Consider the following 72,089-nt stretch of genomic DNA (forward strand, 5'->3'; position numbering starts at 1 on the left):
CGTATCGCCATTAGATGCACAGTAGAAGCAGTTCTACTTGGTTGCCTCTTGTCACATGGCAACAAGAAGACCGAACCATGTCTTACTTAGGCAGCCATTCAGCTACGTAGTCAGCAGTCAAGTCGCAACGCCAACCTAGAGGTTACGCCTCTGCAGACATTACGAGCAGCCAGTGGTCGCCTCAGAAGCTGCGCCTCTCCGACACTAGCCTCCGGTGGAGTCTGAATAGGGACTGTTTTCACCGCATGTCATTGACTTTTGTGACTAAATACAGCGACTGATGTCCCCGATTTGGTCTATCTGGACTTAGGCTTGTACTGTTAATTACTCTGCAATGATTGCGAGCTGGCCTGGATATATTTTCTTCAAATATTAGTGTATTTAACACGAACTATGAGAAATACTTATTCAGTACCTATTATTGACGAAGAACGTTTATTTCTGTTCGCCTAATTTGCTACTTCTGTGGTAATTAACTGTGATAATTAATTTCATCCTTATTGATAGAAAATGTTGTGATTTAATCACTACGTGATGTTCTGAACCCACGTAAGATCGCCACATTTAACGACAACTCAGAATTTCTGATAGTTTTAGGCGTGGTTTGTGCTACTCGGACGTTTTTTCATAGAGTTCATGCCAACTGTATAGTATCCCAATGTTACATGATGTTCACTATAGCCACATCCAGTGCAAATGTAACCACTCAAATTATTTTGTTACTGCAAAGCATGTGACGGTCCTAGCAGACGATGCAAAAAGGCCAGGAATTTCTGGTGGATAAGAGGGTCAGCATCGCCACGCCACCTCAGGTGTCCAATCGCCTCTTACGGATCGACACCACAGTCAAAGGGTTGCGGCCGGGGCCGCCACTGTTCCCCACTTTTGACAAGAAACCATGGGCCTTCTTACAGGCTATTCAACTGCTGTGGTTTGTAGACTGCTTCAACACCCAAATCCCGAGGTGGAGCCTCCTGACCCATTGTATGAGCAATGGACAACTATATTCGCCGATTATTTTGATTCCCAGATCCATTGGCCACTGCCTGTCACAAGATCGTCATCTTCCCAAAAGAAATGGCTGAACATAGTACAATCGATAGCAGCGTTATAAGGGGGACTATCAATTTTATTGTGATTATTTGAAGTGTAAACAGTCTTATGCAGTTTCTTTAGTTCATGTCATGATTCTAGTGGATTCGCCAGACGAGGGACGTGAGATGGATTTTCCGAAGTAAACGTCCCCTCATTGTCAACAGCTTTCACTCATTCAGACATTCCAGCAAACGATGAGATCATACAGGACTCGTCTCATGTGTTTTCCATCCGTCAGCTACGTGCCCACCCTCCACGATGATAAACACGTTCCCTCAGAACAACAACCGTGCTTTGGCAGTTAAAAAGAATTGGAGACAGTGGCCTAGCAGCTCCTCATAAGACACACTTTTCTGTAGTTAGTTATAGGCAAGCCGTGAGGTGATGTAAACAGCGACACCACTGGACAGAGGGTAACTATAAATGAGTGATTTGGAGCAAGGAATCAAGCGATTCCCTGTGGAAAACTGATGGAAGTGTTTCGGTTTCTGCAGATGTCTGGATGAATTGTTCTACCATCGTGTGTAGTACCAATATTGATGTACAGTGGAGACGGTATTAGCAGATAGAGCGCTTCTCGTGATAAGGTTATAGTCCGCTTATTACAATTAACTAAACGCTACATGTGGAAGAATATGAACGCATTTTAAGTACAGAATTTGTACTACATACTCTAGAGGAAACAGCTCGGTGACGAAGATTGCATCAGCAGGACAATACACCTTGTCATGATTGAGCATCTGTGAAGCAATGGTTTGTGGACAGTAAAATTCTTGAAACTGATTTGACTGCCCGGAATGCCGACTTGGAGAACCCAGTGGATCACGTTTGGGATTAGTTAAGCGTCGACTCCTTTCCAGACCCCAGCGTTCAACATCACTACCTTACCTAGTTTCGGGTGTTGAGGAATAATGGGGTGACGTTCCGTCACTGGTATTCCGAGACCTGATTCAGAGTGCACCCAGCAGAGCTGAAGCTTTCATAAAGGTAAAGGATGGACTTATCTCATACTACCGTTCACTAATTGGTGACCGGATCCTTTTGGTCACATAGCGTATTTTTAGGCAGAATAACACACAGAGCGCACTCAGAATATATTAGACTAGTATTTGAGAATGAAAACCGGCAGTGACTTGTAACAAGCTTTACACGTAATTCCCAAACTTTAAGATACTTTTTCTCGTTGATACCCTCGCCACGAAGAAATGAAACAAAAAGATCTTTACCGCTTGCTACATTTTCGCTATTAATGTATAAATACTTCAGCATCAGGCATGGGTTGTCATTACTTCTGCACTTAACTTTATTGGTCACAAATTTTGCAGGTAGTATCCACATATACCACAATGATTACAAAAGTTTGTAGAGTACAACATAAACACTGAGATTTGTTAATATCTAAGTTTTCGTACAACAGAGAGTATTTTACCTGTACTAAACTGATATAGTGTATAACGAGAGAACGTGCTCATTTCCAAGAAACTTTAAACATAGATTAAACCTTTTCTATATATTTTTTTTGATTTACCTGCTTTGGTTTTGACTTTTTCATTAGTCTATGGGTGAATAGTCCGAAACAAATGAAACCAACATAGTTCGGGTTTTACTTCTTCAAGCATAAAGGCGTTACATACTAAACATCAAACATTTAAAGCATTAATTCATTTATAAACTAATCAGGTGTTTGAAGTACCGTTGTTATTTGAAGCTATTTTATTCCTAGGACCTCGAGTAAAGAATAGAGTGTAGGGAGTAACGGCTATATTCTAACGCGATTATACGGACAGGAAATACGGCAGGGCAGAAAATATAATGTATGTAGAATTTTGCCTGGTGTCAGGAAAGCGTATGTTTTCTTCGGCTGAACATGCACGTAGCACCCTAATAACATGATGTATTTTTCTCCCTAAAATATGGTACCCACTGTTATTTGCAGGAGTAAGAACGATTGACGGTTTAGTACATCCTACCTTCCAGTGCTGGTGTACGTCAACGGGATTGCTTGATGATGATCAAGACCGTGGTGCAGCCTACACCATACAAAATGTGGACAGTAGTGTGCGCAGATCTGTATTTGTTTGCAATAATTTAACCAGACATCTCCCAAATTACGAGTCTCCTATGGAATTAGTGTGTGATAGAACCGAAGTTACTCCGAATGCGACGTAGTTGCAACCGTCAATTGTACTGTCTTGAAATCATTCGAAATGGAAGAACCGGCCTACATCGCAGTAAAGACGATTATAAATACAGACGATGCAGTATGTTACCATATAGAGTTACTGAACGCTGCGAATCCACCAGGTCTGCCGCACCCAGGGAACATTGTCAAAAAGTTCGGAGTAGCAGAAATTTTCTAATACCACTTGGTGCAAGTTAAAGATCTACGACCCAGCGTAATGTGCACCATTATTTAACTGGATCTGCTTAGGAAGAAACAGTATTTTGTACCACGCATTCCATGTGAGCTCTCCACGTAGCATGCTGTTATGGAAAATAATACTTTTAGACAGGAATATCGTAACATGTGTAGCACACAAATTTAGCCTTACATATAGTAGGCACCCGTGGTCTAGTGGTAGCGTCTTTGATTCATAATAAAAATCCCGCTGCTGTTTAAATTTTGATTAACAAGCAGCATTAACGGACGAAGACTTACCGCATACCGCTCATTCTGCCAACGGCCTTTTCAAAGAGGGTGGAGGAACGGACAGAGCACTCTCTTGCCCTAGGGGTGAGAAACTGTCCCTAAAGGTGGAAGAATCACCAATGATCAATGGCATGAAGATGCAGAAGGTAATGGAGATCACTGCATTAAAGACACGCAACGTGTATCCACAGGACATGTGGCCTGTCATTGAAGAAGTGTCATGATAATCTCTCCATTCCGGAATAGTCCCCCTTTCAAATCTGTGATAGGGGACTGCCAAGGAGGAGGTTACCATGAGGAAAAGATTGAATGATAAACGGAAGGATAACGTTCTATGAGACGCGGCGTGGAATGTCAGAAGCTTGAATGTGGTAGGGGAACTAGAAAAACTGAAGAGGGAAATACAGAGGCTCAATCGAGAGCGAAGTGAAATGAAAAGAAGACAAGTATTTCTGGTCAGATGAGTATAGGGTAATATCAAAAGCAGCACCAAATGGTATAACGGGAGTAGGATTGGTTGTGATTAGGAAGGTGGGGTAAAGAATGTGTTACTGTGAACAGTTCTTATCAGAATCGACAGCAAACCAACACCGACAACGACAGATCAGGTATACACGCTGACGTAGCAAGCTGAAGATGAAGAGATAGAGAAAGTGGATACTGAGACGGTAATACAGTATGTAAAGGGACATGAAAATCTAGTAGTCATATGAGACTGGAATGCAGTTGTAGGGGAAGGAATAGAAGAAAAGTTTACAGGGGAATATGGGCTTGAGAGAGGGAATGAAAGAGGAGAAAGAGTATTGTAACAAGTTTCAGGTAGTAACAGCGAATAGTCTGTTCAAGAATCACAAGAGGAGGAGGTGTACTTCGAATAGGCCTGGTGATGCGGGAAGATTTCAGTTAGATTACATCATGGTCAGGCACATATTCCGAAATCAGATACTGGATTGCAAGGTGTACCCAGGAGCAGCTATAATCTCAGATCACAATATAGTAGTGATGATGAGTAGGCTGAATTTTAAGTAATTAGTAAGGAAGAAGGAATACGAAAGAAGTGGGATTACTAAGGAATGACGAGATACGCTTGAAGTTCTCTGAGGCTATAGTTCTAGCGATAAGGAATAGCTGAGTACGCAGCACAGTTGAAGAGTAATTGACATGTCAAAAAATGTTCGTCACAGAAGTCAGGAACAAAACATAGGTGCAAAGTAGGTAACTGCGAAGAAAGATGGGTGACAGAAGAAGTAATTCAGTTGATCGATGAATGGAGGAAGTACAAAAATGTTCCAGGAAACTCAGGAATAGAGAAATACAAGCCGCTGAGGAACGAAGTAAATAAGAAGTGCAGGGAAGCTAAGACGAAATGGCTGCAGGAAAAATGTGAAAAGAAACGGCTGTCGGAAGGACAGACTCAGCATAGAGGAAAGTCAAAACCATCTTCAGTGACATTAAAAGCAAAGGTGACAACATTAAGAGTGCAACGGGAATTCCACTGTTAAATGCAGAGGAGAGCGGATAGGTGGAAAGAATACATTGAAAGTCTGTATGAGGGGGAAGATTTGTCTGATGTGACAGAAGAAGAAAGAGGAGCCGATTTAGAAGACATAGGGGATCCAGTATTAGAATCAGAATTTAAAAGACCTTTGGAGGACTTAAATAAGGCAGAAGAAATAGATAACATACCGTCAGAATTTCTAAAACCATTAGGGTAAGTGGCAAAAAACGACTGTTCACGTTGGTATGTAGAATGTATAAGTCTGGCGACATACCATCTGACTTTCGGAAAAGCATCACCCACACAATTCCAAACACGGCAAGACCTGACAAGTGCCAAGAATTACCACACAATCAGCTTAACAGCTCATGCATCCAAGTTGCTTACAAGAATAATATACAGAAGAATGGAAAAGATAATTGCGGATGCTCTAGATGACGATCAGTTTGGCTTTAGGAAAGGTAAAGACACGAGAGGGGCAATTCTGACGTAGCGGTTAATAATGGAAGCAAGACGATAAAAAAATCAAGACATGCCATAGGATTTGTCGACCTGGAAAAAGCGTTCGACAATGTAAAATGGTGCAAGATATTCGAAATTCTGGGATAACTTAGGGTAAGCTCTAGGGAGAGACGGGTAAAATATAATATGTACAACAACAGCCAAGAGGGAATAATAAGAGTGGACGACCAAGAACGAAGTTCTCGCATTAAAGAGGGTGCAAGACAAGGATGTAGCCTTTCGCCCCTATTGTTCAATCTCTACATCGAGGAAGCAATGATGGAAATAAAAGAAAGATTCAGGAGTGGAATTAAAATTCAAGGTGAAAGGATATCAAAGATACTATTCGCTGATTACATTGCTATCCTGAGTGAAAGTGAAGAAGAATTACATGATCTGCTGAACGGAATGAACAGTCTAACGAGCACAGGGTATGGATTGAGAGTAAATCAAAGAAAGACGAAGGTAGTGAGAAGTAGTAGAAATGAGAACAGCGAGAAATTTAACATCAGGATTGATACTCAAGAAGTAGATGAAGTTAAGGAATTCTGCTACGTAGGCAGTAAAATATCCAGTGACGGAGAGAGCAAGGAAGACATCAAATGTAAACTAGCAATAAGGGCATTCCTGGCAAAGAGAAGTCTACTAATTTCAAATATCGGCCTTAATTTGAGGAAGAAATTTCTGAGGATGTACGTCTGGAGTACAGCATCGTATGGTTGTGAAACATGGATTGTGGGAAAACCGGAACAGAAGAGAATCGAAGCATTTGAGATGTGGTGCTACAGACGAATGTTGAAAATTAGATAGACTGATAAGGTAAGGAAAGAGGAGGTTCTGCGCAGAATCAGAGGCAAAAGGAATATGTGAAAAACACTGATAAGGAAAATGCACTGGATGGTAGGACATCTATTAAGACATGAGGGAATGACTTCCATGGTACTAGAGGGAGCTGTAGAGGGCAAACACTGTAGAGGAAGACAAGATTGGAATACATGCAGCAAATAATTGAGGATGTAGTTTGCAAGTGCTACTCTGAGATGAAGAGGTTAGCACAGGAGAGGAATTCGTCGCGGGCCGCATCAAACCAGTCAGAAGACTGATGACCAAAAAGAAAAAAAAAAATAGTAGTAATGTACTGAAAACGCCATAAAGTTGTTTGTTTTTGTCCGATTAGCGTTCAGCACTTTTGCTTTATCCGTCGTCAGATAAAGAGACAGGAAGGAAGAGACGTAGAGCTGTTTACCCATGAGCGTTGCATAAACTGTGTAAAGTTTGCACCTTCACTCTGTGTTTCAGTCTACAAAAAGTAAATAGTCCTTTCGCTATTTGCTTCTGATACACCACAAAATATCACTGCCAAATTCTTACAAAAAAGCGTCGGTATATTACCAGTACACTATCATGTAGCATTTCGGAACACTGGCAATCCCCTTGGTCTGCCTCACCATAGGGAACACTGTTGAACCGAGGGCGTACAATTAATTTATACAGGGTGAACCAGAACTCCAGCGACTCACTTCCAGAGGCTGTTTAGGGATACGTTGTGAATATTTCAGTATAGGAGACCCAAGGTCTCTGGCGGCTCGTTACAGAGTCACTCCATTTCGTTTGTACGAAGATGGACTGGTCGCAGTGGTCCTGTTCCGGTTAGCTCTGTCACAAGACACGACGCCAGTGGACTTATCTTACTGACGGCATGTAAAGAGACCAGTTTATGAGACTTCTGTCAGTACTCGTTCGGATCTGGTTGCTGGTGTTATCGTACCCTCGGGAGTAGTACGCCAAATTCCTAGAATTCTTGAGCGTGTAAGACAGTCGGTGGTGCGTCGCTGTGTACGACAGTCGTGGTGCGTCGCTGTAGACTCTGCCGTGATCACAGTGACTGAAATTTTGAACAATACCTGTAAGGGAACAGCTCCGCATTGTATGTATGTTTGCAGGTGAGGATACTCAGCCACGGAATAATTGTTAAAATTAATGCTGAAACGTTATTGTTTTTTATTTTGCTAAATTTGCTATTAGTTTCGCTCAACGACTATTATGAAGCTTAGCTAGCATAAACGGCAGGAAAGTTATATCATAATTTCTTTTGTTCAACTAGTGGTATAATTTTACTGTCGTTTGTGCCAGTTGAGCTTGATAATGGTCATAGCCTGAAACTAGTAGCGAATTGTGCAAAATAAAGGTCAGCTTAAGGTTTCACCTTGAATTTGTTACTTGATGTTCTGTGCACTGATAGAGCAGATTGAACACCCTGTGATAAAAGTGAACATATTTCGTCTGAAGGTTGTTACATTACTCTGTGTTGTACTGTACTTCGGTTATTGTATATTATATGCTTCTTCAGTGCTGTGAAGTGATTTTGAATGGAACAAGTGTGGCTGCGTTAACAATCCAATAAGAAAATGCTTTATTACTCCATAACGAGCCGCCGGAGACCATGGGTCCGTAATACCAAAATACTCAGAAGGTATCCCAGACTAGCCTCTGAAAGTTCGTCGGTGGAGTTCTGGTTCATCCTCTAGATAACGACTTTTCGGTTTCTACGGAAAGTCAAGGGTAGTATCGATGCTGCTGAATGGAACCGAAAAGTAGTGTACCAATTTAGAAATAAACCAAATTTTCAGACATATCGCTACTTTTGTGGAGCTCACAAACGACAACTTCCAAGAACATACAACAAACTCATACATGAAATGACGAGAGTATGAAGATATCATGAAGCTGACACTCTGTAATCACAAAATGGATGAATAGACCTGGCCGCTAGCGCTGGCGAATGTCATCGTACGAGTATGGTACACTTTTATTTGGACACAAATGCCCCGTATTGTCAACATGTATCACGAAGTATCCCAAGAGACTGCTTCTTACGATAGCTATCCACAACTTTCTGTTCTGGCCATAGACAGCTCCTGGCAGTCATTTGTATAAACAAGATTTGACATTATTAATCAGTTACTCAGAAAATATTGAAGAACAATTTTTGTTAGCAAATTTTCTGTACTTTCTGTTGACGAAGTATCCGTATGTATCGAAAAGACATATTTTTAATTTTTATAATTAACTTTTATGCGTATGTAATTACATAGTGGTCTGAGTTTACCATAAAATATCGATCAGCACAACCAGTACACGCAATATTTGTCCACTAACAACTGAAAAATGATTCAGGATCTTACGACCATTATTTTCGTTGAAAGAAGAAAAGGAAACATTACGACGTGAGTCCATGCGTAGCGTGTCAGATAAACCTAATCGGCGACAGACGTAATAAAAGAGCGAATTGTGATGAAAAAAACACCTGTATGTCGGCTTTTGTGGTTCAATAATGACAGTGTAGTCACATAATATATGCTATTCTGGGGTTATTAATTAAAGTTGTAGCTTAAGATTAATAAATCTGATCCTCAGAGGAACACGCTCGGAACGTAACTTATTTCAATGTTATTGTTATCTTGTTTATGGTCGCATGTTTAATGAGTAATTATTTTATTTCGTATTTACTTAAGAGGGAGCCTAGATTGTTCCATTTTTTGAAACGATTTCCTGGAAAACACGCTACCGGAGTGGTAAGCAGCCTGCTACTGTAGCTGCTCTGTATGTAACGTTATGTGTGGCTGGTCGTTATCGGACTAATGGACAGGAAAGGAGCACCTGGCCCTCCTTAACAACAATCCGAAATAGGTGCCCGTTCTTAAAATGTTACGTTCCTGGAATGCGAGCGAGTGCGTGCTGGGCGGTTACTCCCAAAAGAACAGATCTTGACAGTCGCTGCGGCCTCCGAGAGTGATCGCCGAGAAAAAGGATGGTGCCGGTTTTCCGAGAAGTCAGTTCTGGCGAGCGGATTCTACCGCCAGGGTTCCACTAACTGCGGCGCAGAGGTAAGGAAGAACCTGGCAGAGACGTTCTCGTCCGAAGAGAACGTTAGCAGGAGATGTAATTATAGAGCAGCAGCAGTAGCAGCAGGCGCAGGCGCGGCTATGCCGCGCGATGAGACGACGCTGTACTTTGCATAATCACACTACCTTTATGTAGCATGAGTGGATCCACCCGTTTGCCAAGTTTGCTTCTATTGTCAACTGTAATTTCACCCACTTTGCCAGGGCGTAACGCTTGTCTCCAGTAACTGGTATGTTCTTAGCTCTACCCGTTGGAAAATTTAATCCGCTTCACGTGTTCCTCTTATATGCGACTGACCTCCCTGCAACAGACCAGTAATGACGCGATTGACCTTCCTCCCAATGTCGTCACGGGGCGTACCTCAGTTGCAACTTTAGGGGAATATTACAAAGCCCATTGAAAGTGTGTGATGCACGATGTGAAAAAGAATGGTGTGACACTTGTCGGCAGGATACATGAAATTCCGACTATCACCAAAAGCACTACAAATGTAGACACATCATAAAAGCTTCCAAATTGCCACTGTTACACAGTGTAGTAGTAACTGTTCCATCTCATAGGTAGTTGAATGATTTCTCATTTTCATCTCCAATGAACGGTTTGAAGTAGGTACTTTAACCGACGATTTTGCAATACTGTCCGTAGACACGGCAATGGTAATAAGAAAAAATCAATATTTTGAAAAGAACTGCAGCGGAAACAGGTCTTCAAATATCTTAGGCAAACACAGAATATATGACAAAAATAAAGGATACACAAAATTTCACCAGCATATTACAAAAAAATTTAAAAATTTAATAAATTTATTACAGAAGATCAGCCGTAATGGCAATGCTAATAAACTCACGGCACGAAAAATGGAAGTGGCCTTTTAGCTGACTAAAGATGAGCACGATATGAGATCTATCTCTCTTCAAGCAAAGTTAAAACACTACGGTACAGTATTGAAACCACAATGTATGCCGCGTGGTCCGAGGCGTCTTGTCACGGTTCGCGCGGCTCTCCCCGCCGGTGGTTGGAGTCCTCTTCGGCATGGGTGTGTGTGTTGTCCTTAGCGTAAGTTGGTTTAAGTTAGATTACTGTGAAGCTTAGGGGCCGATGACCTCAGCAGTTTGGTCCCATAAGGCCTTAAAACAATTTTTTTCCACAATGTTTATACGCAGTTTACTGATTATATTTGATAAAATAATAGAAACAAAAAAGAAAGAGAGGAAAATCACAAAAAGATATTTTGATAAATAAAACATGGCGTCGAATACGGAGCAGAAATAATGAAAATCTGTGCAAGAAAACTGAACAACAAAATGTAAAGACTGGAACGGGTAGAACGATGTGTTATGGACGTCTTGTGCGGGTGTATGAAAGTAAAACATGCAAGACTATTTTTGAACATAACAGGCAGGAGAAGTCTCCAAGATGTCAGAAGCGGTCTGAATGAGACGAAAACAGGAGAACGTGAAATTCCTAACAGAGATACGATTCCAGCGAAGGTCTTAGAATCCAAAGGGAACGAGAAAAGATAACTGGAGCACAGTGATCAGAAGCTTGGAAACAACAGCACTCTGATCGAATAGAAAACTTATTGGAAAAACTTAAGGTTATATACGTAGCCTAAATCAAATAATAAACAACTACTTTCACTGGATTATGTACTTTTTTCTGCTGCAATGCAATTCCATAAGAAAGCATTGTTGTATTGGGAGGAGGGCACTGCTGTGTTTGGTTCCACATAGTTTAAAAGACCACTTTTCTGGATTAATGCAAAGCAACAATTGCTGCGAAATGCAGTCGACTGATGAAGCTGAGGAACGGCAGAGAAAACTCGAATTAACGCCAAACCAATAAACTGTGGAGTGCCATTATGTAAACACTACGAGGTAAATGACCGGTACTGGCCACCAAGAGTTCCACTATTTTTTAAATATTTTGGACATGGCTGCGCCTCAGCAGCAGGTAGAGATCATTAAATAAATCCAAAGCAGGCAGCCCGTTGTGCATCAAGACTGAAGTACGCTTGCATCATAAACGGCTAATAAATGGAAATGCATATTTAGTAATGTATACAATGATGCGGCCTGAAAACATATTTTCATTGGCCAAATGACTGATCCCTATATTTTTGACGTTTTTCTAATGTGAAATTTTAGTTAGTACTAGTTTTTATGCTTTTGGTTATGTTTTATGATATTTGTGATATTGCCACCTTCTTGTGGGTATCTAGTCTCTGTATGACGAGTAATTTTGACATGTGTGTCTCCGGGTCTGTAGTTACTGCTGCTACAGTGTCTCCAGATTACATGTATTTTAGAAGAAAGTGGGTTTACATCCGTCGTAACCACTGCCAAAGGTTGAATAAAACCACATTTTGTTGCCTCCAGTAGACTGCTTTGGACTGATTTCTTGTTCCACTAATGTATACTCTTTCACATCAGGTACTGTAGCATGTTCAGATCTTCTCCATCCACAGATACAGGTTACGACATTTTTAACGATAGAATGATGAAAAACGGGAATAGTATTTTAACCGGGGGTCACAAAATCGAGTGTTACAATGGAGCAGAGCCATCCAGAAGATTTCCAATAAAAATATCTTACACTTCTCATCTTTTTCCCTGAGTTTATCCTATATCTTCACAGAGTCGGTATGTTAATCTGGATTTGGCAGTGTCAGTGGTAGAATGTTGCCAGATGCTCCTCCTGTCGGTAACTCTTCCTTCATGAGACGGAATCTGTGTACCCCATGTGTCTGGGTTTAGTGTTGTTCCACGTGAAAGTGCGTGAACGTTTTAGAACTGTTTGCGAGTGTCGTAACTGAGGCAAGGCATGAACACTAGCCCGGAATTCACCATCTAAAACCACATCATTTCTGACCGACACACCAGCCCTCGCTGTTATTCAGCCGGGGCCGGTGTGATTACTCGAATACTGAAAAAGGCGTAAAACGTGCGAAGCTACCCGGGAGGTTCATTTCCAGTAAAAATATGACAATGACAATTATCTGAGACTATATTTTAGGTAGTTCAGAGTAAAGTTCATTTTAACAACTTTTGGTTGGTGGGAAAATGCAGTTTACTTGCAGCAAACCTTCGGAAATTCCAGTAAACTGGTTTTTATTCTTGAGGAAGCACATAAATTTGCTATCAAGTACTAATTTAATGTTTTAACTGCTCTGTCATTAGAAGTTTACAGTCAGTACTCCAAAATTTCACACGGAAAAGCAGCCAGAATATCTACCAGTCCGATCCGATTAATGTTCTAGCTGACAGTCACTGACCCACAACTATAGCGAGTTGAGACTTCGGTCGTATCACTGGTCTTCAAAGTTAGAAATGCCCACCCCAGTATTCCATAAAGTATACGGAATATGCCACGCCGAACTTCACTAATACCGAAATATCACACGCTCATACACATCAGTTAATTGATCAAATTTTTCTCACAATGTTCGTAACTTAAACTGCCTAAGTCAAGACACTTTCTATCATGAATGAACTCCAAAGTTCATCACTTTACAACTTAGTTTCTCGGCAACATTTAGCATGATGTTACACGTACGAAGGTTGGCGAGCGACTCTCTCTATGCCACCCCACCCTATGCCTATCTAACTCTCTGCGCGCGGGAACAGCTTAATTCTGATTGGCTAATGGTTTGAATGGCCAATCAGAATGATCCTTCTAGATCATTCTCGCAGCAAAACTTGCCTGAGCCAGTCACTAATCAGAAAATCATTTGCGCCATTCCAATGCCAATTTTTGATATAGTATTTAATAAAATAGACCAAGATTCAAAATAATCTTTAAATTAATTTTGAAACTTATTCCACTTCCGACTATTATTCTGGTTGCTTTCTTACAAAAGCAAGCACACATCGACATACGTCATCAGCTTCGTGGTTGCACCACAATTTTTTCACGATTCAATTTCATAAGGTTTTACATAAAATAGTATTAAGTTTTTACGTATGTCCCACAGACACTCTCTCATTTACTCCCACGTATTCACACAACAAAATAATGTACAGATAATAATTCGGAATGATTTTTTAGACTACGAAAAGGAGAGTAATTAAAGTTTTTGAAAAGAAAAATTCCAAATAAGTGATTTTATACACTGAGAACTATGTTTGACTTTAGATGATAATAAAAGTGCTATTGTTCCTTACTGAGTTTTGAAACAAGTGTCGATTTTTGGACTCTTAAGTAATTTTCTCAATCTCCAGAACAATAAGAGATAAAAGTCTGAAAATTTAACAGGATCCTTTTCTTAATAGCAGAAGATGGTGTACCAAATTTGAGCAAAATGGAACAATAATTACTATAGTTTATTCAGATTAGTAGAGGGTATGAATTTACATTCCTACTAGATGTTACTTTAGACCATTCTCACTTCTAGTAGCGTCAGCTGCGTTGAGAGTCATAGCGAAGACACAGTTCTGCAGCCACTGGGCTACACGGCTGCATGCTTTGCTGCAATGAGTTATCTCGTAATAACTGGCTATGTTACAGACTGTTTTTATTCTGAAATAATTCAAAAGCGGTTTCTATACCACCCTTCCACTCTGTAATGAACAATTTTTTACGTAAGTTAGGTAACATTATCTTCAATTCTACTTGAAGTCTTGTTTGTGAACTACATAAGGATGAAAAAGGAATACTGAGTTGTTTAAGTAATACCTTATGGCCGTTTGACACGATGAACGACATTGTAATTGATTGACAACTAGTTGCGCGAATGGCGGCCGTCCATCGTGTGAATGGACTCACTGTTATGATCGCCTTAGTATATACGTGCGATAATTCTAGGGGTAAGGGAATAGGGCCAGATCTAAATTCGGCACTAGTGGCCTCACTACGCATGCGAGAGCTAGTAACTGTTCAAATGGCTCTGAGCACTATGGGACTCAACATCTGAGGTCATCAGTCCCCTAGAACTTAGAACTACTTAAACCTAACTAACCTAAGGACATCACACATCTATGCCCGAGGCAGGATTCAAACCTGTGACCGTAGCGGTCGCGCAGTTCCAGACTGAAGCGCCTAGAATCCCTCGGCCTCACCGGCCGACCTAGTAACTGTCTGCCGTGGTCACGTCTCAGCTGAGTGCTGAGTCTACCATACTGCTTTCTGGTACACTTACCGTACGTTAAGTTTTGTTTCTGTTTATGGTCGTTCGTTATCACAAGGAACTTTGTTAGAAGTCCATGACTAAGGAATTTCTTGCTAGAACACTCGAGCAGATGTGATTTCGATGGATTGCTCACGCGCTATCTGCGATATGCAAGCTATAAGAGAATCTGAGACCAGAGAGCAGTGTTGGCTGCAGTAAGAGCAGTGTCAGTAGGAGTAAGTAGTAGTTAGCAGTCGGGTGTATGGAGTTGACTGGGCTGGTAGTGGCCAGTGATGGCGGTGCCAGAGCGATGTAGTATAAGGTAAAAGCACCCGCGCATATATGTAGTTTGTTACAACATAATATGTACTGACAAACTGCCTATTGCCTTCTGTCTCGGGTTCTTCGGCCGACGTTCATCTAATGATTTTTCTGACGTTTCGCCAGCACGAGTGGCTGGCATTGTCAAAGCTTCACCCTCCATTGCCGGTGGTGAACTGGAGCCGAGCTCGCGGGCGCAGACTATATGTACCTGACGCGCCAACGTCCGAGGGCTTCTCCGCGGTCATTTCCGGTGCGGTTCTCCTCTTGCTACCTGCGACGGTCGTTCGCTGCAGTACGGGAAGCCAGGATCCGTTTACGTTAAGGCTTTCCTCTTTCTTGTTCAAACTGTTCGCGTGTTTTTGTATTTCTACAGCTTCTCTGAACAAGCGCGTGTGATAATGCTTCTCTACAGCCAGAACTTCCGTGTCGGCGAATTTTATTACGTGGTCGGTCTCATTCAGTGCGTCCTCTGCCACGGCCGATTTCTCCACCTGCCCCAACCCGCAATGTCGCTTATGCTCTTTGATCCTGGTGTTGATGGATCGTCCAGTCATTCCGACATAAACATTTCCGCATTTGCATGGTATACGGTATATTCCCGACATTGCAAGTGGGTCTCTTTTCTCCTTCGCCAATCTAAGATACTCTTTGATCTTCCTTGTCGGTTTGAAAATCGTCTTTACGCCATGTTTGCGCAATATACGGCCGATTCTGTCCGTCACTCTGGGAATGTATGGCAGAAAGGCCGTACCCGACATTTCTTTTTCTGGTTCCTTACGTCGCCGAGTGTTTGGCTCTGTTACTCTTCTAATATAATTTGTGGAGTACCCATTGCTCCTCAGGACAGTTTCCAGGTGTTGCATTTCTCGTTTGAGGTGTTGCGGCTCACATATTCGTCCTTCTCTCGTTACGAGCGTACGAATCATGCCTCTTTTCTGGCTCGGGTGGTGGTTTGACAGTTTGTGCAGGTATCGGTCCGTGTGTGTCGGTTTTCGATACACGCTGTGTCCCAGGGTTTCGCCGTCCCTTGTGACCAGCACATCTAGAAATGGCAGTTTCTTGTCCTTTTCTACTTCCATGGTAAATGTTATGTTGGCATGGAGGCTGTTCAAGTGTCTTAGGAAGTCACCGAGCTGTTCTTCACCATGGCTCCACACCACGAAAGTATCATCGACGTACCTTTTTGACAATCAGTTATCTGAATTTAAAGAACTTATTAATTCCTGCAGTCCATGGTCATTCCGATTATCGTAAAGAAAAATCAGTCGTTTCCTTTTATACATGACAAATCTAGCGGCCAGCATTGCACTGGGCTGTGCCAGAAAAATTTCTTATTGGAGCAGATATATACGCGTTATTCAGCGACTTAATTGAGGTAAGAATTTTCAATTTATTCAGAATGATCTTTCAGGGCCATGACGCAGCACTGCTGACGTCCACAATTTACCAGTTTAAATACACAGTCAATTATTGAAAGGTTATAAGTGAACCACAATTTTATTGAGAGATCAGTCACATTTTATTATTGATAGGTTACGGAATTTATCTGTTGGTAGATTATACTAAATGTGAATGTTATATATATTTTATTTGTGGGGAGGTTACCATTTTCTGAGCAAGTGAGTGTAGCGAACTTTTCGTGAACATTTTCGGGGAAGTTTTTAAATCTTTGTAAATTTCAAGACTATGGCACTGTTATGCTTCTAGCGGCACGCTGCGTTTACTTTTATCATTTAATCATGCTCCGAAAAGAGCTTGTAGGGCTTTACAGTTCGGGCCTAGAAAGCCTGTAGCGCTTCAGAGACTATAATCTTTCTTGAAAACTTTCATTCATTGTGACAAAAGGGCTTTAGCCTTTAAGCGTCTACCCTCCAAAAAACCTCAAGACTGGAATAATACAAATCAGATAATATTTAAGAAAGTGTCCTTAATGCGTCAAGTGTTCTACGTAGCTTCCCCCAATACGAGTGAAATGCACAGAATGTTCATGGAACGATGCGAAACTGTCTGAAAAGTTCGCCTTTGAGATGTTGCCCAAATCGCGCTTCACATTAGCTTGGATGTCGGTTATGTCATCAAAGTATTGACCATATGAATTTCTACATTTTATGAAAAAAATTGGCTCTGAGAACTATGGGACTTAACTTCTGAGGTCATCAGTCCCCTAGAACTTAGAACTACTTAAACCTAACTAACCTAAGGACATCATACACATCCATGCCCGAGGCAGGATTCGATCCTGTGACTGTAGCGGCCGCGCGGTTCCTGACTGTAGCGCCTAGAACCGCTCGGCCACTCCTGCCGGCTACATTTTATCTTTCCAGGGTAGATACTTACTTATAACACCAACTGTTTGTTATCAGAAAGTAATTGCATTTCAACCAAGCTGCGGCAGGCTTTGTGACGGGTCAGAGGAAATTTGTTTTAATTGTCATCACGGCACTTTTGCCGTCTTAGCTTATTGGTGCAATAGCTGAATTTGCAATGATATGGGTTGAATATTATGGGTTATTGTAAAGTTACTTACATTATGTGTTTGTTAAAAAATGTTGTAGAGACCAGTTCACAAGCGATGAGCTGTATTCATTTTTCGAGCGGCGAAGATCATACCTACATCGGTGGCAGACAGCAGTTGTATTTCAGGCGGCAACGGTCTTGCAATGGTGGCACCCGGCAATGAGAAGAATAATCGATGGCCATTAGCAATAATGACTGAATTACCAACAACAATGGTTTCACTGTACGTTTGTTTGTGCAAGTTTTTGCAAAATGGTTTAAAATGGATCTCATGGTTGCTTATCGTGAAGGTGTCGAACGGAACAATCAAGTTCACCGTGGGGAGTTACTGTGGAGAAGTCTTACTGGACAGTCAAGTTCGCACTGCTGACAGTTACAATAAGCTGCAGTACGAATAGTAGCAGCGGAATAGCGTAACTTGCAGTAGTGTGAGTACTTAAAGATCAGAGTAATTACAGGCTTGAAATACTTGAATGGTTTAACTCTGCGAGTTTCCACCAGTGAATAACTGTCTAGTTAGGGAGATCTGGCTTCGTAATGGAAAAGAGAGGGCTTAATTATTTCGTTGGATGATAGAAATATCTCACAGCGAGGACCGTACTGCGCCCAATCACTTACTGTTGATACGCGATTGAATTTCAGGTTAAATGCTGATCTGCATTGTTCCATATTTTCTAGCTAGTGTTCCTGCTTTTCAAACTCAGTGGTAATTCAGTATTGCTGTACATATGATTAGCACACTCTGAGAGAATTGGGTGTTAGCTGTGTTATTTGCAGGATTTGAGCACATTAAGAGGATAGTATGGTGCGTCATTGGTGTAGAGAACAGATTCGTGAACTCATTGAACTGTAGCGATTGCTTAAACAGGTACTAGGGAACTTCGGACAGCAGTCACATATTAGTCACACACTGTTGGTCGCCCGCAAACTGCCAGTATCTTTCCAATAACGTAAACTAGTAACCCAATGCAACCAATTTTGCAGGCGCGTCACAGTATTATCATTATTTTTAATTTTTTGGTGGCGATTAACCATTAAATTAGGAAACGATACTGCGACACGATTAGCCAACACCTGAATAGGCTTAAATTTTCATTGAACTGAATCCGTTTTGTGCCCAAAGTGATGGTGGCACTTAGATTTTTTTTTCCTGAATTTTGAATCGCTATACTTGGGATAGAGAACTGCTGGCACTCTTTCACTGCGACGATTTCTGATATAGTGGAAAACTTAAAATGGAGCTTCGCTATATCAATCAAAAATGAAGAAATATCGAATATTATTTCAAAATAAGTGAATTCTCTCCAAATAATTCTTGTCCCACATTAAGTGGAAAGATAAATAGTATTGAAATTAATTGAAAGAGACAAGTTCAGAAGTTCTTAAAAGAGACTTAAATACAAAGATATTAATGGTTTGCTAGTAGCTACTTGAACGAAAGAAACGTATTTCGGACATGCAATCATTTAGCATTACACTTGGCTTGGTGATATTGTCAGAGCGGAATTTCATGTGAATTGAAAATAAGTAAAGAAGGAAGCATTACTTTTGACCGCGATTAATACCTAAAAAGGCACATAATAGCAAAATATTTGAGAAAATAAAATAAAAAAGAAATAAAATTTTTATTTTATACTAAAACGAAAGAGGGATAGACGGTGTCGATTAAAATTTTATCGCTGGCTTAGTATCCAATTATCTTTTTGGTTTAAAATGGATGTCATTAATTTTCAGTCAAAGGGGAAGCTGGGGCATTATGTATTGCAATGTGTCGTAAGAAAAGGAAATTCCTTAAGCAGCAGGTTTGCACAGTATTCGTTAACTTTGAGTCATTGGTGGTTTCTGAATTTTATATTTAATTTGAGAGGCATGTAATTACGTAACGTGAGTTTCACGTAAAGCAAAGGTACAACGACTGTTGAGCTGTGCATGGTGATGCACCTTCTTATTACTGCTTGATTCAAAGAATAAATCAATACTCAGAATAATCAGTTTTAATCGTACGTTTTTCTAAATAAATTACGTGAGGCTAAATCTTGACAATACAGCACAGAGATAATTCATTAATAATGTTATTGAGTACAACTACTTGACTGTACTTGGTAATAATGCGTTGTATCCTATTTATCTATAGAGATTGTTTACCACAGCATGTGGTTATGTAGAACACGAAAGGGGAGGTTTCACAGTATTACGTCATTCAGCAAAGCATTTAACTGTAGCGAATGTTATACACTAGTTATTTAAAACTCGAGCTATGTACTTGCAACTTTTTAACAACTTTTACATCTACGTACATATTTCGCAAGCCATAGTACGGTCCGTGGCTTAGGGGATCCTTCCACTACTAGTCATTTCCTTTCCTGTTCCAATCGAAGACCGAGGGAGAAACGACTGTCTAAAAACCACCTTACGAACCCTAATTTGCAGCTTCTTACCTTCATGGTCCTTAGGCGAAACGTACGCTGGCGCCAGTAGAATCGTTCTATAATCGGTTCCCAATACGTGTTCTCTAATTTGCGCTATAATGCCTTGCGGAAAGAGCATCGTCTTCCTTCCAGTGAACCCCATTTCAGTTCACCAAGCATCTCAGTAATATCTGCGTGCTCATGGAATCTACCGCAAAATAATCTAGCAGCACGGCTCTGGATTTCTTCCTTGTCGTCCTTCAATCCAACCCGGTGGGGATCCAAAACACTTCAACATTTCTTAACAATGTGCCGCACTAGCGTTCTGTATGCCATCTCCTTTATGGATGAACAACACTTACCCAAACTTCTCTCAATAAAGCTATGTCGAACACTCAATTTCCCTACTATCAAACTAACGTGCTCATTTCATTTCACATCGCTTTTCAACGTTATGCCTAGATATTTAATCGAAGTGACTGTGTCCAGCTGCATCCAATGCTGTATTCAAATGTTACAGGACTGTTTTTTCTACACGTAAGCTTTAACTTACATTTTTCTACATTTAGAGCAAGCTGCTATTCATCACACAAGCCAGAAACTTTGTCTAAATCGTCTTCTATATACCTACACTCACTCAACGACGACACCTTCCCTTACAACATAGTGTCATCAGCAAAAAGCAGTAAACTGCTTCTCACGCTGTCCGTCAGGTCATTTATGTATATAGAAAATAAAATTGGTCCGGTCACCCTTCCCTGGGACACCCTTGACACCAACCTGGTGTCTGATGAACTTTTGCTGCTGAGGATGACGTACTGGGTTCTATTACTTAAAAAGTCTTCGAACCACTTATATGTCTCGGAATCTAAACTGTATGATCGGAAGTTCGTCAACAGCCTTCTGTGGGAACCGTGTTAGATGCTTTCTGCAAATCTAGGAATATGGAACCTGCGTCTTGCCGTCCATCTATGGTTTGTAGGATATCACGCGAGAAAAGGGCAAACTGAGTTTGACGCGGCCGATGCTTTCTAGATCCGCGCCTACTTCTGGACAGAAGCCTTTATGTGTCAAGAAAATTTATTACATTGGAATTAAGAATATGATCAACTATACTGCATCTTATCGATGTTAAGGATATTGATCTGTAAATCTGCGGGGCAGTCTTTTATTTATTTTTTTTTTTGGAGTCAATTGCGTTTTTTTTTTTTTTCTATTCGATTGAGACTTTTCAATTCTCTACGCCATGGATGCCAATTTCGTTGTCCTCTACGCGGTGGCCTCTACGACAGTCAAATGACGGTAAATTTGTACGATCTTCTTCCGTGAACCACTTCTTGAACGTGAAACTGAAAACTTCAACTTTCCTTTAGTTGTTCCCCCACTGCCATCCCTGATTAGTCGACGAGCCACTGAACAGAACCATTTGACAAGTTTAGTGATTACTTACGACCAGAATGTTCTCGGGTTCTTGGAAAGATATTTCGACAGGGTATGACGGAGAAAATCATTGTAGGCTTCGCGCATTGGTCTTCTTACTTACGCACAAATGTCTTCTCACATTTTCCTATCAACAATGCAGGCTCTTTTTCGAACCGAGAGTGCAACAATCTCTGTTACCTTAGCATTTTCCGAATTTGGATCCTTCCCATCCATAATCCACCTACTTGGCACGTAAGACTCCAGACCGCGATTCACAACTAGTTTAAATTCTACACATAGTCCCTGTACGTCCATCATACTGGGGATAATTTGTGTCATCATCTGGTGCTAAAGATCAATATGCTGATCAGAAGCAATATCACACGCAGCTACTTGCACAAAATTCAAATTAAATGAAAAAATAATCTTGTACGGGTGTGGATTAACATCAGACTTATGAACAGGGTATATATACATATTTATATTTCTTGATATATGTATGCACGTCGTAAATGTCGTTTACTGATTTAGGATCTGATCATCACTCGCTACCAGGGTATCTTCTTTTGCTTTGGACTCCAACGCGGGGATGGCCTTGTTACTACGGATTTGGCAATTTTAGTGTCAGAGGGTGGCCGGATGCCCTTCCTGTCGCCATCCCGTACCCCCCGGGACGCAATTAGTGCACCCCAACTGTCTGCCTCTAGTGTAAGCCATGAAATAGTAAGAACGTTTCCAAATGTCTACAAGTCGTGTAACTGAGGTGAGATGTGGGGACCAGCCCGGTATTCACCTAGTGGGATGTGGAAAACATTCGCTACCAGGGTATACTTCTCGTCAAACAGTACAAGATCTGTTGCCTGCCGCTGAGATTGTATAATCAACCACCTTACGAGAAGTGGTGACCATGAGACACCAGAGCATACAGTATTGATTCTTTGGTTTGTAATTCCGTAGGTCTTATTCCGTCACAGTGCGGCGTTCATACGTCGCCGCTTTTCTTTGGAAGTCAAGAAGTCAGACTCTACACACTTATTACTCTTTCTCAAAATATACTGGAGAATATCTTGATCACTCGATTTACCTATGTTTCTGCATTACTATTTGTGACACACGAACGCTGACTACCACGGCCGTACGTCCACTGCTTAACACTGCCTAATCACAGCTGAATGATCTGCAATTTACACTTGTTATGTCAGGCTAACTACCGTAGTCGCTGCACGGATGTCGCTTGTACACCAGAAATAAAATCATGAAAAGTATTCGTAGTTGCGAATATGGGGAACCATCAGCCGTGTAAGGGACTGTTCACTATGTACAGTAATTTATCCAGCTGCACGAAATCGAGTGCTACAGTGGAGCATTAACGTCCGTAAGGTATCCAATCAAAATATTTTCTTCCTTTCATCTTCTTGACGCCTTATACCGTATCTTCACAGAGTAGGTAGGTTATCTGGCTTTGGCTGTGTCAGTTGTAGAAAGTTACTGGGTGCTCTTCTTGTCACTATTCCCCCCCCCCCCCCCGCCCCCCCCCGCCCCCCCCCCCCGCCCCCCGTAAATGTAACCCCTTTAAGGAAATATACGTAGTGAATGTTTGTCCGAGAGCCGATAGCCTGCTCGGATAGCCTAATGCTTAGGCGACCGACCGCGATACGCGAGAAATCTGAGAAACCTTAGTTCGAGTCCCATCCAGCACGAGATTTCATTGCTGTCATTCCCTTATACAAATGATAAGTTTCCACATCTGTAACTGCCAATGCATTTCATGTATTTCATAACGTCTGTATTCGCTGCAGTGCATTTGCATCGTATTTCTGAACAACATCGGCATTGTAATATTATACAAATAAAATCAGTCTCGGAAATTTTTGAACGGATGGCGTACATTTGTTGCAGTAGGTGTGATGTTAATGAACTGAGATTTTAATATACTGAAGGACGAACGAGGTGATTCTCGACGTTTGTAACAAACGTTAGGTATTCCTGTGAGTACATGTCCTGAGAGCTGCTGACAGTGAGGAGTTCAACAAAATGGAGGACCTTATACCCTTAACATATTGTATTCTGGTGATAAATTTCTTGTGGAGACGTCTGAGAAGCCATGCGATGTGCACATCGGAAGTGGTTGTGCGCTGTTCGGCTATCAACGTATTGCCACTCGTCCACAGATATGACATCCTAGTGGTTCTATTTTAGGTTTGTATATGTGTTTACAGTTGCGCAAATGACACATGAAACTTGTAGATTACCTACCCTGAAAACTATCGTGGGAAATTTAGGTCTATGATAAATTGTGACAACGTATATTTGAAGTACAATGATGCAGAAAGGACATATCTAACAAAAGTAAAAATGTTGAGTGGTCATAAAAAGCTTCATAGATATTTGAAAACACAAAAGTTTGTACTTGAAACTTTTCTACAGCATTGCATTTATGTTTTGTCACGACTGTAACACGAGAAATGGTCTGACATGTATCAGGCAATTATCGTGCATTATACATTCTGTACAGATGTCCTTTTCGCGAAGTATGACTTTTACAAATATGCGAATTTCAAAAACTGCAATGAAACAAACAGTAAACTACCAGAAAAAAATTGTTAGAATTATTTCAGTTGATAGAATATTAGGAAGTGAACAAAACTGATAAGAATCTTCAGAAAAATGTTTGGATAAGATATTTACGTGCAGGTTTCCTTCTCAATCACTCTCCTCTCTTCTGTATATATTGTGAGCCATCTGACGCGAGTTTCATAACATTCAATGTAACCTTGAGGAATATGTTCTCCTTTCATATCCTTCATTTATTTATAATTATTGGAAAACTAACATTGATTTACGCTTCCTTATGAGGTAGACTCGGAGGGATATTGCAGAATTAAGGGAATATGTATGCTTGTCTAGTACATCAGTATGCTCGTAGGCAACACTCTTCCCTTTCATATCTGATTTGCTTCAATGTGCTTCAATTTGGACCACTGAAAATTAATTTTAGTTTCCTTAGGAATACCGCTTCCTGCTGTAATCTAATAGACACATTTTTGTAGTGTCTGGGTTATTCTTTCTTGAGAGCTAGAATGTCCATTCACAATGCTGTTTTACATAACCTAACAGTATTATTCCACTCTATATATTCCGTCATTTCTCCTAACGTGCTGTTTAACGGCTGTCACGGAGAAGAAAGGTATAGCTTCGTCCATGGAATTTCTGAATTACAGTTTTCAGTATATGTTATCAATCATATTAAATAGAAAACGAACCAGTGGTTTGTCCAGGACATGCGACACTGAACAATGTAAGATGTTGCACATCATTCTCTTTAATATTTTGTTGAGAGTACTCCTACAAAAGTTCAGAAACTTTATCAGGAGTTCTCTTGCTAATTATTCCGCACAGTGTGAATTAGCCAACATTCGCTGCGTTGCAGAACGGGAACAACTGTGCCACATATGCTCACCGTGAATGTTTCGAGATAATCTAAACCATGTTCCAGTGGCTTCATGTGTGACACTTCTGCGTAGTGCTAGAGTTTCACTCCAGCTATTGGTTGACTAACAACCTCAAACTTTGTTGTCTATCCCCTTTCTGCATACTGTACTTCAATTATTTGGACCAATGATTTTTCCTTTGCAGAACTTCTCTGTGCGTTTCTCTGATAGCTGGCCGGTTATTTCTTTAGAACTGCGCGTCATTTTCACTTGCGGGCGGAAACGCCCGCTTCATCTTTAAACCAGCGCATACATTTCATTTTTATGTTTTTTTTCCATTTCAGCATTGCTGAAAACAATATCTTTTTTTCCTTGTATATCAAATTCTTGGGAGCTCATAAAACAATTATCATTATACCGGCTGCCGGGACCTTGCGTTAGTTTACTGCCGCTAAAGGTTGCGCAGTAAGCCATTTCACGACAGAAACGATGCTAGTCCGCGAAAATGCTGTTTCTTGCTATGGCTGCTATGGACGGAAACGCTGTAGGAATTGAGTGCCTCCAAGGAATGACGGTCGGGAACTAGCAGCTAGAGTTCGGTACCGATTTTCTCCTTTTTTCCGCTGGTTCTGTGTGGAAGGAGGAACAGGATATTGGACAGCGGTGCAGGAGATGAAGAATGGAGCTTTCGAAGAGCAATACTGCCGATAGCACATGGGACATTTATGACGAATGTTCACTGTTTTTGCGGAGGAACGGAGGGAGCTGGCGAGAAACCCTGAACTTAGGGTGCTGTGGCTCTGCTTTACCACTTCACATCATGAAGGAAAATACTGAAGTTGACAGCACTCGTTCGATGGCCAGCACAATAAACATGCCAGCTGAAAAGGCAGTGTAACATCTGGCACGTTGCCGATGCTAAGAGAAGTTTATTAGTTTGCAAAATGGTTCAAATGGCCCTGAGCACTATGGGACTTAACTTCTGAGGTCATCAGTCCCCTAGAACTTAGAAATACTTAAACCTAACTAACCTAAGGCATCACACACATCCACGCCCGAGGCAGGATTTAAACCTGCGACCGTAGTGGTCGCGTGGTTCCAGAATGTAGCGCCTAGAACCGCTCGGCCACCCCTGCTGGCTGTTAGTCTGAGAAACTCCGTGTGCTCATTAAGCGATGGATTGTGCTGCTGCAAATAAAAAACGTTGTCAGGGACCATTAGCTACTCTCATTGCAGGAGTCCAATTTTCAAAGGCCAAATGTTTATTACTATTAAAATACAATAGCGTACTGAGAACCTGCCATTGTTTTTATTTCCTACTTACCCATGTAATCTGGAATTAAATAATTCATCAGAACTAGTAATAAGAGACCAACAGTATCGCTTGTTTTCACTGGTTTAAACCGAATGCAAAGTGTATAGGCTTTCTTTCGGTACAGTGGACAATACAGTTTCTTAATGATGTGACACGAACTTCCGAATTTCCCAGGCGAGATGAACAGTAAAGAAATAATAACCATTTTTCAGTAAAGTAACTACTATCGTAGAGGGTAACACATTCAAGTAATAATAGCTAGCTTTGAAAAATACGAAGGACGTCTTAATATCAAATAATGCAGAAAGAATGTGTAACATTCCATCGGACTTTCTAGAATAATTCTGTGAAGTAGTAAGAAAACGACTATTCATGCTCGTGTATAGAATGTGTGAGTTTGGCGATATACTATTAGACTTTCAGAAAACATCATATACCAAATTCCGAAGACTGAAGGAGCCAAAAAGCACGAGAATTATCGTACAATCAGTTTAACAGCTTATGCGTCCAAGTTGATGACAAGAACAACATGGAAAAGAAAACTGAGGAGGTGATAGATGACGCTCTGTTTGGCAGTTTGGCTTTAGGAAAGGTAAAGGCGCCAGAGAGGCAGCTCTGACTATGGGTTGATAATGGAAGCAAGACTGAAGAAAAATCAGTAAAGGTTCATAGAATTTGTGGATCCAATAAAGCGTTCTATAATGTGAAATTGTGCAAGATATTCTAAATTCTGAAAAAATAGGGGTAAACTATAGGAAAAGATTGGTCATATAAAATTTTGTAGATGAACAACAAGGCTGGAAGACCAAGAACGAAGTTCTCGGTTTGAAAAGGACATAAGACAGGGACATAGACTTTCGTCCCTGCTTTTCAATATAAACATCGAAGAAACAACGGCGGGTGCAAAAGAAAGGTTGGTTGTTGGGTTGTTTGGCTGATTCGGGGGAGTGGACCAAACAGCGAGGTCATCGGTCCCATCGGATTAGGGAATGACGGGGAAGGAAGTCGAGAGTGCGCTTTCAGAGTAACCATCCCGGCATTTGCCTGAAGCGATTTAGGGAAATCACGGAAAATCTAAATCAGGACGACCGGACGCGATAAAAGAAAGGTTCAAGATTGGAACAACAACATAGTATTGTGGGTCCGCCTTGATTTATTTATTTATTTATTGTTCCGTGGGACCAAATTAAGGAGAAGTCTCCATGGTCATGGAACGAGTCAATACATGAAATTACAACACAGTATAAGAAACAGATAAAATGAAATATAAAAAAAACATATTCAGGTGACACGTCGTAAGTTTAAATAAAGAAAAGCAACACTGTAACACTGGAATTTGCTTAATTTTTTAGCTCTTCCAGGAGCTCCTCGACAGAATAGAAGGAGTGAGCCATGAGGAAACTCTTCAGTTTAGACTTAAAAGAGTTTGGGCTACTGCTAAAATTTTTGAGTTCTTGTGGTAGCTTATTGAAAATGGGTGCAGCAGTATACTGCACTCCTTTCTGCACAAGAGTCAAGGAAGTGCATTCTACATGCAGATTTGATTTCTGCCTAGTATTAACTGAGTGGAAGCTGCTAACTCTTGGGAATAGGCTAATATTGCTAACAACAAAAGACATTAAAGAAAATATATACTGTGAGGGCAATGTCAGAATTCCCAGACTATTGAATAGGGGTCGACAAGAGGTTCTCGAACTTACACCACATATAGCTCGAACAGCCCGTTTTTGAGCCAAAAATACCCTCTTTGAATCGGAAGAATTACCCCAAAAAATAATACCATACGACATAAGCGTATGAAAATATGTGAAGTAGACTACTTTTCATGTTGAAGTGTCACTTATTTCAGATACTGTTCTAATGGTAAATAAAGCAGCATTTAGTTTCTGAACAAGATCCTGGACATGGGCTTTCCGCAACAGCTTACTATCTATCCGAACGCCTAGGAACTTGAACTGTTCCGTCTCGCTTATAATATGCCCATTCTGTCTGATCAAAATATCGGTTCTTGTTGAATTGTGAGTTAGAAACTGTAAAAACTGAGTCTTACTGTGATTTAGCATCAAATTATTTTCCACAAGCCACAAACTTATTTCATGAACTACATTATTTGTTACTGTTTCAATATTACACACAACATCCTTCACTATCAAGCTGGTGTCATCAGCAAACAGAAATATTTTTGAATCACCTGTAATACTAGAAGGCATATCATTTACATAAATAAGAAACAGCAGTGGCCCCAGCACCGACCCTTGGGGAACGCCCCACTTAACAGTGCCCCATTGGGACTAAACATCACTACTACTCTCAATATTGCGGAGAATTATCTTCTGCTTTCTGTTCTTAAAGTAAGAGGCGAACTAATTGTAAGCTACTCCCCTTACTCCATAATGGTCCAACTTCTGCAGTAATATTTTGTGGTCAACACAGTCAAAAGCCTTCGTTAAATCAAAGAAAACACCTAGCGTTCGCAACCTTTTATTTAATCCGTCCAAAACCTCACAGAGAAAAGAGAATATAGCATTTTCAGTTGTTAAACCATTTCTAAAACCAAACTGAACATTTAACAGCAAATTATGTGAATTTAAATGCTCCAGTAACCTTGTATATACAACCTTCTCGATAACTTTAGCAAACACCGATGGCATAGAAATAGGTCTAAAATTGTCAACATTATCAATGTCTCCCTTTTTATAAAGTGGCTTCACTACCGAGTACTTTAATCGGTCAGGAAACCGACCACTCCTAAAGGAAAAGTTACAGATATGGGTAAGTACTGGGCTAACATACATAGAACAATACTTCAGTATTCTGCTAGATACCCCGTCATATCATGAGAGTTCTTGGTCTTTAGTGATTTAATTATTAACTCAATCTCCCTCTTGTCAGTATCATGGAGGAGCATTTCAGGTAACAGCCTCGGATCACTTTTTTCTAAGAGCGCTATATGATTCCCTGTCGGGACTAGGTTTCTATTTAGTTCACCTGCTATATTCAGAAAGTGATTATTAAATAGTGTACATATATGCGACTTATCAGTAACACGGACATTCCCTCTACGCACTGATTCTATATCCTCGACCTGTCTCTGCAGACCAGCCACTTCCTTTACGACTGACCATATGGTTTTAATTTTATCCTGAGACTTAGCTATTCTATCTGCATACCACATACTTTTTGTCTTCCTAATAACATTTTTAAGCACCTTACAATACTGTTTGTAATGGCTGCTGCATTTAGATTCTGACTGTTTCTAATGTTTTGATATAATTGCCACTTTGTTCTACAAGATATTCTTATCCCTCTAGTCAGCCACCCAGGCTGCCTGTTTGTGCTAGTACCCTGTTTTGAACGTTCTAACGGAAAACAACTTTCAAAGAGCATGAGAAATGTCTTGAAAAAAGCATTATATTTATCGTGTACTGTATCAGCGCTATAAACATCTTGCCACTCTTGTTCCTTGATAAGGTTTACAAAGGTCTCTACAGAAACTGGATCAGCTTTCCTAAACAGCTGATGACTATATTTAACACGTGTTGCAGCACAAAAACCTTTTAGAGTTAAAATTTGTGCATCATGATCTGAAAGGCCATTCACCTTTTTGCTAACAGAATGCCCTTCTAGTAATGAGGAATGAACAAAAATGTTGTCTATAGTTGTTCTACTGTTCCCTTGCACCCTTGTTGGAAAGAATATGGTTTGCATAAGATTATATGAATTATAGAGGTCTACCAGCATCCTCTTCCTTGCACAATCACTTATACAATTAATACTGAAGTCACCACATATAACGAACTTTTTGTATTTCCTGTAAAGTGAACCAAGAACCTTCTCTAGCTTTAGTAAAAATGTTGTGAAAACGGAGTCTGGGGATCTATAAATAACAACAGTTAGAAGTTTTGCTCCGTTAAATTTAACCATACCTGCACAACATTCAAACACCTTTTCAGTGCAGTACTTTGAAACATCAATTGACTCAAATGGGATACCGTTTTTCACATACATGGCTACTCCCCCACACCACAAAGAGCTCCTCGAAAAGCTGCCAGCCAACCTGTATCCTGGTAAAGGAAGCCTCTGAATTATCTCCTTATTTAAGAAGTGTTCAGATATACCAGTAATTTCAGAGTCAACATCTATAAGCATTTCACTAACTTTATCTCTAATACCTTGTATATTTTGATGAAATATACTAATTCCCTCATTACTCGGATACCTAAGCTTTGTCAAAAGTGGTTCCTTTGATAGAGAGACTTCACTTAAGCAGGAATACCTATCAGCTGACTTCAATCTAAAAAAGGTGCAGCTCTAACACCCACTACTACCGGAATTTTCCCAAGAGTGATCCCACCACCCCCGCCTATGTTGTCACCTATACGCTTTGCCAACCTCCCCTTCCCATACCTGTTGAGGTGCAGGCCATGTCTAGTGAAGCCCGTCCTGCTGATAGACTCCACCGAAACCACTGAAATGTGACCCATGCTTTCTGTCATCAGCGCACCCCCAAGTCTCATGTTATTACGCCTGACGACTGTATTAAGATGAGGCCGATCGTGACGCTGGAACAGTTCCACGAAATGCACATTCGTGTTGCCAGTCTGAGTGGCTATCGTTTCCAGGTCACCATGTCATACTCCCATCCCTATCAATACTATTACCAGCCCCACCCACAATCACTACCTGATCCTCTTTAGTAAAATCCGTACATAGCCCCCCTATGTTAACAGTTACCTGAGCCAACCCTGCATTAGGCTTCACAATGCTGGTGACCTGGTACTCACTCCCTAGCACTTCCTGCCACTGCTGGCCTACACCTCTGCCATGAGAACTACCTAACAGCAGAACCTTCTTCTTCCTCTTCGATTTTGCAACTGTTCTAGCCACCGTAACTACTGAGGTCTGCTGCATACTTCCTACATCTACAGCTACTAGAGATTCCTCTCCACTAGACTCTGACAGTTGGTCATATCTATTGTAAACACCAATAGTAAAACTATCTGAAAATCTTCTTCTCCTAGCAGATCTCTTGCCAACAGCCAGCTCCCATTCCCCAGCCCCCTTCTTCCTCCTCATCCTATATAGCTCCTCCTGTGCGTTTTTCAACTGCACCTGAAGGGCACAGATCTTACGCTCCTGCTCCTCTATCAACTTACTCTTGCTACATAACCTGCAGTTCCAGGAGAGGATCTCACCAGAATGCCCACTGGCTTGCCCACTGCATTCCCCCCAGTGAAAATACTTCGAACAAGTCTCACACCGCAATCCACAGCATCCAAGTTCCGCTACTACAATAAGAATATGTTAAAAACCTGACTACAATAATCACAAACTTACTCTACAAGGGAAGTAACTACTGTTATTTACAGTATTAATAAACAACAAATGTGAATATAACAAAAGACTAATACAGAAAGATAATCAAACGTCTAATGACACAGTAACGAAGCTGAAAACAGTTCCCAAAAGGTTCTTCTGAAATTATTTCACCAGAAAACACCAAGAACACCGGTTGAAGACTACCAAAGTTCCTAAATAAACCACTATACACAAACAATTAATTAGTACTTAGCTTTCGATGCGCCGCTACAGCTGCAACTGGTCAGCGCGGAATGTAAACGCAGGCAAGAGGTTAAGTCGCTCGATACGAAACACTCACAAATATCAGGTCACAACACAAGAAAGGCAGAGGTGAATGAAGAAACCACTAATACGTCACTTTTATAGTAAATATTATCACAAAAACCGTTAAAATATGTATCTGAAACCTAAAAAAATATATAAAAACTTGGAGAGCGATCTCACACGCACTCACTCGCTTATGACGTCACACCAAAGATGTAAAATACTTTTGGGATTGCGGCAGTATTGTGGATACAGTTCTGGTCTGTACTATACATAACACTACCGCATTCCCAATTTTATAACGCCGATACACATAAGTTCACGTTTTTGTATTTGTTTAGTAACAGCCACCCCAACAAAAGATACAGAAAATATGTCGGGAACAGCGGCAACAACAGCAAAAACCATGCTGTGTCGTATGGTAAGTAATTATTCTGAAATTATTCACAGAAAACAGTATTTGAAACCAAACAGTTCACATGTAATAATGTTTTACTGTGTTTACTTTTGGATATTTTAGTTTCAAAGAACCCACTAATGATGGCGATATTGTCATTGAAACTGGTTTGGGATTAAATAAATAGAAAAGAAAAGCGATCTGCATCAAGGGAGACGCACAATCCCATCTACATCTACATCTACATTTATACTCCGCAAGCCACCCAACGGTGTGTGGCGGAGGGCACTTTACGTGCCACTGTCATTACCTCCCTTTCCTGTTCCAGTCGCGTATGGTTCGCGGGAAGAACGACTGTCTGAAAGCATCCGTGCGCGCTCGAATCTCTCTAATTTTACATTCGTGATCTCCTCGGGAGGTATAAGAAGGGGGAAGCAATATATTCGATACCTCATCCAGAAACACACCCTCTCGAAACCTGGCGAGCAAGCTACACCGCGATGCAGAGCGCCTCTCTTGCAGAGTCTGTCACTTGAGTTTGCTAAACATCTCCGTAACGCTATCACGGTTACCAAATAACCCTGTAACGAAACGCGTCGCTCTTCTTTGGATCTTCTCTATCTCCTCCATCAACTCAATCAGGTACGGATTCCACACTGATGAGCAATACTCAAGTATAGGTCGAAAGAGTGTTTCGTAAGCCACCTCCTTTGTTGATGGACTACATTTTCTAAGGACTCTCCCAATGAATCTCGACCAGGTACCCGCCTTACCAACAATTAATTGTATATGATCATTCCACTTCAAATCGTTCTGCACGCATACTCCCAGATACGAAGCCTGTTCAGAAAGTAAGCTCCGATTGATTGCCAAATTGAAACCACAGTGAACATCAGAAATGTTTTACTTGTAACAATTAGCTACACCTTTCAGCTACTTCTCTACGTAGTCGCCGTTCTGACTTAGACTTTTGTCATAGCGTTGTACCAACTTTTCAATAGCCTCATCATAGAAGGCAGCCGCCAGTGCTTTCCGCCAATTCTCCACGCTGGCCTACACCTCGTTGTCTGTGTCAAAATGTTGTCTTCAAAGACAGCGGTTCATGTGACCAGAGATGAAACTCAGGGGGAGACAATTGCGGACTGTATTGTGGGTAATCTCACATTTCCATTTGAAAACGATGCAGGAGCATCTTCATTGCCCCTGCAGAATGCGGCTGAGAATTGTCTTGAAGAAGAAACAGCACGACAGTTATGTAATGTTAGCTGCATAGCTTCAGGCGAAATTTCTCACCAGGCCCTCGTACTTGGCGGCAGACACTATTTTCTAGACATCTTTACGCACTCACTGCGAGCTCAGAAATGAGAAGAGCGACGTGATGCTAACTGGGGTTATACTAGAGACACTACCCAACACATCTGTGCAAAGCTTTATCGGATTTTCATAGTCGTTTCCATTTCGCGACCGATCGGAGCTTACTTTCTGAACGCCCCTCGTATTTTACAGAAGTAACTGCTACCAGTGTTTGTTCCGCTATCATATAATCATACACTAAAGGATCCTTCTTTCTATGTATTCGCAATACATTACATTTGTCTATGTTAAGGGACAGTTGCCACTCCCTGCACCAAGTGCCTATCCGCTGCAGATCTTCCTGCATTTCGCTACAATTTTCTAACGCTGCAACTTCTCTGTATACTACAGCATCATCCGCGAAAAGCCGCATGGAACTTCCGACACTATCTACTAGGTCATTTACATATATTATGAAAAGCAATGGTCCCATAACACTCCCCTGTGGCACGCCAGAGGTTACTTTAACGTCTGTACACATCTCTCCATTGATAACAACATGTTGTGTTCTGTTTGCTAAAAACTCTTCAATCCAGCCACACAGCTGATCTGATATTCCGTAGGCTCTTACTTTGTTTATCAGGCGACAGTGTGGAACTGTATCGAACGCCTTCCGGAAGTCAAGAAAAATAGCATCTACCTGGGAGCCAGTATCTAATATTTTCTGGGTCTCGTGAACAAATAAAGCGAGTTGGGTCTCACACGATCGCTGTTTACGGAATCCATGTTGATTCCTACAGAGTAGATTCTGGGTTTCCAAAAACGACATGATACTCGAGCAAAAAACATGTTCTAAAATTCTACAACAGATTGACGTCAGAGATATAGGTCTATAGTTTTGCGCATCTGCTCGACGACCCTTCTTGAAGACTGGGACTACCTGTGCTCTTTTCCAATCATTTGGAACCCTCCGTTCCTCTAGAGACTTGCGGTACACGGCTGCTAGAAGGGGGGCAAGTTCTTTCGCGTACTCTGTGTAGAGTCGAATTGGTATCCCGTCAGGTCCAGTGGACTTTCCTCTGTTGAGTGATTCCAGTTGCTTTTCTATTCCTTGGAAACTTATTTTGATGTCAGCCATTTTTTCGTTTGTGCGAGGATTTAGAGAAGGAACTGCAGTGCGGTCTTCCTCTGTGAAACAGCTATGGAAAAAGGTGTTTAGTATTTCAGCTTTACGCGTGTCATCCTCTGTTTCAATGCCATCATCATCCCGGAGTGTCTGGATATGCTGTTTCGAGCCACTTACTGATTTAACGTAAGACCAGAACTTCCTAGGATTTTCTGTCAAGTCGGTACATAGAATTTTACTTTCGAATTCACAGAACGCTTCACGCATAGCCCTCCTTACGCTAACTTTGATATCGTTTAGCTTCTGTTTGTCTGAGAGGTTTTGGCTGCGTTTAAACTTGGAGTGAAGCTCTCTTTGCTTTCGCAGTAGTTTCCTAACTTTGTTGTTGTACCACGGTGGGTTTTTCCCGTCTCTCACAGTTTTACTCGGCACGTACCTGTCTAAAACGCATTTTACAATTGCCTTGAACTTTTTCCATAAACACTCAACATTGTCAGTGTCGGAACAGAAATTTTCGTTTTGATCTGTTAGGTAGCCTGAAATCTGCCTTCAATTACTCTTGCTAAACAGATAAACCTTCCTCCCTTTTTTTGTATTCCTATTAACTTCCATATCCAGGGATGCTGAAACGGCCTTATGATCACTGATTCCCTGTTCTGCACATACAGAGTCGAAAAGTTCGGGTCTGTTTGTTATCAGTAGGTCCAAGATGTTATCTCCACGAGTCGGTTCTCTGTTTAATTGCTCGAGGTAATTTTCGGATAGTGCACTCAGTATAATGTCACACGATGCTCTGTCCCTACCATCCGTTCTAAACATCTGAGTGTCCCAGTCTATATCTGGTAAATTGAAATCTCCACCTAAGACTATAACATGCTGAGAAAATTTATGTGAAATGTACTCCAAATTTTCTCTGAGTTGTTCTACCACTAATGCTGCTGAGTCGGTGAAAGTCGGTAAAAGGAGCCAACTATTAACCTAGTTCGGTTGTTGAGTGTAACCTCCACCCATAATAATTCACAGGAACTATCCACTTCTACTTCACTACAGGATAAACTACTACTAACAGCGACGAACACTCCACCACCGGTTGCATGCAATCTGTCCTTTCTAAACATCGTCTGTACCTTTGTAAAAATTTCGGCAGAATTTATCTCTGGCTTCAGCCAGCTTTCCGTACCTATAACGATTTAAGCTTCGGTGCTTTCTATCAGCGCTTGAAGTTCCGGTACTTTACCAATGCAGCTTCGACAGTTTACAATTACAATACCGATTGCTGCTTGGTCCCCGCCTGTCCTGACTTTGCCCCGCTTTGAGGCTGTTGCCCTTTCTGTACTTGCCCGAGGCCATTTAACCTAAAAAAACCGCCCAGTCCACGCCACACAACCACTGCTACCCGTGTAGCCGCTTGCTGCGCGTAGTGGACTCCTGACCTATCCAGCGGAACCCGAAACCCCACCACCCTATGGCTTACAAAACAGTCTACGACCTATACTTGAGTATTGCTCATCAGGGTGGGATCCGTACCAGATTGGGTTGACAGAGGAGATAGAGATGATCCAAAGAAGAGCGACGCGTTTCGTCTCAGGGTTATTTGGTAACGGTGATAGCGTGGTTTTTTTTTGTTTTTTTTTTTTTTGGTCATCAGTCTACTGACTGGTTTGATGCGGCCCGCCAAGAATTCCTTTCCTGTGGTAACCTCTTCATCTCAGAGTAGCACTTGCAACCTACGTCCTCAATTATTTGCTTGACGTATTCCAATCTCTGTCTTTACAGTTTTTGCCCTCTACAGCTCCCTCTAGTACCATGGAAGTCATTCCCTCATGTCTTAGCAGATGTCCTATCATCCTGTCCCTTCTCCTTATCAGTGTTTTCCACATATTCCTTTCCTCTCCGACTCTGCGTAGAACCTCTACATTCCTTACCTTATCAGTCCACCTAATTTTCAACATTCATCTATAGCACCACATCTCAAATGCTTCGATTCTCTTCTGTTCCGGTTTTCCCACAGTCCAAGTTTCACTACCATACAATGCTGTACTCCAGACGTACATCCTCAGAAATTTCTTCCTCAAATTAAGGCCGGTATTTGATATTAGTAGACTTCTCTTGGCCAGAAATTCCTTTTTTGCCATAGCGAGTCTGCTTCTGATATCCTCCTTGCTCCGTCCGTCATTGGTTATTTTACTGCCTCGGTAGCAGAATTCCTTAACTTCATTGACTTCGTGATCATCAATCCTAATGTTAAGTTTCTCGCTGTTCTCATGTCTACTACTTCTCATTATCTTCTTTCTCCGATTTACTCTCAAACCATACTGTGTACTCATTAGACTGTTCATTCCGTTCAGCAGATCATTTAATTCTTTTTCACTTTCACTCAGGATAGCAATGTCATCAGCGAATCATATCATTGATATCCTTTCACCTTGTATTTTAATTCCACTCCTGAACCTTTCTTTTATTTCCATCATTGCTTCCTCGATGTACAGATTGAAGAGTAGGGACGAAAGGCTACAGCCTTGTCTTACACCCTTCTTAGTGCGAGCACTTCGTTCTTGATCGTCCACTCTTATTATTCCCTCTTGGTTGTTGTACATATTGTATAAGACCTGTCTCTCCCTATAGCTTACCCCTACTTTTTTCAGAATCTCGAACAGCTTGCACCATTTTATATTGTCGAACGCTTTTTCCAGGTCGACAAATCCTATGAAAGTGTCTAGATTTTTCTTTAGCCTTGCTTCCATTATTAGCCGTAACGTCAGAATTGCCTCTCTCGTCCCTTTACTTTTCTTAAAGGCAAACTGATCGTTACCTAGCGCATTCTCAATTTTCTTTTCCATTCTTCTGTATATTATTCTTGTAAGCAGCTTCGATGCATGAGCCGTTAAGCTGATTGTGCGATAATTCTTGCACTTGTCAGCTCTTGCCGTCTTCTGAATTGTGTGGATGATGCTTTTCCGAAAGTCAGAAGGTATATCGCCAGACTCATATATTCTACACACCAACGTGAATAGTCGTTTTGTTGCCACTTCCCCCAATGATTTTAGAAATTCTGATGGTATGTTATCTATCCTTTCTGCCTTATTTGACCGTAAGTCCTCCAAAGTTCTTTTAAATTCCGATTCTAATACTAGATCCCCTATCTCTTCTAAATCGACTCCTGTTTCTTCTTCTATCACATCAGACAAATCTCATAGAGGCTTTCAATGTATTCTTTCCAATGTGCTCTCTCCTCTGCATTTAACAGTGGAATTCCAGTTGCGCTCTTAATGTTACCACCGTTGCTTTTAATGTCACCAATGGTTGTTTAGACTTTCCTGTATGCTGAGTCTGTCCTTCCGACAATCATATCTTTTTCGATGTCTTCACATTTTTCCTGCAGCCATTTCGTCTTAGCTTCCCTGCACTTCCTATTTATTTCATTCCTCAGCGACTTGCATTTCTGTATTCCTGATTTTCCCGGAACATGTTTGTACTTCCTCCTTTCATCAATCAACTGAAGTATTTCTTCTGTTACCTATGGTTTCTTCGCAGCTACCTTCTTTGTACCTATGTACCTATGTTACGGAGATGTTTAGCAAACTCAAGTGGCAGACTCTGCAAGAGTCCCCACCACCCTATGGCGCAAATCGAGGAATCTGCAGCCCACATGGTCGCAGAACCGTCTCAGCCTCTGATTCAGACCCTCCACTCGGCTCTGTACCAAAGGTCCGCAGTCAGTCCTGTCGACGATGCTGCAGATGGTGAGCTCTGCTTTTATCCCGCTAGCGAGACTGGCAGTCTTCACCAAATCAGATAGCCGCCGGAAGCCAGAGATGATTTCCTCCGATCCATAGCGACACACATCATTGGTGCCGACATGAGCGGCCACCTGCAGACGGGTGCACCCTGTACCCTTCATGGCATCCGGAAGGACCCTTTCAACATCTGGAATGACTTCCTCCGGTATGCACACGGAGTGCACATTGGTTTTCTTCCCCTCTCTTGCTGCCATATCCCTAAAGGGCCCCATTACGCGTCTGACGTTGGAGCTCCCAACTACCAGTAAGTCCACCCTCTGCGACGGCCCGGATCTTGCAGACTGAGGGGCCACCTCTGGAACAGGACAAGCAGCCATGTCCGGCCGAAGATCAGTATCAACCTGAGACAGAGCCTGAAACCGGTTCGTCAGACAAATTGGAGAGACCTTCCGTTCAGCCCTCCGGAATGTCTTTCGCCCCCTGCCACATCTCGAGACGACCTCCCACTCTACCACAGGTGAGGGATCAGCCTCAATGTGGGAAGTATCCCGGGCAGCCACAGTCGTAGTCCGATCGGGGGATGCGTGGGACGAGCTGGCCGTCCCCGACAAACCCCCATCCGGACCCCCACAGTGATGCCCATTGGCAACAGCCTCAAGCTGTGTGACCGAAGCCAACACTGCCTGAAGCTGGGAGCGAAGGGATGCCAACTCAGCCTGCATCCGAACACAGCAGTTGCAGTCCCTATCCATGCTAAAAACTGTTGTGCAAAGAACGTCTGAACTAATCTACAGAGAGCATAAACAATTCGACACAAAATTTAAACGGTTATTAAAATACAAGATTGCCTAGTAAATGCAGTATAGCTGCTACTTGCGCACTGCTGACACACTGCTCGGCGGCGGAAGGAGACTACGCGATTTTACACTATTCAGGTACTAAAACGCGATGCTACAACTCTCAAATACTATAATACGCCCGAAATTTATGAATTAAACAATGCAAGTACCAAAAACACGCAAAGAAATTAAGAATTAAACTATGTAACAAATAAGTGAGCTAAGAGAATACGACTTGCTGCTGGCAGCTGCTTATCCAACGGCGACAGGGAGCACACTGTTGTTGTTTTTATGCAAACAAGGATTTATTGAAGAGTTACAAGATAAAATTATTGTTCAAGAGTGGGATTAATATTCAAGATCCGTTGATAACATTGCAAACCTCAGTGAAAGTGATGAAAAATTACAGGATCAGTTGAGTGGAATGAACATCCTAATGGACAAATTATATTGATTGGGAATAGATCGAAGAAAGACGAAAGTAATGGAAAAGAAAAGAAATGGGAACATTGAAAAACTTAACATCAGAACTGGGGATCACAAAGTAAACTAAATTAAGAAATGCTGCTACCTAGGCAGCAAGATAAACCCAGGATGGACGGAGCAAGGAGGAGATTCAGAGCAGACTACCGCAGGCAGGAAGGCCATTCCTGGTCAAATGACATCTGTTAGTATCAGACATCGGCCTTAATCTGACGAAGAAATTTGTGAGAAACAAAGTTTTCAGCGCAGCATTGTGTGGTAGTGAAACATGGTCTGTGGGAAAACCGGAACAGAAGAGAATCGAAACGACAGAGATTCGCCGTTACAGAAGAACGCTGAAAATTAGGTGGACTGATAAGCTAAGGAATGATGAGGTTCTCTACAGAATTGTCGAGGAAAGGAACGTATTGAAAACACTGAAAAAAAGAAAGGACACGTTCATAGGAAATCTGTTAAGACATAAGGGAATAGGTTCCACGGGAACAGAGAGAGATGTAGAGAATAAAAATATGTAAAATCTGTATAGGAAAACAGAGATTGCAATTGCTATTCTGTGTTGAAAAGTTTTTCACAGGAGAGGAATTCTTGGCGAGACGCAGCAAACAATTCAGAAGAAGGATCACTGAAAAAAAAGTTGATTTTAATTTTATATTACATTTTGTTATTGAAACACACGGCCCTAGGAGAGACCTTTCTCATTTTCAAATTACACAAGGGGTGATTTTTACAGACAGCTTTAAAAGTAACGCTTCGTTACTTAATACCAACTTTACTAGGCAAGATATAAGAGTCTCTGGTAATGGTACATTATGATACTAAGTACATTATGATACTAAGTAGTAGCACAATTAGTTCACATCTAAATTAAACTAAATTTATTACCAGGTACTGCGAAATACTTGTATAGTTAAGTTATCTGCAAGAACGAAGAGTTTAGCAATTTTAATGTACACTGACAGAAAAAAATCACAACATCAAGAAGGAGTTGTGCGACATAAAAGAAAGTTGGTAGGCGTGTTTCTACATCTGAAAGATGATGGCTATTCAAATTTCGCACCAGTTGTATAAGAATGGCGCTAGTAGCGCCACTATGAGGATGCAAATCGGGTTCGTTTTAATACGCCTTGTAACGATCGTGAGGGGTTGTTACCTTTTACATTGGACATGGTGGGTTGATGTTGATCAAGAATGCCTTTAAGAAGACTCAGTCATCAACACTTCACTGTGATTGAACGGGGTCTTATAATAGGATTACGAGAAGCTGGATGTTCCTTCACGGCATCGCAGAAAGACTTGACAGGAATGTAACCACTGTGCATGATTGCTGGCAGCGGTAGTCAAGAGAATGTACGGTTGCAAGAAGACCGGGCTCCGCACAGCCATATGCCCCTACCGAGAGGGAAGACCATGTGACCTGGCTCATCATACCGCAATACAGCTGCTGTTTGAACAGTAGTTGGCATCAAAGCGACACAACGTAGTGTTACAAGTCATTACATCAAAGACAGCTCACAACCAGACGCTCTCTGGCCCAAAATCACCGTCATTTGGGACTTCAGTGGTGTCAAGAGAGAACTCATTGGAGATCAGGGTGGAGGCCTCTTGTGTTTTTTGGTAAAAGCTGGTTCTGCTTAGGTGCCATTGATGGCTGTGTGTTGGTTATAAGGAGGCGAGTTGAGTGCCTGCAACCAGCCAGCCTGCGTGCGAGACGCACTGGACCTGTTCCTTGAGTCATCGACTAGGGTGCAATTTCGTATGATAGCAGGAGCGCTCCTGTGGATACTCCAGGCATCCTAACTGAAAATTTGTAAATCAGTCTGGTAATTTGACCTCTTCTGCTGTCAGTCATGAAGAGCACTCCAGGGGGTGTTTTCCAGCAGAATACCACTAGCCCGCCTACCGGTTTCGTAGCGCAACATTCTCTACACAGTGTAGACATGTTCCCTGGCCTGCTCGCTCACCAAATCTGTCTCCAGTCGAGAACATAAGAGACGTCAGCGGGTGACAACTCCGGTCTTATCCACAAACAGCACTAACCGTCCCCGTATTGATTGACCAAGTGCAACAGAAAGGAACATAAACTGATATCCGGTACCGGTAAAGTACAATGGATGAACATTTTCATGCTTGCATTCAACATTCTGGCGGCTACACCGGGTAGTAATTTATCAGTATTTCCCATTTGTAATGGGTTAGCTTGCACTTATTTTAAACCGTGATCTTGCAACGTAATCACTTAAATGTATTAAGTAGACAAATGTGATCCCGAAATTTCATTGCTCAGCATTAATTATTTTTTGATGTTGTGATTTTTTTGCGTCAGTGTAAGAATTTTGTACGTTTGATTGCATTTAAGGATAACTAATTGTCTGATTTGAAAGATTCTGTATACAATTAATAGAGGATGTATGCCGCATGGTGCCACAGCATTGTGAACTGTGGGCTGGAACTAGTACTGTATTGCTCGCTCAAAATAACACGTGGTATCAGCGCAGAGACGCATTCTCGTCATGAGAGCTGTAAGACTGCTCGCAGATGATGCGATTGTCAAACACCGTGAACGTAAATAAATGTAACACGTTGCGCACACATAGGAAAGGAAAACTACTACTGTACAATTACACTATTGATTTCAAATTGCAGGAAACAGTATCTACCGTAAAATATCTAGGACTGACTGTCCAGAGCAACCTTAAGTGGAATGACCATTTTACACAAATAGTACGGAAAGCCGATATCAGACTCGGAATCATAGGTAGAATATTAAAGAAATGTAACTCATCCACGAAAGAAGTGGCTCATTCGGCTCTTGTTCTATCGATTCTTGGGATTGTTCATCATAATGGTATCCAAACCAGGTAGGACCGACAGATGACATGGAGAAGATCCAACGAAGAGAGGTTGGATTCGTCACGGGATCGTATAATCGGCGAAACAGCGTTACCGAGATGATCAAAAAACTCCATTGACAGACGTCTAGAGTCAAACCAACCTTCGTATTGATGATAGCAATACATTTGTGACATAATCACGCTTGTCGCCTCTGTTCAAATCGTTAGTGTTGATTTAGTGGCGTAGGAAAGACCATATGTGCGTGTGGCGTGCTTCGGATCCCTAACCACCTTAATGTATGGAAACAGTGTGTTTCGTAATATTGATGGATTCCTCCGTAATGTATTTAATAGTGCCACAGATCACCGCCTGTTCTAGAGAGGCGTTGTGCATCATGGAGAGGTTTACTATTGAAATTTCGAGAGAGTATATTCCGGGAAGAGTCGGACAACATACTACTTTTCCTACATGCATCTCGCGTAATGATAACGACGAGAAATTTCTAGAAATTAGAGCCAATGCAGAAGCTCACAGGCGATATTTCTTTCCACGCACCATTCGCAAGTGGAACAGGGCAGGGCGATCAGTTGGTGATACCAGAACTACCCTCCACCACACAACAGTAAGTCGCTTGCGGAGTATGATGTAGAACAGGCTAGCTGGTGTAACGGGCACACAATTTCCATGTTATATATATTCCTTACTTTACATTTTCATGATCATGGTAAAAGGTGTCCACTAACTTTTTACTAAAAAAAAGAACACAAGTTTCATGAGGTTTGCTTCTGACAATATGTGGATCATGCAGTTTTGCTTTAGTTGATCCTTTATTTACTTAAATATTTCCATTTTAGGACTCTTAGTGGGGAACTATTGACTCTAAACACACATGTTTGTCCAATTATTGTTTGTACACATAAAAGCTATCAGCACGATCATTTACAGACTCCCTAGCAGTAGCAAATAAGTTATGTGAGACATACGTTTCGGCAGAGGCTTCAGTTGCACCTCTCTTATCACGCAGAGCCCCCACCACGTTGCCCGCTATCCTATCGCGCCATCTGCGCCTCTGCGAGTGAAGTTATTTTGTGAGAACCATACAAATAAATGACAACTTCTTCATTTTGAATCTTCCACTGGAGGAGCCGAAAGCCGCAGTCGCCTTGCAGGCTACTAACTTGTTACATCGCCGGTGAAGTGAGCCAGCGGTATTTAGAACCATTGGCGTTCTTATTCAGGGCATTGGATGTTACTGAACTCAGCTAGTCCGTATAACAGAAATCCATAGTCTTTCGTAACTAAGTCCCTAATGTTAGGAAATAGGCAACATTATTATCAGAGTCTGGGATTTAGACCACGTGGGAAGGCGACAGTTTCTGTATTTCTGTATGTAAGAGCCACTGCAGTAGCTAGAGACGCACCATGTGTCTATAGAAGAAATCAATAGTACTGATCTTTTGTGTGTAAGTTTAGTTACACAGTGCTCATATACACCAACAAATATAACATATTAAAATACATTTCCCATGTCAAGATTCGATCTCTCTATTTATGAGGTGAATTTTTTGGCACGACTTCTTATTTAGACACCTGCTCCCCTGTAAGCTTCTTGTTTCCACAGAAACTTTTAATACTGCCGTCTTATCCTTCATGCACTTTTTTTTGACTCGTGTCCTTCCAAGTTATTTGTGGCGTATCCTCTAATTTTATCACCTGATGGCTCTCCACAGCATTGCCTCCAAAAAATCAGTTTCTACACTGTCTGTTCTTGGTTTTGATTTTTAATTGAGAACCGGTACTCCTAATCCATATGTGACAGTACTCTCCACAAATGTTTCGACGTTATAGATATTTTATCCTTTATCTGATGTTACTAATTCACAAGGTACAGTTTAGAGATGTAGTTGGTTTTCTTAGTCGCACTTAATGGAACACATCATTTTCGTCGGTTTCCTCTGGAAATGTCCCCATGTATCTGAACTCATGAACTTTTTACATTTACAACAAAAAATTTTGTTTTGGATGTTAATTTCCAAACTTACCGTTTACATTACCCTGTGAGTATAAAAAATTCAACATTCTATTTATTGAAAATCAATAACATATTAACACAAGTAAAAAGACTTTTACTATTTCTCAACTGCAGCAGTGTGTACATGTAATAAGAGTAATTCATAAATGAGAGCTATAAAGGGATACATTCTTCAACAGAAAATCATATTGTGTTTGTCATCTATTAAGTGGAGTTTTAATCAACTCTAAATTGGGTTTGAACATCACAGTAGTATACAAGGAAAGATTCTTCTGGAGGTGGCGTGACTTTGCTTTGTTCCGACCACTGAAGTGACAAGCACAGAAAATTAAAGGGTGAGATACAATTTAACATGGTATCCGAACCACAATACAACTCTGCATTTTTCATAATAACAGATACTGCAAGAGGTGAAAGAAATGATAAGCCACAAATAATAGTCCCAGGCCTGAGCAGGGAGTGAAATCCAGACCTGTGAATCCGTAGTTTAGTATCACTGAGACACATATGTGATCTATAGATTTTTGAAGTACGTTCTGAAGCCGTGAAAATCTATGTAAAGCAACATTCCTTGCAACAACTTAGAGTTCGAAAATTCTGTGTAACAATCCAAAAATTATCAAATCAGAAGCAATTTTCACTGCCGCGGAGTGTGCGCTGATTTGTAACTTCCTGACAGATTAAAAGTATATATCCGACAGCGACTCAAATCCGGAACGTCTGCCTTTTGAGGGTAAACGCTCTATCGACTGAGCTATGAAGACACGACTCACGAACAGTCCTCGCATTTATACTTGCAGCTGCACCTCACGTCTAGCTTCCAAAATTCGCAGATATTCTCCTATATACCTTGCGTATGTACCTGCGTAGCTCAGTTTGTAGAAGATTTTAGTGCGAACGGCAAATATTTCGGGTTTCAATCACAGCTAGGCATTCAGTGTTCACTGTACGAAGTTCATGATGTATTCAAATTCAAAATGCAATGCCTTCCAAACTGATATTCCATCAATTGAAGTTCTGACCTATATTACAGCACTGGTCACAACTGGTTCCTCTATTTGTAACAAACCGCATTGCCTAGGGGTAGTAGCAACTTGGAATAGCAATCAAAATGTCTTCGGTTCCGAGTTCGAACGACGACATGACTTAAATTTGAATAAAAATCATCGACAATAGCGGCCGAAATCTTCCGCGATAAGGAATCATCCCGGCAGAGGTTCAGGGCGCCCTCTTTTTCTTGGGGTGGGAAACAGTGCCTAAAGGCGGAAGATTCAGCAGTGATCAATGGCATGAGGATGCAGAAAGCAATAGAAACCACTGAGTTAAAGACAACTACTATGTGTCCACAGGATATGTGGCTTGTAACTGACAATGTGCTATGATGATCTCTCCATTGGCAAAAGATTCCGAAATGGTCTCACATTTGTATCTCCAGGAGGGGACTGTCAAGTGGGATGTAACCATGAGAAGAAAGGTTGAATAACTAACGGAAGGATAACGTTCTACGAATGGGGCTGTGAAATATCAGAAGATGGAACATGGTACGGAAACGAGAAAATCGGAAAAGGCAGATGTTAAATTTCAATCTCGTTATAGTGACGGTCAGTGAAGTAAAATGAAAGAAGACAGGCATTTATAGTCAGATGATTAAAGGGTAATACCAACACAAAGGGTGAGTTACCGTGAACAGTTCAGTGACTGGGTCAATCTCATCAAATTAACAGGAAACTGACGCCGACAACGGTAGTCCAGGTATACATGCCGATGTCGCAATCAGAAGATAAAGAGATAGAGAAAGTATATGACGTTATAGAACGGGTAATTCAGTACGTAAAGGGAGATGAAATCTAATAGCCATGGGGGACTGGTGTGCTGATTGGATTGGATTGGATTGGATTGTTTGGGGGAGGAGACTAGACAGCGAGGTCATCAGTCTCATCGGATTAGGGAAGGACGGGGAAGGAAGTCGGCCGTGGCCTTTCACAGGAACCATCCCGGCATTTGCCTGGAGCGATTATAGGGAAATCACGGAAAACCTAAGCCGGACGCGGGATTGAACCGTTGTCCTCCCGAATGCGAGTGCAGTGTGGTGCTGTTGTAGGGTACGGAGTAGAACAATGCCTTAAGGGAGAATGTGGGCAGGAATGAGAGAGAAGAAAGACTAATTTTCTACTATAAATTTTAGCCAGTAACTGCTAATACTCTGTTCAAGAATCACAAGAGGAGGATGTCTGCTCGGTAACGGCATGGACATACAGGATGATTTCAGTTAGTTTACCTGATGGTCATGCAGAGGTTCAGAAATCAAATACTGGATTGTAAGATGTATGCAGGAGCAGATATAGACTGAGATCACAATTTAGTAGTAATGAAGAGTAGGCTGAAGTTTAAGAAGCTAGTCAGGAAGAGTGAGCGCGTAAAAAACTGGGGTTCGCAAGTACTAAGGAACGAAGAGATACGCTTGAAGTTCTCTGAGGCTGTAGGTACTGCGATACGAAATAGCTCAGTAGGCAGTTCAGCTGAAGGGCAATGGTCACGTCTAAATGGGGCACTCACAGAATATGGATAGGTAAACATAGGTACAAAGAGGGAACCTGCCAAGAAACCTTGGTCAACAGAAAAATACTTCAGTTGATCGATGAAAGGAAGATGTATGAAAGGGGAAAGTACAAGAATTTAGAGGGAAATTCAAGGCTACCAAAATACAAATAAGTTAGGAATTAAATGAAAAGGAAGTGCAGGGAAGCTAAAAGAAATGGCTGCTTGCAACGTATCGAAAAAGAAATGATCCCTGGAAAGACTGACTCGCAAATAGAAAAATAGAAAACGTTCGCTGAAATTAAAAGAAAGAATGGCAACATTAGCAGTGCAATAGGAATTTCACCGTTAAGTGCAGATCTGAGAGCGGATAGGTGGAAAGAGTACATTGAGGGCCTCTGTGAGGTGGAAGATGTGTCTGATGTGATAGAAGAAGAAACAGGAGTCGATTTAGAATCAGAATTTAAAATAGCTTTGGGAGACTTAAAATCGTATAAGGCAGAAGGGATAGATAAAATTCCGCCTGAACTTCTAAAATCATTGGAAGGAATGGCACGAAAACGAACATTCACGTCGGTGGGTAGAATGTATGAGTCCGGCTGTACACCATATGACTTTCGGAAAAACATCATCCACGCGATACAGAAGATTTTAAGGGGCATCAAATGCGAGAACTATCGACAATCAGATTAACAACCCACGCATCCAAGTTACTGGTAAAAATAATATACAGAAGAATGGAAAATAAAATTGACGATGTGTTAGATGACGATCACTGGCATTTAGAAAAGGTAAAGGCATCTGAGAGGCAATTCTGACGTTAAGGTTGATAAAGGAAGCAAGACCGGTAAAATCAAGACACGCTCATAGGATTTGTCGACCTGGGTAAAGCATTCGACAATGTAAAATAGTGTAAAAAAAGTAAGGGGCAAGCTACAGTCAGAGACGGGTAATATACAATATGTACAAGAACCAAGAGGGAACAGTAACAGTGGGAGACGAGGAACGAAGTCCTTAGATTAGAAAAGGTGTAAGAAAAGGGTATAGTCTTTCACACCTTCTGTTCAATCTATACATTGATGAAGCAATTACGGAAATAAAAGGTAGGTTCAAGAGTGGAATTAAGATGCAAGATGGAAAGTTATCAATGACAAAATTGGCTGATAACTTTTCCATCCTCAGTACAAGTGATGAATAATACAGGATTTGCTGAACTGAATGAATAGTCTAATGAGTACAGAATATGGATTGAGAGTAAATAGAAGAAAGACGAAGGTAATGAGAGGTAACAGACACGAGAGTAGCGAGAAACTTAAAATCAGCACTGGTAATCACGAAGTGGATGAAGTTAAGGAATTCTGCTCCATAGGCAGCAAAATAACCCATGACGGCAGGAGCAAGGAGAACATCAAAAGCAGACTACCAACAGCAGAAGGGCAATTCTGGCCAAGAGAGGTCAACTAGCATCAGACATAGGCCTCAGTTTGACTAGGATAATTCTGAGAATGTGCGTTTGGACTACAGCATAATTTTTCCCGAGGACATGCAGCTTTACTGTATGATTAAATGATGATGGCGTCCTCTTGGGTAAAATATTCCGGAGGTAAAATAGTCCCCCATTCGGATCTCCGGGCGGGGACTACTCAAGAGGACGTCGTTATCAGGAGAAAGAAAACTGGCATTCTACGGATCGGAGCGTGGAATGTCAGATCCCTTAATCGGGCAGGTAGGTTAGAAAATTTAAAAAGGGAAATGGATAGGTTAAAGTTAGATATAGTGGGAATTAGTGAAGTTCGGTGGCAGGAGGAACAAGACTTTTGGTCAGGTGATTACAGGGTTATAAATACAAAATCAAATAGGGGTAATGCAGGAGTAGGTTTAATAATGAATAAAAAAATAGGAGTGCGGGTTAGCTACTACAAACAGCATAGTGAACGCATTATTGTGGCCAAGATAGACACAAAGCCCATGCCTACTACGGTAGTACAAGTTTATATGCCAACTAGCGCTGCAGATGATGAAGAAATTGATGAAATGTATGACGAGATAAAAGAAATTATTCAGGTAGTGAAAGGAGACGAAAATTTAATGGTCGTGGGTGACTGGAATTCGTCAGTAGGAAAAGGGAGAGAAGGAAACATAGTAGGTGAATATGGATTGGGGGGAAGAAATGAAAGAGAAAGCCGCCTTGTAGAATTTTGCACAGAGCATAACTTAATCATAGCTAACACTTGGTTCAAGAATCATAAAAGAAGGTTGTATACCTGGAAGAATCCTGGAGATACTAATAGGTATCAGATAGATTATATAATGGTAAGACAGAGATTTAGGAACCAGGTTTTAAATTGTAAGACATTTCCAGGGGCAGATGTGGATTCTGACCACAATCTATTGGTTATGAACTTCAGATTGAAACTGAAGAACCTGCAAAAAGGTGGGAATTTAAGGAGATGGGACCTGGATAAACTGAAAGAACCAGAGGTTGTAGAGAGTTTCAGGGAGAGCATAAGGGAACAATTGACAGGAATGGGGGAAAGAAATACAGTAGAAGAAGAATGGGTAGCTCTGAGGGATGAAGTAGTGAAGGCAGCAGAGGATCAAGTAGGTAAAAAGACGAGGGCTAATAGAAATCCTTGGGTAACAGAATAAATATTGAATTTAATTGATGAAAGGAGAAAATATAAAAATGCAGTAAATGAAGCAGGCAAAAGGGAATACAAACGTCTCAAAAATGAGATCGACAGGAAGTGCAAAATGGCTAAGCAGGGATGGCTAGAGGACAAATGTACGGATGTAGAGGCTTGTCTCACTAAGGGTAAGATAGATACTGCCTACAGGAAAATTAAAGAGACCTTTGGAGAGAAGAGAACCACTTGTATGAATATCAAGAGCTCAGATGGCAACCCAGTTCTAAGCAAAGAAGGGAAGGCAGAAAGGTGGAAGGAGTAATTCAAATGGCTCTGAGCACTATGGGACTTAACATCTGTGGTCATCAGTCCCCTAGAACTTAGAACTACTTAAACCTAACTAACCTAAGGACATCACACACATCCATGCCCGAGGCAGGATTCGAACCTGCGACCGTAGCAGTCGCGCGGTTCCGGACTGAGCGCCTAGAACCGCTAGACCACCGCGGCCGGCGGTGGAAGGAGAATATAGAGGGTTTATACAAGGGCGATGTACTTGAGGACAATATTATGGAAATGGAAGAGGATGTAGATGAAGATGAAATGGGAGATAAGATACTGCGTGAAGAGTTTGAAAGAGCACTGAAAGACCTGAGTCGAAACAAGGCCCCGGGAGTAGACAACATTCCATTAGAACTACTGATGGCCTTGGGAGGGCCAGTCATGACAAAACTCTACCATCTGGTGAGCAAGATGTATGAGACAGGCGAAATACCCACAGACTTCAAGAAGAATATAATAATTCCAATACCAAAGAAAGTAGGTGTTGACATGTGAAAATTACCGAACTATCAGTTCAATAAGTCACAGCTGCAAAATACTAACGCGAATTCTTTACAGACGAATGGAAAAACTGGTAGAAGCGGACCTCGGGGAAGATCAGTTTGGATTCCGTAGAAATGTTGGAACACGTGAGGCAATACTAACCTTACGACTTATCTTAGAAGAAAGATTAAGAAAAGGCAAACCTACGTTTCTAGCATTTGTAGACTTAGAGAAAGCTTTTGACAACGTTAACAGGAATGCTCTCTTTCAAATTCTGAAGGTGGCAGTGGTAAAACAGGGAGCGGAAGGCTATTTACAATTTGTACAGAAACCAGATGGCAGTTATAAGAGTCGATGGGCATGAACGGGAAGCAGTGGTTGGGAAAGGAGTGAGACAGGGTTGTAGCCTCTCCCCGATGTTATTCAATCTGTATATTGAGCAAGCAGTAAAGGAAACAAAAGACAATTTCGGAGTAGGTATTAAAATTCATGGAGAAGAAGTAAAAACTTTGAGGTTCGCCGATGACATTGTAATTCTGTCAGAGACAGCAAAGGACTTGGAAGAGCAGTTGAAAGGAATGGACAGTGTCTTGAAAGGAAGATATAAGATGAACATCAACAAAAGCAAAACGAGGATAATGGAATGTAGTCGAATTAAGTCGGGTGATGCTGAGGGAATTGGATTAGGAAATGAGACACTTAAAGTAGTAAAGGAGTTTTGCTACTTGGGAAGCAAAATAACTAACGATGGTCGAAGTAGAGAGGATATAAAATGTAGACTGGCAATGGCAAGGAAATCGTTTCTGAAGAAGAAAAATTTGTTAACATCGAGTATAGATTTAAATGTCAGGAAGTCGTTTCTGAAAGTATTTGTATGGAGTGTAGCCATGTATGGAAGTGAAACGTGGACGATAAATAGTTTAGACAAGAAGAGAATAGAAGCTTTCGAAATGTGGTGCTACAGAAGAATGCTGAAGATTAGATGGGTAGATCACATAACTAATGAGGAGGTATTTGATAGGATTGGGGAGAAGAGAAGTTTGTGGCACAACTTGACTAGAAGAAGGGATCGGTTGGTAGGACATGTTTTGAGGCATCAAGGGATCACAAATTTAGCATTGGAGGGCAGCGTGGAGGGTAAAAATCGTAGAGGGAGACCAAGAGATGAATACAATAAGCAGATTCAGAAGGATGTAGGTTGCAGTAGGTACTGGGAGATGAAGAAGCTTGCACAGTATAGAGTAGCATGGACAGCTGCATCAAACCAGTCTCAGGACTGTAGACCACAACAACAACAACAACAATAAGGTAAGGGAAGAGGAGTTTGTCCGAAAAATCGGCGAGGAAAGAAATATGTGGAAAACACTGACAGGAAGAAGGGACAAGATGGTAGGAAGCTTGTTAAGACATCCGGCAACAACTTTTATGGTACTAGAGGGAGCTGTGGACGGTAAGAACAGCTGAGGAAAACAGAGATTGAATTAGTAAATAATTGAGTGTGTACGTTGGAAGTGCTACTCTGAAATGAAGAGGTTGGCAAAGGGGAGGAATTCATGCCATGCCGCATCAAACCAGTCAGAAGACTGAGGACTCAATAAAAGTTTAAAAAAAGAAAAGAAAAGAAGATAATACCAGTGTAACACACATCTGTAATAAAATCATTCCCTATATACCTACAGTCAAAACGGTAACAACGACGTCGAAGGGACCGAGAGTTTATAATCTTTATAGCCGATAGTGAAAGAATCCAGCTTTCAAATAGTGTCACAAGTACAGTACACCTACAATATTACTATGTTGTATTTGTGGAGAGGGTTTGAAGAGGAATTTTTCTATGTTTATGAACTAGATACAACAATAACATTCCAGCAAAATGTAAAAACCTTTTATAAGTAAAGAAAGATGTATCAACAAATTGTTCAGTGATGTGGAAAACTGGATTGGAGAAGAATAAGGTTAATGTTGAGCATATTTAAAACTTGCCGGAGGTCCTGTAGCCTATAGAACGTCCTTAATGACATAATTTCGTTCTAGTTACTGGTTGTGAGGGGCAATCTTGAAGAGCAAAATGACGCTGCGTGACAACCTAAAACGTTTTACCTTCTATGACGACGCCCACTGTCAAAGAGGAGCACCAGACTATTATCTGGATCACTGAACTACCTGCCAACGTTTCGACGTGGAATTCAGTGTGTAACAGCCGCTCTTGTTTCAGATACCGTCGCTGCGTGGCCTTTGGCAACGTCATCGTGAAGTGTTCCACTTGTATAGACACGGCTCGCGGCTAGAGCGTTACGAGCACAACGGCCGCCGCGTACACGCACCGCACAACAGTGGCTGCGTAGCGCGGCCATGATAACACAGCCGTTAACAGCCGCCGGCGGCCATTCGTGGGATACAGCGCGTTGTGCGGCGTGCTGCCCAGGGCTTAACGTTCCGCGGTAGGGCGGCGCCATTACCACGCGGAATGTGGCCACGCCGGTTAGGTGTCGCCTGGACGCATCGGAATTCGTTGGCATGACCGGCGACACTGCTGGACATCAGGGGAACGGAATTTATCTCGACTGGGGCTCCACAAGACGAGAAACAAGACGGAATGTGAAGTCCCAATTTTATCGAAAGACAAAAGCGATTTCCCTGCAGGAAAAATTTGTACAATTCAAGACGATGATTGATCGTACGGATCATAACCTCAAGCCGTTTATAGTACGCGCATTGTACCTGTGTTGCATCTAATAATAATAATAATAATAATAGTAATAATATACATCGACGGAATAAATAGCATCACTAATCGTAGTAGCATTTTTCATGGATGCAATTGGATTTCTTTTGGTATGTACTTCTAAGTATAGAAAGTACGGCAGAAGCTATACAGAAGATATAGTTTTTCTATCAGTAGATTTTTAGTATTGTAGAGATGCCATGATTTGTAGCGTAAAATAATTTTTCCTTTTATGCTTAACATGCAGTCTGTAAACATAAACAGCAAGCTGCTGTAGATATAGTTTTTCTATCAGTAGATTTTTAGTATTGTAGAGATGCGATGATTTGTAGCGTAAAATAATTTTTCCTTTTATGCCTAACATGCAGTCTGTAAACATAAACAGCAAGCTGCTGTAGCGCCACTCTGGGGATGGAAGTCAGGATTGTTTTAATACACGTTGTAACGGTCGTGAGCTTTTATTAGCTATTATACTGAACGTGGTTGACGTTAGTCAAGAATGCCTTGAAGGGTGCAAAGTGGCCATTATCAGTACCACACTGTTTGAACGAGATCATGTACTAGGGCTAGAAGCAGCTGGATTTTCCTTCCGCAATATCGCAGAATGATTGGGAAAGAATGTATACTCTGCAAAAATTTGCTGGTAGCGGCGCTCAAGAGAATGTAGCGTCGCAAGACTACCACGTGGCACTACCGTGGCGTTATGTTCTGGAGTGCGATATCGTACGACAGCGGCGGCACTCTTGAGGTTAGCCCAAGGTCCCTGACGGAAGATTTGTACGTCAGTCTGATGATCCGACCTCCTGTGCTGCCATTCATGAACAGCATTTCAGCGGGTGTTTTCCAACAGGATAACGCTTGCCCACATACTGCTGTTGTTACCTGACATCGTCTACAGAGTGTCGGCATGTTGCCCTGGCCTGTTAGATCACCAGATCTGATTCCAGTCTAGCACATATGGGACATCATCGGACGACAGCTCCAGCTATTCACAGGAGATTAGCAAACAACGCCCCTTCTTATTCAACAGAGCGGGAATATTAGCATATGACTATGGCCTACTAATGGTAGCCATATGAATTTTAACCAATACTATCACTTCTCCAGCACCAACGCGTGAAAACTCCCGCTTTATAAGAGGACGCGACACTCGTCCTTGACAGTGTTCTAGCAGTAGTGCACACCAGAAGATCCTGAGGAAGATCCCAGCAGAGGGGTCGAAACGTCGGTCATTTTAAAAGAAACATGACTCTGCCCAATAACCCAGAAGATTTTAACTTCACTGACAACGGCCACGAAAGCCTGAAGACTTACATAACTCCAGCTTTATCCACAAACAGCATTAACCGCCCCTTTGTTGACCGACCAAGCGCCATCCATCTGGGGCTGCATCCCAGAAACTGAGATTCGAGGTGGAGGAGGAGGGGTCACTAGAGATGGAGCACATGCTCCGATTAGGGAAGGATGGGGAAGGGAACTGGCCGTGCCCTTTCAGAGGAACCATCCCGGCATTTGCCTGAAACGATTTAGGAAAATCACTGAAAACCTAAATCAGGATGGCCGGAGACGGGTCTGAACCATCGTCCTCCAGATTGCGAGTCCAGTGTGCTAACCACTGCGCCACGTCGCTCGATTGGGTTTCGAAACCTGTACTACAAAATATATGCACATTTTCATGCTCGAATTCAACAGTTTGACAGTTATATCGGTTATTAATTTTCCACCATTTCACAATATGTTACCTAAAAAAATGTATCCCAGAAATTTCATTATTCTACACTGATTATATTTTCGTGTTGCGATTTATTCCACCAGTGTAGTAATATGTTTGACATTTCAGTCACGTCAGCCTCATTAACGTCGTGTTGAGGATCCGTACGAGATCTGATTGAAGGAAGACATTGAAGCAATTCAGAGGTAGGCACTTGAACAACACCCAAGTGATACAGATGGAGATGCTTTGGAAACTGGAAGGTGAATCTCTGGACGGAAGGCGACGTTCTTTTCGGGGAAAAATATTGAGAAAATTTAGATAAGTGGCATCTGAAGCTGACTACAGAACAGCTCTGCTACCATTAACATACTTATCGCTTAGGGACCACGAAGATAAGATACGTGGAATTAAGGCTCATACGGAGCCTTGGAGACATTTTTTTCCCCATTTCTCTATTTTCGAGTGAAACAGTAAAGGAAATGACTATCAGTCACACGCACTGTACAGTTGTTTGCGGATTATCCACGAATATTAGACTTACATCTTGTTAAGTAACTTTCTAGATCCGTTCCTATTGTTGAAGCTATCATTGATACACGATAAACGTTATGGCAATCATTCTTGCTCTGTCGATGGTGGGATGTAATACTTCTAATTAATGAAATTATCTCAACGGTTCACGGCCAAGCGGTAATAAATACGGAGTAATGACCTTTTCGCTCTTCAGAATTGATATGGGTAGCTGTAAGACGAATTGCTGTGGAACGTAGAAATTTTATGGAATTCTTTTTGTAGACTGCGTAACCAGTTACTCTTAGAAATATTATATGGGTTCTGAGTACCAGATAAACATATATTCCCGTCACATGTTTGTCAATGTATCTTTGAGATTAATTAAGTAATACAGCGCTGGTGTACAGTAACATAAATTAATATTCCTGGAGAGACGCAGCTCCATTTCGGAACATAACATCACTGCAACATGCAGAATAAAATTTAAAACATTCTATCAAATGGTTCAAATGGCTCTGAGCACTATGCGACTTAACTTCTGAGGTCATCAGTCGCCTAGAACTGAGAACTAATTAAACCCAACTAAGGACATCACACACATCCATGCCCGAGGTAGGATTCCAATCTGCGACCGTAGCGGTCGCTCGACATTCTGTCACATTGCACTGGAATATGTAAACATAACAATGAGGTACAGGTACCTGATGATGTCGGTCTGTTGCCAAAACGCGCAAATATTGAAATAAAATCGCGACTGAAGTTTAAAAGTTTTATACAGGCAATTTCGTTTTTTAGCTACGAAGCGTTGCGTAAGGAATAGGAAAACATTTACCATTATTTCTGTTACGTACGCTTTATTAAGTGATTTAAACTGATGTAGCATTTTCGGTAATAGGGGCTTTATGACAGTATTTTTACGTGTTTAAACATATGTCATAGACTTAGTGTTTAAACAACCTTTTAATTTATTAAGTGCTGCTTTAGGAACATAATCTAATTTTACCACATATAATCTTGCATTTCCCCACTGGAAATACAGTGGCGTGCAAAAGTGTCATGTAACATAATTCGATGAAACTTATAGCATCCATCGAACGAACTGCTACAGTATCGTCCACAAGTTAACGGAAACTTGATATTGATTGGCCTGTTGTGCTTCATTAAATTGAAATTCTAAGTATGCCTATAAGAAATTTTCTTCTGCCGGATAGGGTTGTCTACTAATTCTGACTTTGATGGTATAGCAAGCTCCCTTACGGTTCTATACTGATTATTTATGTAGCGTAAGTGTTATCTAAGCAGATCTAGAGTTGTTAAGCTGGCCTACCTCAGAATGTGTCTATTTTAACAAGTGCTAAGCTATTTAAGCTCTGGTACGTGAGAGATAACTAGTTTACGTTTATGTTTTGGCATGTAGCGGAGATATCGTGTAGCGCTGGGGTTAAGGTGGTACACTGCACACATTACTTGTGTCTCCTACAGCAACTGTGCGCACACGTGATCTAGCTGCAGCGTCTTTGGTTAGTAATCAAAACGTCTTCGATATCGGGCTCGGACTCGGCCACTACTTAAATTTTGAATAAAAATCATCAGAAATGGCGGCTGAAGACTTCAGGCGTAAGAAGACACCCTCATTGTGCCAACGGCATTATCAAAGAGCGTGGAGGAGCGGACAGAGGTACAGGGCACTCTCTTGCTCTTGGGTTGGGAAACTCCCCCTAAAGGCGGAAGAATCAGCAATTATCAACGGCATGAGGATGCAGAAGGCAACGGAAACTACTGCATTAAAACACATAACATGTATCCACAGGACATGTGGGCTTTACTTGAAAAGTGTCAGGATGACTTCTCCTCTTTGGCAGAAGATTCCGGAGTAGCCCCGTTTTCGGATCTCCGGGAGGGGATTGCCAAGGAAAGGTAACCTTGGGAAAAATATTCAATAACCAACGAAAGCATAACGTTCTACGAGTAGGGACGTTTAAGCGTGATAGGGAATCTAGAACATCTGTAAAGGGAAATGCAGAGGCTCAATCTAGATATAGTGCAGGTTAGTGAACTGAAATGGAAGGAGGACAAGTATATCTGGTCAAATGAGTATAGGATAACATCAACAACAGCATAAAATGGTGTAATGGGAGGAGGATTAGTTATGAACAGGAAAGTATGGCAGAGAGTGAGTTACTGTACCCAGTTAATTGATGGGGTTGTTCTCGTCAGAATCGACAACAAACCACCACTTACAAGTATAGTTCAGGTATACAAGCCGACAACGCAAGCGGAAGATGAAGAGATAGAGAAAGTGAACGAGGATGTTGAAGGGGTGGTTCAGTAGTTACAGGGAAATGAAAATTTGTGAGGCTAGAATGTTACTGAAGGGGAAGGAGCAGTAGAAAGGGTTGCTGTAGAATATGGGCTTTGTAGCAGGAATGAGAGAGGAGAAAGTCTGAATGAATTCTGCAATAAACTTCAGCTACAAGCAGCGAATAATCTTTTCAAGAATCACAAGAGAAGGAGGTATACTTGGGAAAGGCTTCATGGTCAAACAGGAATTTCGAAATCAGATAATGGATTGTAAGGCATACCCTGGAGCAGGTATAGCTTTAGTTTACGAGAAGAAAGCTGAAGTTAAAGAATCTGGTCAGAACGAATCTATACGCAGAGAAGTTGTTTGCTTAAGTACTATGGAATGAAGAGGTACACTTGAAATTCTGTAATGCTATAGATAATGAGATAAGGCATTGGTCAGTAAGCAGTTTGTAAGGGGTCCGCAGGCCCTTACTACTAAGTTTGCGCTCACACAGGTCGACAGGGCAACTATCGAGTAGTGTGTGTGCAGGTCGCGAGAGCTAGAGGGGGTTCACCGGAGTGCCGAGTGCTGCTTGGGTAGATTCCCGCGAGGCGGGAAGAACTGGGCGGAGAGCAGTTAGAGTTGAGATGTGCTGAAGTCAGGGTGTGGTAGGTTCCCGCGAGGCGGGCAGAGCTGTGCAGAAGCTAGCAGTTGAATTAATGTAAATTATCGACAAAGGGAGTGGCCATCGCCGCGGTTTAACCCCTTTGTGTTAGGATTATACGGGAAAGTGAGAAAGTTTAATTACAGAGTGATTTCAGTGATATTAAGTGCCGCTATTGAACTTCCGCGTCTACCGCGCCAGCATTACTTGGATTACAGTGATTGGATGTTGCGTGTGACGATTAAGAATAACTAAAGAAACCTGTGCTGAGATTAGCCGTCATTAACAGTGTATTGACGAAGGCAGTGGCTGTCTCCTTATTTTGTGCTTTGCTAAGAATATAGATCTTGTTTGTGAAACTGTGTTGTGTCCTTCTTACCACCAAACAGTACTTATTACAGTATTTGCGAAGGACAATACGGAATGTAACATCCCCTGAGCAGTCCAATCCGATTGCCAGCCCATTAGGTACACGGTCACATTAATAAATTATCTAAATTTGGGCTGCTATTCAGATCCCGAACGAGCGGGAACAATAAAATAAATAAAAGGGCATGTTACACCCTTGGCTTACCGTGAAAGGACAAGTGCAATCTTCGGACGAGTCGTAATGAACAATAGGTAATTTACCGTGCTTAAAGCAAGAAAATATTTTTCAATGTGGAATCGGGACAGTGCATGAACGTTAAAATCGCGACTAGGAACAGTGCATTTTTTTTGGAACAATACGAAGTAATAATGTCTCACGATTGTGACTAAACTGTTTTTCTTGCCATATTAAATAGAACAATAGCGTCAATAAACTGTGTTGTAAAGTGCAAATGCGTAAATTCGCACGAAAAACTGTGAAAAGTGGACGCTAAAGAGAGACACGTGTGAACAGTAAAATAGTGAGACGAGCCAAGATTTCGTCATACAAGTCGTCAGAAAGGTGTTTAGTGATAACATGTTGACGGAAATTGCTTTTTGAACGGTGAAAATCGGACGGTTTAGTGTGGACCCATAAACTGTTATGTTGACGACAAGGTATTGTGGCGACGCAATTAGTGAGTGACGTCACGCAGACTCGTGTAGCAGTTGCACCAAAGAGCTTCGATCCTCGAGGTAATTTCACACGACACCACGGCGAGCGACGCGACTTCGAGATACCGAGCGCAGTCCCGGCATCTAGCGGCCGAACTACAAACTACGCCCGCCTACAGCGCCACGGAGCGACGCAACTTCGAGACAACGAGCGCAGTTCCGGCATCTAGCGGCCGAACTACGAACTACGCCCGCCTGCAGCGCCACGGAGCGGCCGACGGGGAACTACGTCGCCTTGCAGCTGATCTTCAACTTCACGCGAGCTCCAGCGGCGACACAGCCACGCCCATCTCAAACGTCAAAACATCGCGACTCGCGGTAACGTCGGTTGGTGAGTGAAGACGACGGGTTAACATAACAGTAAATTGCAGTGTGCAGTCTTTGCGATAAATAAACAGTTTTTAACTGGTATTTACATTAGGAAAAGTGCTCAATTGCAGTAATTTCAGAAAAGTTGCGAAACATACTCTGAAGTATAGCATGCTTACTTATGCGCACTGCACTGTATAAATGATAATTGTTTTGATGAATTTGCATTTATAGATTTTGTGAGTGTTATGATTATCTTGTTTAAAACATTTTTACATAAATTGTGTATGTGGAAATTATTATTGGAAATTTAGGTTTTTGAGAGCTGTTATGTTCAGTACGCATGCAGGTTGTATCAATTTGGGAATTTACTGAAAGGACTGCAGGTACTGTTTGATATGTTTCGTGGTAATTGGGAGTGTTTTGGGTTATTGGAGGTTATTTTGTATTACTTGCCTGGGCATTAAAGATAAACCAAAAATGTCTTTTGAAGATAAGCAGGTCTGTGAGGCAGTAATTGGAAGAAAAGGGATAGGACAGGAAGACAGGGATGATTCAGGAATCAGTGATTGTGGACTGTCATTAGGAAGCCCGTCAGCACATTCAACTAGTTATCCTGAGACACCGGGACAAATGATGAGAGCTAAGCCAGTTTCAGAGGACGCTGATAGGTGGTCGATGTTGATTGACTTGATAAAGAAGAGTTCGCAAGAAACAAGAGAATCACTAAGGGAAGATTTACGAGAATCGTTAGAGAAGAGCTCACAAGAAACTAAGAAAGGTTTACAAGAAACTAACGCATCGTTAGAAAAGAATTCACAAGAAACGAGAGAAAGGGAAGAAATATTTCGCAAATCATTAAAGGAAGATTTACAAGCGTCGTTAGAGAAGAGTTTACAAGAAAATAACGCATCCTTAAAGGAAGAGTTACAAGCAACTATAGCACAAGAGATAAAAACATCGCAGATGAAGATGGAATGGAATCTGAAGAAGGAAATACAGGAGCTACAAGAACAGTGGAAAATGGATATCAACGAGAGAGAGAATAAGCTGCAGAAGAGTATAGAACAAGTCCAGGAAGATGTGGAGAAGGTGGAAGGGAAATTAACAAAAAAGATAGAAGACGATATTGAAGGAACGAAAGCCGAATTGGGAGAAAGAATCAACAAAGTGGAAACAAATTGCAATCATCGAATTGCCAAGGTAACGCAGATGCAGAAACAATGCAATGAGGCGGTTAAAGGGATAGGAGATAGGCAGAACCAACTAGCTGTCAATCTGAGAAATGCAATAGCCATGCAACGAGAAGAGGATAACAAGAGAGTGCAGCAATTGGAGAACAAGACAGAAGAAATTGGTAAGCGAATTAGCAATGCCACCTTAACCATTGGGGGAGGTAAGGTCGTTACATTGATGAGCAGTGATAATCGGTGCATCCAAAGTAATACAGGGCAGAAATTTAGACCGAAAGGAGGATTGCACCCAATGATATTTATGAAATGGCTAAAAGGAGTTCTCCCAGCACATCTTAAGGACTCAGACAAGATTCAATTTGCAATAGATAGGATGGAAGGTGAGGCTTTCACTTGGGGAGTCAGGAAGAAGGAAGGGACTACGAGTTATGACCAATTTGAAGAGGAATTCTTGAAGAAATACTGGTCCAAAAGCCATCAATGTGCAGCAATTGAGGACCTACTCCACCGCAAGTCACTTAGTACATGGAGGGGAACGTTGAGAGAGTTTGCTGAACATTTGTGGGAATTGAACGAGACCCTGGAACAACCCCTGAGTGATGACGTAATGATATCGGCAATAAAAAGAAGAATGAGCCAGAGAATGCAAGAAACTATATCCGGGAGCCTAATTGAAGATAGGGAGGCTTTGATGACGATACTGGAACAGTTGGAATCTGTTCGAGCACAGGGACACAACCAACCTAATGATCAAAACCGAGGGGGAGGTAATGACCCAAGGAATCATTTCGGTAATTCGTCTAATTATAGAGGAAGAGGTGGCGGTCATGGATACAGGAACCATGGTGGTGAACGTCAATGGAGAAATGATTGGAGAAGGAATGAAGAACCAAGAGATCATGAGAGAAGATGGGATAGGCGAATGAATGACACGGTGCATATCGAAGAGGAGGAGAGACCGGAAAACTGAATGACACTCCAGATGAGGTCCGATCGGGAGTGAGAGCTACGAGGACCAGAATAAACCTACTAAGACACGACAATGGTGGAGACCTCAGAGAAGATCTACTGGAGGAAAGAAGTGGGATTCCCAAAGAACCCAGGCTACCCATGATAGGGATCAAGTTATGTGGACTGAATATCGAGGCATTAGTTGATACAGGAAGTGAAGCATGTGCAATATCCAAAAGGTTATATGAACAGATACTAAAAGCGAATGTTAACTTGCCTAGTTTCCCAGTGAGTGGAGTGAGAATTGTGAACGCGTTGGGTGCAAAGAGTAAACCTATTAAAGAACAGGTGTTAATTACATTCGAGATAGAGGTAGAAGAATACGAAGCAACATTTTTGGTAGTGGCCGGATTGAACACATCGATTACTTTAGGGATAGATTGGTTGAATGAAGTTGATGCAGTAGTGAGTTTTGATGAAGGTACTATCAAAGTCAAAGGAAGAAAAGGAGAAGAGAAGAGGTTGAAATTTGCTGAGGGGAGTGCAATCGAAGAAGAGGAAGAATTCAGAAGAATAAATTTATGTCACGAAGAGGAACCCACCACGGGATACGGGGAAGAGGAACCAGGAGCAGAAGTGTTGATATACCTTGAGGGACTAGCACGAGAGGATAGACATAAAGAGGACAAGATCAGAAAAAAATTGGAGGAGATGACGCACCTAGATGAGAGGACTAAGAAGAAATTAGCTACAGTACAATACAGGCATTGTAAAGTATTTTCTCAACGGCCAGGTATCATGCAAGGAGTGGAGTGTAAGTTAAAGATAAAGAACCATAAACCATTCAATATAAAACAGTATCCCATTCCCCAGGCGAAACGAAGAGCAGTAGATGAAGAAATACAGAGGATGATGGACCTTGGGGTTATAGAGTGGGCCAATAGCCAATACAACAACCCCCTATTTGTTGTTGATAAGAAGGATGGAAAGGTGAGGATAGTTTTGGATGCCCGAACGGTGAACAAAATCATCGAACCGGAGAGGGACAAACCAGAAACTAAAGAAGAACTGATTCAAAAATTCCGAGGAGCAAAGGTGCTTAGTAGTATCGATTTGACTGCTGGATACTGGCAAATACCATTGGCCACAGAGTCTCGCCAGTATACAGCATTTACTTATGGAGGAAGGTGCTATCAATTTAGAGTGTTGCCATTTGGACTTAATGTGTCAGTGTCTGAGTTTATAAGAGCGATGGATAAGATACTAGGTGAAGAGTTACTTAAGAAGGTCACTGTCTATGTGGATGACCTCTTGATAGCAAGCGAATCGTGGGAAGAGCATTTGGATAGACTGGATGCAATGTTGGCAGCTTTTGAAACCGCAGGGGTAACTGTACATCTGGACAAGTCGGAATTTGGCAAATCAAAGATAAAATTTCTGGGCCATATAATATCCGAGGAGGGTATCTATCCTGATCCTAGTAAAATGGAGGCTATTAAAAATTTTTCGGCTCCCCATAGTAAGAAACAGTTGCGAGCATTCTTTGGGGTTTGCGAGTTTTATAGAAAGTTTGTCAAAGGACCTATGCTTAATGCCCCAAATATGAGGGAATTGACCAAGGCGAGGATGCCGTGGCATTGGAGTGCAGAGTGCCAAACCGAGTTTGAGAATATCAAGGAGGAAGCACTATATGATGCAGATATCTTGTACCTCCCAGATTTTTCCAAGGATTTTTATTTAGGAGAAGACAGCTCGGACTATGGACTAGGAATACATTTATACCAAGTAGAGAGGAGCGGAAAAGGTGAGAGAGTAAGAACAATAGCATTCGGTAGCAGAAGTTTAAATGCTTGGGAGAGAAAATATTCGATTACTGAAAGGGAAGCATTGGCAATTGTGTGGGGATTTAAGCGTTTCCGGTATTATTTGGCCGGGAGGCATGTGAAAGTAGTGACTGACCACAAGGCCCTTACATTTCTAACTACAAGCAAATTGAGGCATAGCAGACGAACGCGATGGGCCCTGGCATTACAGGACTATGACTTCGAGATAATTTATGAACCAGGAGCAACACATATAATACCTGATGCTTTATCAAGATTACCAGCTGACTCAAGAGGAATGTTGGTGGACAGACCGGAAGGAGAAGGAGTTAGAATCAACCTGATGAGGGGAGTACAGTATGAAGAATTCATAAGGAAGTTCCTAAGGAATGTGCGTAGGGAACAGAACGAGGATGAGAAATTAAAGACAATTAAAAACAAATACAGGTGTGCAGGAGAGGAAAGAATTCGCACATTTTATTATATTCACAATGGGATACTTTATAAAAGAAATAGGGAGAGTGAGGAAAACTGTAAACTCTGTGTGCCTGAGCATGTGGTAGAAAAATTAATTTGGTATACGCACTATAGTAATGCACATTATGGACAGAAGAAGTGTCTGGAAAAGTTGAAGTTGGATTGTACTTTCAACAACATGGGAAGGCGTATACGTAAAATACTGAGTACATGTGACACCTGTCAGAAATCTAAGACGACCACAGTACAGCACAAAGGATATATGCATCCAATTGTACCAACAGCAATTAAGGACATAGTTGCAGTGGATCTATTTGGGCCACTTCCTGCCTCACGAGGGAATTACACACAAATCTTAGTAGCGGAAGAACTGGTTTGCAAGTACATAAAATTTTACCCGTTGAAGAAAGCTACTAGTAGAGCCATCATTAACCAATTTGAGAAAGACTATTTTCAAAAGGTGTGTATTCCTAAGCGAATTTTGAGTGATAATGGGTCACAGTTCAGGTCAAAGGAATGGACAGAAATGCTAATTGAGCACGGAATAGAGCAAATTGCCATTTCTAGGTATAGGCCAGCTTCTAACCCAGCGGAACGAACAATGAAGGAATTGAACCGTTTATGCCGAACCTACTGTCATAGGAAGCATGGTTCATGGAAAGAATATCTGGAAGAATTTGAGCGGGTTAGGAATCACCTCCCACATGATTCCACAGGGTTTGCACCATGTGAAGTATTGCTCAATCAGGAACCCGATAGTATTTTTCGTGAATTAGTAGTCTACCCACCAGGAAGTTCATTGACCTGGGAAAGGAAGTTGGAGCTGGTGGAATTAAGTATGAAGGAGAAGGCTAGGAAAAGACAGGAAAGACACGACAAACTAATGAAACCGATAACTTACCGAGTGGGAGACCTGGTATTAGTGAAGGTTCGTGCTGGATCAAAGAAAATAAACTCTGAAATACATAAGTTTAACCACGTTTATAAAGGACCATACAGAATTATAAAAATTGGTCATCCCAACACTGTGGAATTGGAATATGCACGGACAAGGAGAGTGCATGGTAAAGAGCATGTGGAAAACATAAAAAGGTACTACTCGCACGAGAGTAGAAGTAACCCAGGTGAGGAAGAGGAACTCGACTAGGGCAAATGAATGAACTGAGAGTGTCTAAGCTCCTTGAAGTAGTGGCATAGGACAGGGTTAGAACATTTAGTTGTAAAATGGACTTTTGAAAAAGGGAAGTGTTTATTTACATTGTGTTTTGTGATGTATTACAATTAGAGTTGCATATTTCATGTCAAAGATTATCTAAGGATGGATATAAAACCTGTAATAGCTAAATGGTAGTGTAGAATTCATATGTTCTGTGTTTAGGTAAGAATTTTTGAGTATATTTGCTGTGTGTGTTGTCATTTTGATATTGGACTATAGAGGACTATTACTGGTTGAGATGAAAAATTGTAACTTTGGACAATGCCATTTATGTGATGTAATAACCTTTTGTAGAAATTGTTGTGGAGGCAGCCCACTACCGGAGTCCAGGATTAATTTGCAAATTGTAAATTCATTAATTATTTGTATTGCATGTTTTGTTCAATGTAACTATGTTTTTAAAATCCCTTGCCGATTCTTTTTCACCTGCGGTTCGAAAGAAGTTTTTGAGGGGGGGTATGTAAGGGGTCCGCAGGCCCTTACTACTAAGTTTGCGCTCACACAGGTCGACAGGGCAACTATCGAGTAGTGTGTGTGCAGGTCGCGAGAGCTAGAGGGGGTTCACCGGAGTGCCGAGTGCTGCTTGGGTAGATTCCCGCGAGGCGGGAAGAACTGGGCGGAGAGCAGTTAGAGTTGAGATGTGCTGAAGTCAGGGTGTGGTAGGTTCCCGCGAGGCGGGCAGAGCTGTGCAGAAGCTAGCAGTTGAATTAATGTAAATTATCGACAAAGGGAGTGGCCATCGCCGCGGTTTAACCCCTTTGTGTTAGGATTATACGGGAAAGTGAGAAAGTTTAATTACAGAGTGATTTCAGTGATATTAAGTGCCGCTATTGAACTTCCGCGTCTACCGCGCCGGCATTACTTGGATTACAGTGATTGGATGTTGCGTGTGACGATTAAGAATAACTAAAGAAACCTGTGCTGAGATTAGCCGTCATTAACAGTGTATTGACGAAGGCAGTGGCTGTCTCCTTATTTTGTGCTTTGCTAAGAATATAGATCTTGTTTGTGAAACTGTGTTGTGTCCTTCTTACCACCAAACAGTACTTATTACAGTATTTGCGAAGGACAATACGGAATGTAACATCCCCTGAGCAGTCCAATCCGATTGCCAGCCCATTAGGTACACGGTCACATTAATAAATTATCTAAATTTGGGCTGCTATTCAGATCCCGAACGAGTGGGAACAATAAAATAAATAAAAGGGCATGTTACAAGTTCACTTGAAGAGGAGTGACTATCTCTAAAAAGGGCAATAACAGAACATGTAAAGATTAATATAGCTACAAAGAAGGTATCTGTGAAGAAACTGTGGAGAACAGAAATATTACTTTATTTGATCTAAGGAAGAGCAAAAATGTTCAGGAAAAAATAGGGGTATAGAAAAACAAGTAGCTTAGGAATGGAATAGAGAGGACGAGCAGGGAAGGTAACGCGATACGGCTGCATGCAAAATATGAAGACATTGAAAAATAAATGATCGTTGGAGCTACTGGCTCAGCATATAGAACAGTCAAAACTACATTCTATGAAATTAAAAGAAAGAGTCGTAACAATAAGATTACGATGGTATTGCCACTATTAAATGCACAGGAGAGAGCGGGTAGATGGAATGACTACCTTTTTGAATGTTTCAAATGGCTCTGAGCACTATGGGACTTAACATCTGAGGTCATCAGTCCCCTAGAATTTAGAACTACTTAAACCTAACTAACCTAAGGACATCACACACATCCACGCCCAAGGCAGGATTTGAACCTGCGACCGTCGCTGTCGCGCGGTTATAGACTGCAGCGCCTAGAACCGCTAGGCCACTCCGGCCGGCTTTGAAGGGTATTGCCTGATGCGACTGAACAAGAGTGTAGTCGATGTAGAAGAGATAGGGGGCCAGTACTAGAATGCGACTATAAAAGAGCTTTGGAAGATCAAACGGGGCAGAAGAGATAGATAATATTCAGTCAGAATTTTTGAAATCATTGGGGTAAGTGGCAATAAAACGACTACTCACGATGGCGTGAAGAATATATGAGTCCGGCGTATACCATCTGACTTTCGGAAAAATATCATCCACACAATTCCGAAGTCTGCAAGAGCTGAAAAGTGCGAGAATTATCGCACAATCAGCTCAAAAGCTGATGTATCCAAGCTGCCGACGAGAATAGTATATAGATTAATGGGAAAGAAAATCGAGGATGTGTTAGATAACTATCAGTTTGGCTTTAGGAAAGGTAAAGGCACCAGACACTACGGCTCTGACACTACGGCTATAAGGGAATCAAGAGTAAAGGATTTATCAGCGTGGGAGAAGTGTTCGACAGAGCCAATTGGTGCAAGATGTTCGAGATTCTGAGAAATATAGGGAGAGACGGACAATACACAACTTGTTTAAGAGCCAAGCGGTAATAATACGAGCAGAAGGGCAAGAACGAAGTGCTCGGATTAAAAAGGGTGCAAGACAGGGAAGCAGACTTTCTACATCTACATCTACATCTACATCTACATCTATACTCCGCAAGCCACCTTACGGTGTGTGGCGGAGGGTACTTATTGTACCACTATCTGATCCCCCCTTCCCTGTTCCATTCACGAATTGTGCGTGGGAAGAACGACTGCTTGTAAGTCTCCGTATTTGCTCTAATTTCTCGGATCTTTTCGTGGTGATCATTACGCGAGATATATGTGGGCGGTAGTAATATGTTGCCCATCTCTTCCCGGAATGTGCTCTCTCGTAATTTCGATAATAAACCTCTCCGTATTGCGTAACGCCTTTCTTGAAGTGTCCGCCACTGGAGCTTGTTCAGCATCTCCGTAACGCTCTCGCGCTGACTAAATGTCCCCATGACGAATCGCGCTGCTTTTCGCTGGATCATGTCTATCTCTTCTATTAATCCAACCTGGTAAGGGTCCCATACTGATGAGCAATACTCAAGAATCGGACGAACAAGCGTTTTGTAAGCTACTTCTTTCGTCGATGAGTCACATTTTCTTAGAATTCTTCCTATGAATCTCAACCTGGCGCCTGCTTTTCCCACTATTTGTTTTATGTGATCATTCCACTTCAGATCGCTCCGGATAGTAACTCCTAAGTATTTTACGGTCGTTACCGCTTCCAATGATTTACCACCTATGGCATAATCGTACTGGAATGGATTTCTGCCCCTATGTATGCGCATTATATTACATTTATCTACGTTTAGGGAAAGCTGCCAGCTGTCGCACCATTCATTAATCCATTAATTCATTAATCCTCTTTCGCACCCTATTGTTCAATCTATACATCGAAGAAGCAATGAGGGTAATAAAAGAAAGGTTCAAGGGTGGTATTAAAATTCGAGGTTGAACTTATATCAATAATAAGACTCACTAATGAGATTGGTATCGTCAATGAAAGTGAAGAAGAATTACAGGATCTGGTGTATGGAATGAATAGCCTAATGAGTACAGAGTGCGGAAGAAACTTAACAATAGGATCAAAGGTCGCGAAGTAGATGAAGTTAAGAAATTCTATTACCTAGGTAACAAAGTAATCCATGACGGACGGAGCGAGGAGGACATCAAAAGCAGACTAGCATTTCCAAATAGGGTATTCCTGACCAAGAGAAATCTATTAGTTTCAAACATAGGCCTTAATATGAAGAGGGAATTTTTGACAATGTATGTTTGGACAACAGCATTATATGGCATTGAAACAAGGACTGTGGGATAACCGGAACAGAAGGGTACCGAAGCATTTGAGATGCGGAGCTACAGAAAAATGTTGAAAATTAGGTGGACTGATAAGGTAAGGGATGAGTGAGTTTCTCCAGAGAATCGGCGCGGAAAGGAATATAGAAAACACTGCCAAGAAGAAATGAACGATGATATGACATCTGTTAAGACATTAGGGATTAGATTCATGGTACTAGAGGGAGCTGTAGAGGGTAACAACTGTAGAGGAAGACAGAAATTGGAATGCATCCAGCAAATAATTGAGGACGTAGGTTGCAAGTGCTTCGCTGAGATGAAGAGGTTGGCACAGGAGAGGAATTCGTGGCGGGCGGCATCAAACCAGTCTGGAGATAGACAGATAGCTAAAAAAAAAAAAAGAAGTGACTTGTGACCAGAGGTTCATTAGCCGTTATGTGTAGTGTAATTTGTTATTGTGGTGATCTTCTTGTCGACGAGAATAAATTGAATGAAATTGAAAGCCACTTCTCTTTGAGTATTTTAACGTGAAAACCTGCCAAAATAAAAGTCAAGTTTCGATATTAATCATTGAATTTGAGAATTTGTTATCGCACAATTGAAGTAAATATATTGAGTAAAGGTAACGTTGACAGTCAGTTTTAAATTTTTTGTCTTAAACATGCATCTGTGGCTATCAGAGAGTCTTTTGAAGGTTATGTGATTAGCTTAATACTGCGACTATGAAATTTTAAATTCAAAAGTGCTTCGGTATACATTTCATATAAAGTCTCTAGTCTTATAATATCTCAAATCTTGTGTGTCTTTCCTATTTGAAGGGTGGTAAGATTCTAAGTGAGCCACGGTTCCTACACTTATCTCAGTCACAGGAAAGCGTCGACGGCCATTCTGAGGGATGGGCTGGTGCCTGACGTCGGTACCAAATGTGGTGGTCCCGTACCTACGGCGGAACCTCCACTGTAACAGGCTAGATTACTGTCGCAAGTGTATTCTTACGCGAATGATTTTCAGCTCAACTTCTGTAGTTAATAACATCCCAGCTCTCTACTCCCAACTACCAAGATTCGGTTCACTGTTACTGCAGCACGTATAAAACAGAACAATTTGAAATAATTTACAATGCTGTCAGGTAGAGCTGAGAAAAGGGTTTTATTTGCTAATTATAACAGATTGTGAGTTCGCTCGTCGATACAAATAAACGAGTAATGGATTTCACGTGAAAACAATGCACAGGCGCCATAGCGCATTAGCAAGTTGCAATAAATGTAATACATTATCAGATCGCGGGTCAAGGATCCCTTGCTGACATCAAAGGCACTATAACAATAAATCTGTGCGTTATTCAGTGGCTGAACGTTTCCATCTTTATAAAGACATGAACGCTTCTGAATTCACACCTAAATTAAATATGCGGTTTTGTCCTCAATTAAGATAGCAAAGGCGTTCAATATACAAATATTATACACAAACTGGGGCACGGAACCTACCTGGTTCTTGTCGCCAGCGACATGAATAACAACTGAAACGAATGTTTCACACCGCTGTCGGGAGTAACGACCTGCAGTCTGTTTCCACAATACCTATAGCGAAATCGTCTAAGGTAACATGACCGATATTTGATGTTTTACAGTTGATAGTCTTTAACATTTGTCAAATAGTTTGTTATTATTACGCTCATCGACATTGAGAGAGAGAGAGAGAGACTGTATTACGGAAATTTTCCATTCTTTAAATCACTAGCAGAGGCTGAATAACGTCGAAATCACTACCTACTTTAGATCTATTACTGAAATCTGAAATACTAATAATACTAAAGACGCAAGTTTCGAATGATACACCTTCGAAATTATTATGAGACGACGTACTGGAATTGCATTATTCAGTAATTTGACTGTTACCGGAAACAGCACCAACATTTTGCACAAACTTTTGCCTCGTGCTCCTGATCACTCTCAGAGAAGGTGGTAGAGGGAAATCGGGTTTATCAACGGTAGTTGTTACACGCACTATTTGCTATTCGAACAATCGCGGATCGCGCGATGGAAAAACGACTGTAGTCGGTAGGTCTATAAGTTTTTCCAGGATAGAGCGTGATGTTCGGTTGAAGATTACATCTCGAAATTATACATGGGCACCTAGGTTTGCATACCATAAGACGGTTAGGATTCACTGTTTAACCTGGGTGACCGCCAGTTTAGAGCACAACCTATATAAATTAAATCACAGGCCCAGGAGCGGGCAGCTTTAGAGATAACGACCTTATAGGTTTTATACAGTGACCAGGCAGATGGCTATACATCGTATTACCTGGCTGTAATCCACTGCAGAATGGATCGTATTTTTGATTCCTGTGTAAGGATGATTAAGCATGGACTTGATGACATTTCCACTACTCTGTTGTGAAATGTAATTACGTCATCTCGTCAGTTATCGGTACTTTCGCACCGTTATTTAGGATATAATCACATTATTTTCCGCTTACTGAGATGTCGATATCTTCGTCTCTGGAAACCGGCACTGTCATACTGTGAAACTACAATATTGAGGCACCATACCTCGTAGTATCTACAGACATTTTGTTTCAGCTTTGCCTACTGGAAATCTTAACATGTACGATGTAGATGAGTGCTTGATATTAAGTGTATGTTCCAGATGGGGTAGCAACATGGGCTGGTAGCATCGATAACGTCATTAACGGTTATAATCCACTAACGTTTTTTAGAATACGACTTCCACGTCTATATATCTGTACGTTACAGAGAATAGCATTGCTTTAATACGTGTTATGGCATTTTTTAGCCTTTTTATCATTATAGGATGGTCATTCAAAGTCTTGTGATAGGTATTATTCGTTATTACGGTGGCTCTTTGTGTACGGAAGGCACGCGATATGGAGTTCTTATAGCGGTCTTGGCTAT

This window comes from Schistocerca nitens, chromosome 1, assembly GCF_023898315.1.
Source record: "Schistocerca nitens isolate TAMUIC-IGC-003100 chromosome 1, iqSchNite1.1, whole genome shotgun sequence".
Lineage (NCBI taxonomy): Eukaryota > Metazoa > Arthropoda > Insecta > Orthoptera > Acrididae > Schistocerca > Schistocerca nitens.